Source organism: Pungitius pungitius, chromosome 1 (assembly GCF_949316345.1).
Source record: "Pungitius pungitius chromosome 1, fPunPun2.1, whole genome shotgun sequence".
NCBI lineage: Eukaryota > Metazoa > Chordata > Actinopteri > Perciformes > Gasterosteidae > Pungitius > Pungitius pungitius.
This window is the reverse complement of record NC_084900.1, coordinates 20,734,412-20,806,018: the sequence shown is the minus strand read 5'-3', so window position 1 is coordinate 20,806,018 and position 71,607 is coordinate 20,734,412. Positions and strand designations below refer to the sequence as shown.

General features: G+C 46.1%; 4 protein-coding genes across 4 annotated transcripts; 2 read left to right on the top strand and 2 right to left on the bottom strand.

Annotated features, from left to right (window-relative positions):
• Window positions 1–34,821: 34,821 nt before the first annotated feature.
• Window positions 34,822–40,327, top strand: rhoaa (ras homolog gene family, member Aa). The gene is made up of 5 exons (XM_037456935.2): window positions 34,822–34,970; window positions 36,550–36,705; window positions 37,272–37,392; window positions 37,479–37,609; window positions 38,760–40,327. Exons 2-5 carry the CDS (start codon window positions 36,550–36,552, stop codon window positions 38,931–38,933), a joined length of 582 nt encoding a protein of 193 aa, XP_037312832.2. The 5' UTR covers window positions 34,822–34,970; the 3' UTR covers window positions 38,934–40,327.
• Window positions 40,328–40,465: 138 nt separating this feature from the next.
• On the bottom strand, window positions 40,466–47,287 carry tpk2 (thiamin pyrophosphokinase 2). Its single transcript, XM_037456933.2, is given in 8 exon segments — window positions 40,466–42,050; window positions 42,137–42,233; window positions 42,330–42,462; window positions 44,413–44,531; window positions 45,183–45,313; window positions 45,397–45,460; window positions 46,685–46,926; window positions 47,002–47,287. Coding segments are annotated over 8 exon segments (903 nt in total). The 5' UTR covers window positions 47,072–47,287; the 3' UTR covers window positions 40,466–42,003.
• Window positions 47,288–50,261: 2,974 nt separating this feature from the next.
• On the top strand, window positions 50,262–55,050 carry gmeb2 (glucocorticoid modulatory element binding protein 2). Its single transcript, XM_037456938.2, has 10 exons — window positions 50,262–50,634; window positions 51,512–51,682; window positions 51,794–51,873; window positions 52,019–52,149; window positions 52,232–52,335; window positions 52,638–52,795; window positions 53,167–53,235; window positions 53,314–53,451; window positions 54,085–54,207; window positions 54,292–55,050. Exons 2-10 carry the CDS (start codon window positions 51,552–51,554, stop codon window positions 54,861–54,863), a joined length of 1,506 nt encoding a protein of 501 aa, XP_037312835.1. The 5' UTR covers window positions 50,262–50,634; window positions 51,512–51,551; the 3' UTR covers window positions 54,864–55,050.
• Window positions 55,051–56,170: 1,120 nt separating this feature from the next.
• pdyn (prodynorphin) lies at window positions 56,171–58,304 on the bottom strand. The gene is made up of 3 exons (XM_037456939.2): window positions 57,701–58,304; window positions 57,258–57,394; window positions 56,171–56,974 (listed from the first exon to the last, which is right to left on the bottom strand). The coding sequence occupies exons 2-3, from the start codon at window positions 57,378–57,380 to the stop codon at window positions 56,447–56,449; spliced, it is 651 nt and encodes a 216-aa protein (XP_037312836.1). The 5' UTR covers window positions 57,381–57,394; window positions 57,701–58,304; the 3' UTR covers window positions 56,171–56,446.
• Between the last annotated feature and the right edge of the window lie 13,303 nt (window positions 58,305–71,607).

Sequence of the window (71,607 nt, the reverse complement as noted above, 5' to 3'; positions counted from 1 at the left end):
ATTGCAAAAAAAGAAATGGGAGAAGCTTCTATGAATTTGAAATCACAGAAATAATAAAAGCTGAAATTAATTTAAACGTTACTGAAAGAATAGAAATAGGAAAAGCTGAGAATTAAAGAATACATTTTTTGTAGTAATAAAAGGTTTAGTACTATAGTTGTAATTGTGGTACTAGTGGTACTAGCAGCAGTAAGTACTAGTTTCACTAGTATTTGAAAGCAATTGTGGTGTACCCATTGTTGAGGTACAGATAATCATTGAGGCTTTTATTTTGAAATAATGGAATTGGGGTCGGGAGACAGAATGTTTGTTATTCAAGCCAAATGGACTTGGTAAAATAGATTTGTACAGCGCTCTTCTAGTCTTCTGAGCACTCAAAGCGCCTTTACACTACATAACATCATTCACCCATTCACACACCAATGACAGAACCTACCATACACAGTGGCACCTGCCCAACCAGTAACTAACATTCACACACTGTAGTCACAGCTAGAGGAACAATGCTGGGATAGCCGGGCCTGGGATCAGACCAACAACCCTCTGATTGGAGGACGTCCGCGCTCCCCACTCACCCACAGTCGCCCTAAGCTAAGAAAACTAAGGTGCCAATTATTCCATATGCTTCACCTCCTCATAAATTTTATTGGTTGCTGATCAGCGAGTGAGAAATATGCTGCCCGTGGCGTCTTCACCATTGTTTTAATGTATTCATCAGGAATCGGTTCTCCGTTGTTCAAATTACCTTTCACATTGTATAGGATGTTATTATTCAATTTGCCCAAGTTCATGTGTTCTTTTTTTGTTCTATGTTAACTTTTCGTAAAATGGATGTATAATCAGTTTAATCAATTCAATCAGTTATGACAAATCCATGTAATTGTGCAGTCTGTGTTCAATGTCCAATCAATACATGTTTTGATCCCTGATTACTGATTCAATATTCAATCAATCAAATGTTTGTCACAATTCTTGACTTTTCTTTTAAAGTCTTCAAAATTCCTCGTGTAGCCACGGATAATGCTATTATTTGATTACTGTGTGGATGTTAAAAAGCCTTTAATTTTTGCCTACAAATGATCATTTACTCCTCGCGTGTTTCAGCATTAACTCTGATCATTTGTAGCCGGCATCGTGTGACGTCTGCTTTTGTTAGAGCGCTCTGTTCAGTTCTAATCAGCCACTCTGCTGCAACTCTCCCCATAGCAACCAGAGCCCAGCACACACAAGCAGCTGCTACGTCACACATAAACAGCTGACGCTACCGGCAGCTAGCTTTCGTCGGCTAGCGCTACTATCGCGCTAGCTTTGCGGTGGCTGACAAGTTATGTCAGCAAGCGCAAACACGTTGTACGAAGCTACTGCTTCTCTTGTATTTAGCCAGCTAGCCTACGTGGATAACCGCCACTCTCTGTCTGTCTGTCTGTCTCTCACTATTAGCTACGGAAATGGACGAGGGTCTCTATTAGCTGTCCCCTTCCCGAGTACTGAAAGCAGCGCTTTACGCAGTGGCTGTTTAGCACAACAATGTAAAATATATACCTGTGTATGAACATCTATCTATATCTATATAGATATAAATGCACACGTGTTATCTATCGATTATTGTCTAGCTGATGGATACAACTCTGTGTATCCGGAAAATATATATGTACATAACATCGGACTATTTTTACAATAAATGATAACACAAAATATTCCATTTCCAATGGTTTGCAGTATTGTTTATTTCAAACACAGGCTTTTCACATTGTTACCAGACCTAGGTTAATACTCACAGAAGTTCAAGTCTTCATGGTCCAGTAGCCCGGACTGATACGTCTGGTCCAAATTGTCATTTAAACTATCCCAACGCTAAGCTCAGTTTACTGAGGCTCACCGAAACACTCCCACTTCCTTATTTTGATGGAACATTTGGTTAGAATCACTACTCAAGGTCAGAACATGAGCATGATAGGATTTGCTTCAAATTAAATATTTTTACAAAACTCGAGTGAACCAAGTTATTTTCAAGCCAATTTTGAAGATTTAGCTTGGATTACCCATTTTGATAATTTAACACTGGGTTTGAATACTTAAGGAGGTTTCAGACTTCGTGGAAGCTTGAGCAGAGAGTGCAGTGTTGATCCTGATATATTAAAGGCTGCCGTTCCAGTGAAAGCTGTCAGCAGGACCGTAGGGTTTGATATGTCCACCTCCTCAGAATGGCTAGGCACTTTGCACAGTATCTTGGATGCTTCTGCGTAGATGCATTTCAATCAGGAGAGACTCGTTTAATAGTAATACAATAATTTATTACACAAGCATAAAATATGAATTGTGCAAGGTCTTTGGCGATTGGACTCCATCATGGCGTACTATCCCCGAAGGCAGGGATAGTGAGGTCCAATAATCCCAATCCCCCTGGAGTCCAGACACTGGTGGAGGTGGTGTAAGGAATAGCAGCAACCTGATGACGAACCCGGAACAACGCTGATGCCAACTGGAGGTGACTGGGGTGGAGGAGGGTCGCTTCAGCTACACGCTGAAATGACAGCTGACAGCCAACAGAGAGGAGAACACATTTAAAGATTGACAGCAACAACGTGATTGGCTTAAGGAAACCGTGTGTAGAATCTGATTGGTTACTAAATTGTGCACGCCCCCAATCAGCTGTTACTTAATTACAAAGGAGGCGAACAGAGTCAGACTGGTTGTCTTCCTGACTGAACTTGCGCTTAAGCTACATTTCAATCAGGAGAGACTCGTTTAATAGTAATACAATAATTTATTACACAAGCATAAATGTGAATTGTGCAAGGTCTTTGGCGATTGGACTCCATCATGACGTACTATCCCCGAAGGCAGGGATAGTGAGGTCCAATAATCCTAATCCCCAAAAGACATTTATTTCTACGAATAAGTAAGTAAATAAATAAATAAATACCTTACCCACTGCTGTAGTGAAATTCCTAAGCAAACACCAAAAGTTAGTCATGACAGAAGTTAAACTTGCATGGGTTGATGTCAAACAGAGGTAAGAGATCTGGTGAGTGAAAGCCCAGAATAGGACGTCGCAATGGACTGCCGATCGCCCACCGGGTTAACCAGACTGAGACCTAGAAAGAAGGTTACCTGGATGGGTCTTACGAAATCGGCCCCAGACCTTGAAACTTATGTCGCCTTGCTGGGACTTACGCACTCGGCCCACAAACTTAGGATGATGTCATCTTGCTGGGACTTACGCCTTCGGCCCTCGACATGGCAACGATGACATCTTGCTGGGACTTACACATACGGCCCTCATTAGAATAATGTCACCTGATGGGTCTTACGCATTCGGCCCCGCCATAGTAAAGACGACATCTTGCTGGGACTTACACATAAGGCCCTCACTTGAATTATGTCATCTGCTGGGTCTTACGCAGCCGGCCCCTCCATGATAAAGATGACACCTTGCTGGGACTTACACATACGGCCCTCACTTGAATCATGGCCTCTGGTGGGTCTTACACACATGGCCCACAAACTTTGCATGATGACCTCCTGATGGGACCCTACGGCCTCTCTTCCAAGGGACACTAAGAAACCATGGCGGTCCACTGTAAGGGGACGCTGAAGTGACCTTCCCGCAAGGGAAGGGAATACACCACCACCACCAGTTGTATGCATGCATTCTTTTACCGATTCAGGGATCTTTGCAAGTACTGTGTTATGGTCAGCCTCTAGTGGAGCTTTGAGCATGGCCCAGGTCCGGAGCCGCATGGGCGGCGATAGGAAGTCTGGAGACGGGAAATTGCGCAACCTGCCAGTGAATCTTTCCCGGGGTGAGCGCTCAGAAAACGCAGGTTAGATCTACCTCAAGTGCTGGTGCGCAACCTGCGAAGATAGGGGGTTTAAAATGCTTAACAGTAGCTAAAGCAGATAGCAGCTGCCATTCGACGTGCTAGTGCAGTTGCCGTGGCCGAGAGGATCACAACTGTTCATGACCCCAGTTTTTGAGACCTGCTGCCTCTTGCTTCCCCATATTCTCGGAGCCGTGACGGAGTCCGCCAGATGGTCGCGTTAGGTTCAACGAAGCAATGTTAGCTTGACTGTTCCCGTAAGACCACAAACCTCAATTGCTCCTAGGTGGCGGGTCAAATGAAAGATCTACTTCCTAGAACTTGAACTTGTCATGATGACCCAGATTATTGAGAGTCTAACCCTTGGGCATGCAAGGACTTCTAGGGACACGAGAGAAGATCCCCTGTCTATATTGTGGAAACCATTTAGTGCTGAAGCACCCAGCATGGGGAATACTGCAACGTCGGCAACCACCCAACGAAAATAGATTTCCTGAACCCAACTCACCATCCTCGATGTTTGTGACTGTAGGGGGTAGCTCAACGGCCCATTAGTGGCAGGGATGAAGAGGAGATACCTTGGTTTATAGTTTAACGTAGCTGCCCCTAAACGAATGCCTTGCATACTGTAGATACTAACTTCCTTAAGTGGACCATCTAATATTTCAGCCAGCTAACCTTAGTTGATATTAATGCTGCACTCTATTGTCACACTAAATGCCATCATCTGAAGAAATGAGGCCATGGTCTAGCCAGCTGTGGCTCTGACTGAACTTCCCCCAAAAAACGATGGCCTGCATTGTCTCAAGTTGCTGATCAGAACCGCTGTTGTGGCGGTTACCCTAATCATATGAAACCCCTGCCATCCACGCTCTGTCCGTACCGATCCTGTTGCCAGATTCAGTTTGCAAAGACGCCATGTCCTGCTAGCAGCACGGAAACGCAGGTCCGCCTGAGATGAAGCATATGGAAAAAGAGCCTCTTACTCTACCGCAATCTCTCGTCAACATGCTGCGAGTGTAGTTTAGCTTGCATGGTGCTGCAATGCAGCTCCATCTTATGCGCAATTGTGTCAATGACTCGTCCCAATTAGTGTTTAGGGGCCTGCACGTGCTTCAAAGAACTTCACTGCCAGCACAGTGGAGCAACGTCCCTTGTTGAAGACGACCCAGAGAACGACGTCTGGTGTATGAAAGCCGTTCATTTGTTCATTTGTTTCCACCGTTCGCGGACATATTTGTCCCGTGTTCTCCTGCAGAACTATCGGACCCCTTAACCAGCCACCCAACGTTTGCAGAGATCTCCCGCCATGAGGGACTTTACCCTCTGGGTGTCCTTGTAGTTTGCCAATGACTGGTTGAATAAGTGGTCCTATTTCCACATTACTTCCGACAGAAGCTATTCAATCTGATTCATCGCTTAGCATCCTTTTAAACGCTGGTATTATGCGAAAAGGATGGATGGAAAGGATGTTAGCCAACCAATCGCATCCCGCAAGAACATCGGTCGCAAGAGGGTGGAACCAAGCACGCCCCTGCGTTTCTCTGAAAAGCAGGACCATAAACTAGGCTTTAGGACTTCATACCCGAAGATTTCTTGCTGCCGCAATGACTGTTCCATGTCCAAAGCAGGTGGTTGACGCGTTGCTGACAGGCCATCGGAGCTGGGTAACCCAATGCCGCACGGCTAGAGACCGCAGTTGACTGTCGAGAAAGTAGAGTTCCTTGAAAGCTTCCTGTCCAAGTTGTTGTTAACTTCTTTTGCTTGAAAGCTGTTCACGACAAATACATTATCTACATCATAGCCTATAGAATAGTCCAGGTGAAGCAGTTATTCTGCTATGGTCGTGTAAAAGATCCCTTCCTTGTAGTCAATTCGGTGGACTGAGCCTGAGGACTTTGAAAGTTTTACGGTACTGGTGGCAGAACGATTACTCCCGTAGTTCGCGCTGAGATCGCTACCCAGCTCTGTACGAGTCTAGCTCATGCTCCCCCTCAGGGTATACATTACACCGCAACAAACAACGCCAGGGCTACGTTCTCCACTGTGGAGCGGTACTTTAAACACTGCTTTACTTAACCAGACGCTGCGCTAGCATCACATAGAGGGCGGCCTCTGCTAACCGGGGTATAGCTTTGCATCGCGGAGCTTCAGCTGAGCGTGTCGTTATGTTAGCAGTTTAACGTGGATGGGGAGCGTCGACTTGCCTTACCGCGTGTTAGCCTTTTGAGAGGCTACTATGCTGCTTGCTGGACGGAATGCTGCGTGTTTCCCAGGCGTTGGAGATGAAGGGGATTCCCGTCCTCGATGTCCCGCAGTAGCTGGAGAGCCCGTCCGGGGTGTAGCGCTCTCCCGGTTAGCCCGCGTAGCGGGTGCTTGTCGCTCCCTCAGAGAGATCTAACGTAACCCCTTAACAACAACAACCCGACTGTTTATGCCCTGGCTCTTAATAAAGCACTTGTAGTTTGGCTTCCTTCTTACTTATTTGTACTCTCTTGCTTCTTGTTCTGTACCCTCTGCTGAATGCATTTATTGTGCCTTGGATTATATCTTATGGTGAATGACGTTACATAAAAACATAATGGTCTGCAGTTTACCGGAAGTAGCAGGCTGCTGCTTACCCGCCGGCCAGCTGATGCCTGTCAGCGGCTCGGGTGAGGACCTCCAGCAGTTCTTGGGCGGCAGCGGGGGAATGAGGCGCCTCGACGTCGGCCTCCGCTGCCTCTACGCTCACCACGTCCAGCTCCAGCTGGTGGAACGTGAGAGCGGCATCTCGTCCGGGGTGGAGGAAGCCGCCGAGCGTGCCTCTGACGGCGGACACGAGCGCCTGGGTCCCGCGGTAAAGGGCCAGGAAAAAGCCTCAGCTGTCCCGGAATCCTCCGCGAGATCCATTTGCGATCCCCACGAAGACATCCGGCGCTCTGCCTCAGCACGAGCTCAACCGGAGCCGCGGGGAGTGCGACTCATCGAGCCGTCCTCCACGAAGAGGGCTTGACGAGCGAGACGGGAGTGCCAAGACAGGCGCTCACAGTCTGCACAGCTAGCCCCCTCGAGGGCTAGCTGAGCGTGCTCCATGCCTAAACAGACAACACACAGGTCGTGTGAGTCTCTGCCCGTAATAAATCGAGTGCAAGGGGGAACATACTGGACAAACCGCTCAGCCATTTCTATATCAGTGGAAAAAACTTCACACGTACTAGATGAAGGCACAGAGATGAATGGTCCTGCCCTTCGGGTCCCTTTATAGCGCCCTGGTCCGGCGTCCCCGCCTATGACGTACCAGCTCGCCATTGGCTAGTTCGTACACGTGCTTCATGACGCGGTCACGCAGGGGCGTTCCCACAGCGTCTTTACGCAGCTCGAGTTCCCTGAGAGGGAACTCTGAGTCAAACTACACAGAGTTGATTGAACCAACTCTAAACGGCTGTTCTGAAACTCAAAACTCAGTTTCCCAACTCGGGGTAAAGCAACCGAGTTTAGGATTTGTAATGTTTTTAACGGGGCTAATGTTATTTTTTTCACCAAACAACGTCTGGGGATTACAGAAGCAGTCATTACCTGTTTGTCTGATGCTGCAGCTGTTATGCGCTCAGCACTGCACAAGCACTAAGTGGAGGAGGGAGGGACGGGGCTTGTGTGCGCTGCAGGGTATTCCCCGCCACTGGCGTTGTGCGCCAGCCTGCCGACCACATTCTAACCCCTGGTTCTTTCTAATAAAGACATTTAAACCATTTCTGTGTGGCAACACGAGCGCCCTATGACACTCCAGGAAGAATAATCTCCAGCAACGCCACTTGGGATAAGCCCAAGACCACTCTCATTAAGGCACGCAGAGCCGTTCACCAAATCAGGGGTCAGAGACCATAAGATAATTATAAAAATATAGTTTTATTTGTTTAATACTCTTTTTCTAAAATGGCAATATGTTCTGCGATAGGGCGTTTGAGGACTATAAAGAAAACAATAAACAATTCAAATCAATAAACCAGCATGCATGATAAAGATGTAAACAAATTCAAATCAAACAATTCAAATCCATAAACCAGCATGCATAATAAAGAAAACAAATTCAAATCAAACAATTCAAATCCATAAACCAGCATGCATAAAGAAAATGCAAACAAAAAAAAGAAAAAAACCAACATATAATGTGTCCAACAGTTCACCCAATAGAGAGCCACATTTGTACTGTTCTTCCGAAAGGTTTTTAACCGGTATCAAGAACAGCCTCAGTGAGGGGGGGGGAGAGAGCGCGCCGGGGAGGATTGGCCCATTAATTGGTCGCGGCACCAGGATAGCACCACAACAGCATGTCCAAGGCTGCAGCCCGGTCCAGCTATGCAAATTACAGGTCACGCTGCCCACAGACCCCGGCGGCAGCACCCACCTCGCACACACTCACAGACAGCGGCCCACACTATAACAATTAAGACCATTTAGATTTTTATAATAACGCCCAAATGTGTTGAAAAAAAGGGAGGCGTGCATCGTACCGAGACACCGAACACCAGCAGTCCAGGCATTCATCCACCCACGTGGGGACATCCATGACCCAGACAGGGTCACTATATGGAAGGATGCACATTAGTGCCGCATACACGGCGACACAGGAGACTAAAAAGGCACAAAAGATGGAAAAATTTCCCTTACCACACCACAGCAGAATGTTGACCTAGGGCAGCGGCCAAAACATAAAGCGCGCCTCCCGGACCGTCTCCACAGACACCCAGCAGGAGAAGACCACAGGACGAGTCCACACACCCCAGAGGCTTAAGTAATATCCCTGCCTCTCCCAATCAATCACAATTAGCCCCAGGTGTGCTGGTCCACACCCCTGTGTGCAGGAAAGAGGGAGGGGAAAACCCTCATCCGGTCACACCTACCCCTCGTTTTTTGTATCGTCGTCCCGACGGTAAAGAAGGCCCCCTAGGTCAAGACCATGGCCGAAAAATGACCGATTGCAGATTCATTGTTGGGTCGGAAGGCCTCCCGACCAGGCCACCAGCCGTACCCCTAACGGGCTGAGGAAGCCGGTGAACATTCGAATGATGCCCGGCAGTGGGACGGGTGGTGCGACGCATAACTTGCCCACTCGTACTAGGCTGCTCCGAGGCCAAGGACAATGGCACTTGTGACTGTGACTGAAAGGACGGAAGCAATAGGGCCTGGTCCGGCCTAGTTGCTGTGGAAGGTACGAGGGGCCCAGGAGCTGGGGCACCTGGTGTAGTGCTGGACACCAATAGCCACAAGTCACTATTTGACGACTCGTCCAGCTGAGCCACACCCAAAGGTGATGGTGCTTGAGTGGGTAAAAGACCAACCTCAACTGGCTGTACCACAGCCTTCAACATGTCGCGATGCACATTCCTTACTTTGTGCAGTGCGTTCACCGGTGCCACTGCATAAACTGCCCCTTCCGATGAAGCACTCACCACCTGATGAACCTCCGAGTTCCACAGATCTCGCAGCTTATGACGGCCCCTGGCACCATGATCCCTCACATACACCAGCTGGCCCACCAGCAGCGGCACCTCTCTCACGTGCTGATCATGCCGCTCCTTCCGACGACTTGCTGCTGTCAGCAGCCGCTCACGAGCACAATCAAAGGCAACCCTCAACTTTTCCTGGTGCTCTGCCACCCATCCTTGCACCTCACCCGGCCTTGGTTCTTCCACACGCCCCAAAAGGAAGTCAATGGGCAGCCTTGGTTGTTGGCCAAACATCAAGTAATAAGGGGACTCCCCAGTACTCTGATGAGGTGTTGTATTATAACAGAAGAGGACATAAGGTAGACAAGATGCCCAATTCCGCTTCTGTGTCAAGGGCAATGTTCGGAGAAGGTTGTGCAGTGTTCGATTGAAGCGCTCACACTGCCCATTTCCTGCCGGATGGTAAGGAGTAGTACGAGATTTAGTTATCCCATACATCAAACAAAGTTGTTGGATCAAGGTGCTTTCAAAACTCCTCCCTTGATCAGAGTGCAAGCGACTTGGCACACCAAACTTATAGAACCACTCTGCCACAAGAACCTGGGCCACAGTAGAGGCAGTCTGGTCACGTGTAGGCACAGCCACCGTGAACTTACTAAAAACATCTGTCATGACCAACACATTTTCAAACCCATTTCGAGAAGGCTCCAACAGTGTAAAATCAATGGCCAGTATTTCATTTGGTCGGGAGGCAAGCAGATGGCCCATAAAACTATGTGGCACCGGTCCAGAGTCCTTAGCGACCTGACACCGCTCACACTCACGCACCCAATTGCGGATGTCAGTAGACATCCCGGGCCAGTAACAACGCTGCCGGACCAACTCTGTGGTCCTTTCAATACCTTGATGGCCATGTTGCTGATGAAGCAGATTCAGGGTTTCCCGCTGGAGAACTGCAGGCAGCAACAGTTGGAGGAATCCCTCCCCCCCATCTGAGCGAAGGACCTGGCGGAACAAGACCCCATCCCGCTCCACCAGGCGCCCCCACTGTGTTAACATCTTCAAAGCTGGTTTAGAAAGATGCCGCCGTTCAACTGCGGTAGGTGGAGATTTTTGTCGCCAGAACACCATAATCTCCTTCAACAAGGGATCATTCTGTTGTAATAACTGGAGATCAGAAGCTGAATGGGCTGGGAGCGCAGAGACCAGGGCTAAAGTGGCTACTACAGGCTGCTCCAACGGTTGGCCAGGCTGAAGGTCAGGCAAGACTTGGCCTCCCGGCAACAACGGGACAGCAGAATCTAAACCCGAAGAATACTGTCTTGAAAGGGCATCAGCATTCCGGTTACTACGACCGGATCTGTACTTTATCTCAAAATCAAAAACTGCAAGCTGAGCCGCCCACCGATGTTCCGTAGCCCCCAGTTTAGCAGACTGGAGATGGCTTAACGGATTATTATCGGTGTACACCGTGCACTTGTGACCCAACAGGTAGTCTCGAAACTTTTCTGTCATAGCCCACTTAAGAGCCAAGAACTCCAACTTCATGGAGCTGTACGTCGCCGTATTACGCTCAGTCTGCCGAAGTCCTCTGCTGGCGTAAGCCACTGGTCTCACCCCACTGTCAGTCTCCTGGGAGAGAACAGCGCCCAGGCCACTATAGCTAGCGTCTACCTCTAAAATGAAAGGACGCGAAAAGTCTGCGAATGCCAACACAGGAGCGGAGACAAGCCGATCTTTCAGTCCCTCAAAACTCTGCTCACATTGCGGAGTCCATACAGCATCCAGAGTCTTACTGGCACCCTTCTTGGACCTCTTGCCTGACGTCTCAGCCACCAAGCGATGCAATGGTGCCGCCAGCTGGGCAAACCCCTCGACGAATCGACGATAATAGCTGGCAAACCCCAGAAATGAGCGCAGCTCAGATGTGTTCTGTGGTCGCCTCCACTCAGCCACAGCCTCACACTTCTTGGGGTCAGTAGACACTCCCTGGGCTGAGATGACATGACCCAAGTACCCCACTTCTTGTTGGAAAAAGGAACATTTCTCAAGCCTAGCCTTCAAGCCCTCAGTCTGAAGGCGCCTGAGCACCATCTCAAGACGCTGCAGATGTTGATCTACTGAGGATGAAAACACAATGATGTCATCGAGATAGAGCAAGAGAGACTGACCCTGCTGATCGCCAAACATCCTCTGCATCAATCGCTGGAAGGTGCCCGGCGCGTTGCACAGGCCGAATGGCATACGATTGAACTCAAAGAGACCGAAGGGGGTACAAAAGGCTGTTTTAGGCTTGTCTTGTTCTGCAACAGGGACCTGATTGTAACCGCTGGCAAGATCGAGAGTTGAAAACCAGCGGGCCCCTGACAGCGCATCGAGACTTTCCTCTATTCGCGGCAAAGGAAATGCATCCTTCCGAGTCTTGCTGTTTAGCAACCGATAGTCCACGCATAAGCGCAGACTTCCGTCCTTTTTCCGCACCAACACAATGGGTGAAGCGTACGGACTACAGCTCTCTCGTATGACCTGGGACTCAAGCAGCTGATTGATATGAGTCTTCACTGCCTCATACTCAGAAGGCGGTAAGCGGCGGTATCTCTGCCTGACTGGGATATCATCGAGCAAGGGTATGTCATGGGAAAGGAGATTGGTACAGCCCAAGTCACCTTCATGAGTGGCAAAGACCGAGTCATACTTTTTCAGCAAGGACCGTATTTTTTCCCTATCTGGATCAACAAGCGCAGGCAGAGCCACAGACTCCAACCTATCAGGCACAGAGGAAGGAACAGTTTGAGTGTTAACGGCCACCCAAGTGGTCCTATCCTCAGTCACGCCAGCTGGCAGACTGACAACCTGTGCTGTACTTAGATTGCCCAGACCAGTCCGTGGGTAGAGCAGAACAGCCGTTGTCCCCACATTGACCACGGGGACGTACACCGTGCCCCGGACGACCCTCACCAGGCAAGATGAAACAAGCAGCCCAGCGGGTAGCCCAGTCTCAGGAGGCTCCAGCAGAACCGTCTCACCTGCCAGCTGCTCCGAACAAGTACTGGCAACCAACTTCATGTGGCCTCCTGGTACCCGCACAGCTCCCCTACCTCGAACTCTGACTGTGCCAGTAGCGGAGACGGATTCTTGACCAACTGATTTATGGCACTGCTGTAGTGCCACAACAACCGGACGCGGTGCCTGTGAAACTACAGGTGACTCAAAAAGAGAAGGTCCCAGCGCACCGAAAAGTTCTCTATAGCAACTACGAATAACATTCATCCCCAAGATTCCCGGGGAAGAAGACTCAGCGCCAGGGGGATCCCTCACTACAAGGATTCCACATCGGGGCATGACCTTTCCGCACAACTCTACATCCAATTCTAAATAGCCGATGTAGGGGATTGTCAGGCCATTTGCCGCTCGAAGCTGAAGCCAATTGCAAGACCGAAGGCAATCCTGGCCCCAAGGTGCGAACTGTGCCATGAAGAGAGACTCTGTGATGGTGGACACCATGGACCCAGTGTCCACCAAGCAGGAAACACTCACCCCCCCAATAGAAACATCCATATTTGGGCAGGAGGCAACCAATTCACATGTCGCAACTTCCTGTGAGCCTGAGGGCTCCCCACCTGAGCTGTGGCTCAATAGCTCAGTGGGTGCTAGTTTTCCGGCTGCCAATTGGGCGGAACCTGCCTAATACTGTCTGACTGCTGACCACTGGACCTATCTGGACCCTGGCGGTAAACCCTTTCCCCAGTGCAGTCTCTCGCAAAGTGGCCAGGCAGCTGACACCGCCGACAAATGACAGGGCCAGCATGGGACCTTAATCCCGGTGGGGGCAGAGCCCGGAGTGAAGCTACAGTCTGGGTAAGTTGGTTCAACTGCTCTTGCTGGCGCTTCATCAGATCCATCAGTTCACCTAAAGTGGGTTCTGTTGGAGAGACCCGAGGGCTAGATTGAACACGACCCTGCACACCACACTGAAGACCAAGAGCTGAAGGCAGTGAATAGCTACGACCTCGCACACCACCTGGCAAACCTTCACGTTCCCAGCGCATGGCTTCAGCGCGAAGTTCCATCATAACCATGGTCGGATCACGACGAACAAGTTGTTTAAGCTCACGGCGAAGAGAGCAGTCAAGGACATGTTCGATAAATTGGTCCCGGAGCAGCACATCAGCATTGGGCATACCATCTGGGGCTTGTTGTCTAACACGGCCCATTAAAGACATGAGCGCTAAAGAAAACTCTTGTAACGTTTCACCCTCGAGCTGTCGCCGGGAGAAGAAAACCTGTTGTAGGGCGATGTAGGACTGATCACACTCATAAAGCTTATTCAAGATGGCCAAGATTTTAGCAGGGTCCCTTCGATCAGCACTCGAGCAGAACTTAATTTCTTCCTTTGCCTCTCCTTCCAAGTGATCGAAGATGAAAAGAGCCTGTTCAGCAGCAGCTAAGTGTCGAGCACGCATGCACGCCTCCACTTCCTCGACCCATTCAGTTATTCCCAAACCTGTCCTACCATTAAACATTGGACACCTGCGGTCCCTCGGAATGACCACTAACCGCTCCGTTACAGTGGGGGCAAGGGGTGGGGTCCCGCTGCCGGAAGCCGTCGAACCGGATGCACTGCCACCGGGGTCTGAAGAAGCAGCGCACTCCCGACGGAGTCGCCCGTTGTCCGCCTGAAGCTGCAACACAAGTTCTTTTAGCTGCTGTACCTCCTCTTCCATGACAGCGGAGGAAGTTGAACCAAAAGCCCCACAGGGATGAGAATTATGGAATGTAAGGTCCCAACACCACTGAAACTGTTCTTGATCACAAACACAACACAATGATTAAACCGCTTGAACAACAAAACAAATTTATATATACATACATCTATGGTCTCTGCCCCTTTAATGTTTTGATTGATCCTGCCAGCAACGCCACATGTGGCAACACGAGCGCCCTATGACACTCCAGGAAGAATAATCTCCAGCAACGCCACTTGGGATAAGCCCAAGACCACTCTCATTAAGGCACGCAGAGCCGTTCACCAAATCAGGGGTCAGAGACCATAAGATAATTATAAAAATATAGTTTTATTTGTTTAATACTCTTTTTCTAAAATGGCAATATGTTCTGCGATAGGGCGTTTGAGGACTATAAAGAAAACAATAAACAATTCAAATCAATAAACCAGCATGCATGATAAAGATGTAAACAAATTCAAATCAAACAATTCAAATCCATAAACCAGCATGCATAATAAAGAAAACAAATTCAAATCAAACAATTCAAATCCATAAACCAGCATGCATAAAGAAAATGCAAACAAAAAAAAGAAAAAAACCAACATATAATGTGTCCAACAGTTCACCCAATAGAGAGCCACATTTGTACTGTTCTTCCGAAAGGTTTTTAACCGGTATCAAGAACAGCCTCAGTGAGGGGGGGGGAGAGAGCGCGCCGGGGAGGATTGGCCCATTAATTGGTCGCGGCACCAGGATAGCACCACAACAGCATGTCCAAGGCTGCAGCCCGGTCCAGCTATGCAAATTACAGGTCACGCTGCCCACAGACCCCGGCGGCAGCACCCACCTCGCACACACTCACAGACAGCGGCCCACACTATAACAATTAAGACCATTTAGATTTTTATAATAACGCCCAAATGTGTTGAAAAAAAGGGAGGCGTGCATCGTACCGAGACACCGAACACCAGCAGTCCAGGCATTCATCCACCCACGTGGGGACATCCATGACCCAGACAGGGTCACTATATGGAAGGATGCACATTAGTGCCGCATACACGGCGACACAGGAGACTAAAAAGGCACAAAAGATGGAAAAATTTCCCTTACCACACCACAGCAGAATGTTGACCTAGGGCAGCGGCCAAAACATAAAGCGCGCCTCCCGGACCGTCTCCACAGACACCCAGCAGGAGAAGACCACAGGACGAGTCCACACACCCCAGAGGCTTAAGTAATATCCCTGCCTCTCCCAATCAATCACAATTAGCCCCAGGTGTGCTGGTCCACACCCCTGTGTGCAGGAAAGAGGGAGGGGAAAACCCTCATCCGGTCACATCTGCTCTGTCTGTGTTTAGGTCTTGGGTTCGACCCCACAATCACCATGGCAGGATAAGTAGCTTATGTACCTCAGAAACTACTTTTCATTATAGTACTTTTCCCTGTTAGACATTATTTATTTTTCTAAAGCATCTGATTGTTTCCACACCTATCTCACTGTGACGTTGGTCCAGTAGAGAAGCAAATGTACAGACTGAAATTCGTGTGTATTAAGTCTTCAGATCCTTTTCACCAAGATCTGCATTCAAAATATAACCGATTGTGTTCAATCTTTGATCCACATGAATTATCATCCTGGTTTAGAACAGTGAATTATTCACACAGTTTAGCATTACTTATCTTTTCACTATACATTGTTATTCGCCAATATTCAGTCAATATGTTATAAGGGTCATTTCATTTCTGTTAGATTATTACGTGTTCAGGCTCGTTCTGTGAAAATTAGTATTGAACGAATGTAAATAAGGTATTCACTATGTGTTAACATGTAATCTGGTAAAATGTAGTGTTAGTGAGATATTTAAATAGTAGAAATACTACAAAGGAATTATAAATCTCAGATTTAATTAGATCAATAAAAGTCTCTATGGCAAGATTTTATTCAACCCATAACAATTCAACCTTATATTTCCTAATTATTTAAATTGTGGAATCAATAAGAATGCTTGATCGTGTAGTAACTTTGGATCAGATGAAATTAATTTTGGGATTATGGAAAGGAATATATTTAGTATCTGCAGCAATAAAAAACATTCCATATTATTGTTGTGCATATCCGATTTTGTTGTTGTCCCCGACCCCCCACATCAACCAGTGTTGGGGGAGGAGTCTGCAGACCTGCGCAGCCTGCACATCCAGAAAAGCCCTCTCAGTAATTCTGCAGAGGACAACTTGCTTACTGAGCCCCCGTACTGCTGAGGACAGCATTTCCCTACATACATTGATTTCTTACACACACACACTCTGTCCGGGGCCAGCTCAGCATATGCTTCCTCACACACTGAATAATCGAAATATCATTCGACGGCCGATGATGAATGCTAACTAGACAGCAGCTCCTGACTTTGATTAATGAAGATACCATGCCTGTTCACAACAGCAGACCCGGCGTCTTGCAGCCCAAACCGCAGATAACTGTCAGCTAGGTATTAATTATGGTTAACCAGGCAGCTGCTTTTTACCGGTCAAATGAAGTAGCTCACTGTGGACTTAGAGGTACAATGAGATGACTACTCACACACCGATCACACCCTTTCAGTACAGCCACATGCATTCATCCAGCGATGAGGGGCCCGAATGCACACAGTGAGCCTTTTAAAGGGCGAACAGCCCGCTCTGACCTCGTTGGGCTCCTCCTTTGTTTGTTTTTCTGCTGACTTTGCAGCTTTATTCAAAACAAATCATCACCCTTTATCGCTTCTGTATTTTTATGGCTGCATGGGTTATCTCATTCTATTTTTTGAGGGGTGAAAATTATTATTTAAAGTCTATCCATAACCAAGGCATGTAAAAAAACAGACTGATGCTATAATAGTGATTTTTGATACCAGGGAATACCAGAGGTATGAAGGAGATACACATTCTAAATTGAAATAATGTATTCTAAATCTACATCAGTATATAATGCTTACTGGCCAGAACACTAACAACATCCAATGTTCTAGCAGATTGTTATTGTAAGGAGACGCCGGATTCGGAGGGATCCATTCGCAGGTTTTTATTAGAGCATCAGACAGGCAGAGTCAATGACAGCAGACAGGGCAACGTAGAGCAGACAGGATCGTAGTCAGCGGGCAGGCAGGGGTCGGGGCAGGCAGAGAGCAATCAGCAGTACGGTCCGGGGTCACTAAACAGGGATCAAGACTAGGAGAAAACGCTCAGAAATGACAGCCGGGGCAGAATCAAGACTTCGCAGTGAGTGTGTGGGTGTCAGTGGCTTTTGTGTGTGTGTCAATGAGGTGCAGGTGTGTGTGTCAATGAGGTGCAGGTGTGTGTGTCATCAGTGGTGTTGTGGAATCAGTCCCAGGTGTGAAGCATGATGGGAGATGGAGTTCGAAACCAGTTAGTACTCGGGAGAGGGGTCCCTCCGATGGCGAGAGGGAGGCGGTGCGGGAGCGTCCTTCGTAACAGAGCCCCCCCCCTGTGAGCGGCTCCTGACGCGAAGAGATACGCGGCGCCGAGGTCTTCCGCGGGGACGAGGGGCCTGCTTCTCCGGGTGTGCGCGATGAAACTCCTCCGTGAGTGTGGGGCTAAGGATGTCCTTAGCGTCGGCCCAGGATCACTCCTCCGGACCGAACCCCTCCCAGTCCACCAGATATTGGAGGGTCTTGCCCCGGCGTCTGGAGTCGAGCAGCTCATGCACACGGTAAGCCTCCTCGCCGTCGACCAGGATGGCGGGGGGAGGTTGTGACGTGGATCTCTCCTCCCGCGCTCCTCTCGGGCCATCGGCAGGTTTTAGCAGGGAGACATGGAATGTAGGGGAAATACGGTAGTTGGCGGGTGGGTCTAATCGAAAGGATACAGGGGTAATTTGCTTCTTAATTTGAAATGGACCCTCATACCTGGGGCTGAGCTTGCGACATGGGAGTCGAAGTCGGAGGTCTTTGGTGGAGAGCCAGACCCACTCTCCGGGACTGTACTGGGGACCAGGACGACGGCGACGGTTGGCCTGACCTTCCTGGCGTCTAACGGCGTGGAGGAGGTGAGTGTGGGCCTGGTTCCAAGTCTCCTCGCTTCTCTGCAACCACTCTGTAACGGATGGTAGGTTAGTGGGCTCCCCTGACCACGGGAATAGCGGTGGCTGAAAGCCCAAGACGCATTGGAACGGGGTGATGCCCGTGGCGGGTTTGACCAGCGAATTCTGGGCGTATTCGGCCCAGAATAGATATCTGCTCCACTCCGTCTGTTGTCGCTGGCAGTATGAGCGGAGGAAACGGATAACGTCCTGGTTCAGACGCTCAGTCTGCCCATTGGATTGTGGGTGGTAACCGGAGGTGAGGCTGACGTTAACGTTGAGGCGTTGGAAGAAGGCGGACCATACTCTGGAGGTGAATTGGGGTCCCCGGTCTGACACTATGTCCTCCGGTAGTCCGTAGAAACGGAAGACCTGGTTGCAGAGCAGTTCCGCAGTGGCTAGTGCTGTGGGAAGTTTGGGTAGTGGGACGAGTCGGCAGGCCTTGGAGAATCGGTCTACGATGGTGAGGATGGTGGTATGTCCCTGCGATGCGGGTAGGTCGGTGATGCAGTCTATGGCAATGTGGGACCAGGCTCGTTGGGGTATGGGTAGTGGTGTTAGTAGGCCGGCTGGTAATTGTCTGGGGGTTTTGGAGGTGGCGCAGTTTGCGCAGTTCTGCACGTGTCGGGTGGTGTCAGGAGTCAGAGTGGGCCACCAGAAGCGGTTCTTGAGGAGCTGAATTGTGGCGGTGATACGGGGGTGTCCGGAGCTTGGGGTCGAGTGCACCTGATCGAGGAGTCGTGAACGTAGCGTCTTGGGGACAAAGAGGAGATTTGCGGGACATTCGGAGGGAGGTGCTTGACGAAGGTTCAGCTGCTCGATCTCCGTGATGATGTCCCATTGAACCGGCGCCACGAGCAAGCTTTCCGGGATAATGTTATCCCTTGCAGTGGGTGGAACTCCCTCGGTCTGGCGAGAGAGGGCGTCGGCCTTCGTATTCTTGGAGCCTGGTCGATAGGTTACCGTGAACTGGAATCTCGTGAAGAAGAGGGCCCATCTGGCTTGCCGGGGTTCCAAACGTTTAGCGGAGCGAAGGTATTCGAGATTCTTGTGATCGGTTAGAATGATGAATGGCTGGTTCGCTCCCTCCAACCAGTGCCGCCACTCCTCGAGTGCCAGTTTCATGGCCAGTAACTCACGATTGCCCACATCGTAGTTACGTTCGGCTGGGGTTAGTTTGCGAGAGAAGTAGGCGCATGGGAACATCCTGGCGGGTGTGCCTTGACGCTGGGAGAGAATGGCCCCTACTCCGGTGTTGGAGGCGTCGACCTCCACTATGAATTGGAGCTCGGGGTTGGGGTGTCGCAGGAGGGGTGCTGAGGTGAACCGTGACCGTAGCTCGTCGAAGGCGTGTTGTGCCTCCTGGGACCAGTTGATGCGGTGCGTGTGGCGCTTGGTCAGGGTGGTTAGGGGAGCAGCCACTGTGCTGAAGTTTCGGATGAATCTTCGGTAGAAATTCGCGAACCCCAGGAATCGTTGCAGTTCCTTCACCGTGTGGGGCACTGGCCAGTTCGCCACTGCCGTAACCTTCCTCTCGTCCATGGCCACCCCCTCCTGACTGATTATATACCCCAAGAATGCAGTTCTGGTCTGGTGAAACTCGCATTTCTCTGCTTTGGCATAGAGCTGGTGTTGAATGAGTCTTTCCAGGACAAGTCGGACATGTTGGATGTGTTCCTCCATGGAGGTGGAGTAGACCAGTATGTCGTCGATGTAGACGATGACCCATTTCTCCAGCATGTCACGGAAGATGTCATTCATGAAGGACTGGAACACGGATGGGCTGTTCGCTAGGCCGAACGGCATGACCAGGTATTCGTAGTGCCCGCTAGTGGTGGAGAATGCCGTCTTCCACTCGTCACCCTCACGGATGCGAATCAGGTTGTATGCGTTGCGTAGGTCTAGTTTGGTGTAGTATCGGGCTTGACGGAGTTGTTCTAGGGCGGCTGGGACGAGAGGCAGAGGGTATCGATACTTGACAGTGATGTCATTAAGTCCACGATAATCGATGCAGGGGCGAAGGGATCCATCCTTTTTCTTAACGAAGAAAAACCCGGCCGCTGCCGGTGACGTTGATGGTCGAAGAAACCCCTTCGCTAATTCCTCCTCGATGTAGTTCCTCATCGCTTGTGACTCGGGTTGTGACAGAGGGAATATTCTCCCCTTGGGGGGAGAGGTGCCTGGCAGTAGGTCTATGGCACAGTCGATTGGACGATGTTCGGGGAGTTGAGCAGCCCTCCTCTTGCAGAAGGCCTCAGCGAGGTCGGCGTATTCGGGTGGCAGATTCTGTTCTGTTGACCCGGGGTTGACGGGTTCTGGAGGGTGATGGGGTGCACGGGGTACCCTGGTTAGGCAGTGGTTGTGACATGAAGTGTCCCATTGTGTGATCTGATTCTCTCTCCAGGAGATGTGTGGGTTATGGGTGCGTAGCCAGGGCAGGCCCAAAATCACAGAGTGGTTGCGAGCCTGGATAACGTAGAACTTGATCCTCTCCGAATGTAGTGCACCGACGTGCATGTTGATCTCTTCGGTGAGGTGTTGTACTCTCCCCTCCCCTAGCGGTCGGCCGTCTAGCGCCTCCACTGTGAGGGAGGAACCACAAGAATTAAACCTCAACTGGTGGTTAGTGGCAAACTCACGTGACATGAAATTCCCCGCGGCCCCAGAGTCCAGTAGCGCTGTGGTTGGGATAACTTTGCCCCGAACCAGCAAACGAATGGGTAGAATGAAGCAGGAATTTAGTGTGCTAGATTTGGGGATCGCACTCACCGATTGGGGATCGTTAGGAGGACGTACTGGGCAGGCGGCCCGCAGGTGTCCGGTCTGTCCGCAGTAGAGACACAGATGTTTCTGCAAGCGGCGTTCACGTTCCTCCTGAGTGAGGCGAGTGACGCCTAGTTGCATGGGTTCAGGTGTGGCGGAGGTCTCCCGTGTGAGCCGGTGTGGATACCGGTTAGGACGCCGTGAACGAATCAAGTTGTCGATTTGAATGGCCAGGTTAATGTATTCGTCCAACCCTCTTCCCTCGTCCCGACAGGCCAGCTCCGATTGTAGTTCGGCAGACAAACCTTTGCGAAACAGGGTCTTCAGTGTGTCCTCGACCCAGTTGGTTTGCGCAGCGAGTGTGCGGAAAGATAAAGAATACTCAGCTGCGGTTCTCCTCCCCTGGGTCAGTTCGAGCAGCTGCTCCCCGGCATCCCCGCATTCAGTGGGGTGTTCGAACACGTTGCGGAACTGTAGCAGGAAGTTGGTGAACGTGGGGAACGCGGATCCGTCGGGTCTCCAGACGGCGGTCGCCCACTCCAACGCCCTCCCGGTGAGTAGCGAGCTGATGAAAGCTATCCGACTCGAATCCGTTGGATACATCGAGGGTTGTTGGTCGACGAAGAGTGTGCATTGGTGAAGAAAGCCTCTACATTTTACAGCAGTGCCATCAAACTTTTCCGGAAGAGCCAGACGAGGATTAATAGAATGGTTTACGGTCGCTGGGGAGGCATTGGGAGGAGGATTCGGTGGCGTGGCGTCTGCTGATACCCGTAGCCCGTGTAGTGCGTGCACTAGTTCCTCGGTGAGGGTGGTCAGACGCTGTAGCTGATGGTGGTGCTGGGCCAGCTGGGTGGCTTGAGCGGAGAGCTCCGAAGACAGGTGTACGAGGCCTGCTGGATCTGTGAGTGGCGAAGTCTTCTGTAAGGAGACGCCGGATTCGGAGGGATCCATTCGCAGGTTTTTATTAGAGCATCAGACAGGCAGAGTCAATGACAGCAGACAGGGCAACGTAGAGCAGACAGGATCGTAGTCAGCGGGCAGGCAGGGGTCGGGGCAGGCAGAGAGCAATCAGCAGTACGGTCCGGGGTCACTAAACAGGGATCAAGACTAGGAGAAAACGCTCAGAAATGACAGCCGGGGCAGAATCAAGACTTCGCAGTGAGTGTGTGGGTGTCAGTGGCTTTTGTGTGTGTGTCAATGAGGTGCAGGTGTGTGTGTCAATGAGGTGCAGGTGTGTGTGTCATCAGTGGTGTTGTGGAATCAGTCCCAGGTGTGAAGCATGATGGGAGATGGAGTTCGAAACCAGTTAGTACTCGGGAGAGGGGTCCCTCCGATGGCGAGAGGGAGGCGGTGCGGGAGCGTCCTTCGTAACAGTTATCACATGTTTGGCTATCCATTTACAATCTCACCTTAAAGAATTCAGACTTAATAAAGTTGCATTTTAAAAGCTTTGCTTGGAAGCTCACTGAATATCATGGACATGGCCGCTCGCTGCCAGCAACAGCAGTTACTTTGTGGCAATAAAACATATACAAACTCATACCCGTACAAGTAACAACTAATTAGTTGTGCTTTTATACTTAGTGGATATATACCAGACTATATATATATTGTTATGCTATTTTGAAACTTGGCCCCAGACTTAAGGACGTTATCATGTCTCCTGGTTATGTTTGACGCTGTGTAACAAGAATGCCTAAACATTTGGTCGGAAGTCATGAGTCGTAAAGAGTTTTCCGACTAGGAAAGCGCAACATAAAGCAGTTAAATAAATACATTGATTAACATAATAAATAAATCATTAGTATTCATACATGGTGACAGAAAGACAAGCAAACACTGAACTTCAAGGATAACTTTCATGGTTAGAATGTGTATTTGATCTGTAGACTTATTACTCTGACTCCTTAGGTTCAGTGAGGTCAAACTTGGTCTGGTTATTCTGTTCAAGAGTTTTTTCCTGAAGGCTGTTATGCAAGTTTCTCAGATAATCTGTGTGTGATCTTATTGGGAAACCTCTGACCTAAACTCTGTTTTTACTGCTGGAACCAATGTATGCTTTTCCTTCTGTTTGTCAGCGCATGATTGCCTGGGCCACATTAAGGGAGGCACAGGGTGCTTTTTTACGACATCTGGGTTTCCTCCTGAAATTCCCTCTTGCATGGGTGTCTTCTGATTGGACAACACAAACCTCTCTGATGTCTATTAAAGCTTCTCCTACACCAAGAAGCGTGGTCGGATCTTCCTGCTCCTCTGAGGGAGAGGGAACATTCTATCCCCTTTCAGCGGAATTGAGTCATTTGACTTCTGTCTGTACTTATGTGTTGATGATTATCTGTATTCTTTATGATTTTTCTATATTCTAGTTAGGGATAAATACTTAATCACAAGCGAGTTTAAGATACAAGATTAGCTATTGGTGGTCTTGGATGCCATGAAGGGTATTTTTTAGGGTTGCACGATATTGCATTTTGGCCGATGTCGATGCCGATACCAATATATAAACATTTTTCCCCTGATGTATATACACTTTAGTTTTACTGAAGAGAAATCCAAGTCTTTCTCCTGTAATATAGCTTAAGCGCAAGTTCAGTCAGGAAGACAACCAGTCTACTGACTCTGTTCGTCTCCTTTGTAATTACTCTATCAGCTGATTGATTACTAAAATGTGCACGCCCCCAATCAGATTTTACACACGGTTTCCTTAAGCCAATCACGTTGTCGCTGTCAATCTTTAAAAGTGTTCTCCTCTCTGTTGGCTGTCAGCTGTCATTTCAGCGTGTAGCTGAAGCGAAGCGAGGCGAAGCAAAGCGTTCAATTGGCGGGTCCGGTACCACAGTGTTGCAGTAAACTCCAAACTCCGATTGGACGATGATCGATTATGATTGAGAAGCTAAATCAATAATCTGAGCCGGCGTGCAGCCCGCCGAGGTACCGGTGTACTTCCACGGATGAAAACATCATATTGTAGTGCAGGGCTGGACTGGTAATCGGGTATACCGGGCAAATGCCCGGTGGGCCGACGCACTTGGGGGCCAGTCGATAGGCATATACATTTTATGTTTATTTTTTTGCTTTCGACCGGCCCATAAAGCAGGGACAGCGGCCCATTGGTTCATTTTCCATACTGACACTGGGCTGGCCCAATCATCTCTTAGCAGGCTCCACCCCTCCCTCTCAGTGTGTCAGTCAGATGCATTCAGTGGCTCAGAGCCAGTAAGAAATGTGTGGATTAGGATGGAGAAACAAAAACGTAAGAGCAAGGGGGGTGCGGAGAAATTGCGGGCCAAAAAAAAAATCTAGAGGTTGATGCCTCAACGTGTTCAAAAATAACCAACATGTTTAGTGCTGTAGCTTCAGTTTCCAAAACTACTACAGTACCTGACGACATGTTGCAGAAACAGCAGGTGAACATAGCACATGGATGGAGGAGAGGTGACTAGCCATAGCGATAGCGGTGCTTGCGGCTCGCAGTAGTGTTTCCAACTCTCCCAAACCCAAATCAGGGACACTTTCGCGGGCTGACGGGTGGGTGCTAGCGGTCGGCGGCCGGGCTTGCACAACCTCACATGCTCCGCTCTGGCCACCCGGCCCCCGCGCGCACACTGGTCTGATGCGCCACAACTTCACAACAACCGGGAGTTTTTTGCGCGTCATTGAGTTAGCAGGCTGTGATTGGAAATCTGGACTGGAGCTGTCCCGGACGGGACAAATCAAAATTCCCCATAATTTGGGATGTCCCGGGTAATACGGGACGGTTGGCAACCCTAGCTCGCAGGCAGCAGAGGGGAAGGTGCAGCCGGTGTCTGAGTCTGACAGTGAAGTCAAGGAGGGACAGAGTGAGCAGGAGAGTGTCATTGAAACGCTAAGCAAGCAGGTACATGAACAGAGAGGGAGTGTTAATCAGGGCGGGTGCATGAGGATAGTGTGTGTGGGCCTGGCTGGGCCACAACGAAGATGATGACTATTTAACAGTTACCTCAATTAATGAATATTATAATAAGGCAACAAACATAATTGTTGTCAGCTGAGACACTTATAAAGTCTGAGTGTCAGGTTGTCATTTGTCAAATTGTCACTTAAAAGTTACTGCAATGGCCACTCAGTTAGCTAAAGCAAAATAACACAGCCTAAGCTAAGCACTGTTTTTGTAGCAAGCAGAGTTGAGAGTTCACTTATTCAATTGCAACTTGGGATATTCTAATGTAACCGTTTAAAACTCATAACGGCTGTCGACGGCCCTTCTTCTCTAGAAAAAAACGTAAATGATGCCATTTGATTATTTTAATTATTACTCGCCCACAACGAGTTACACGTTAGAAGAGGTCGCTAATGTATGTTATTTGGGGGTTAAAAACCCGCTTTGCATTTTGAAAGCTGTATATTCAAATAACTAGATATTTTCTAATATTTCATCTGAATTTCCAATATCATCAATATGCAATATTACGGCAAGTGAATACTCTAAATTGTATATATTATCAGGACGTTTTGTGTGAGTAATTTGTTTGTATATAGGTTTTTTATGGGAAGTATTTCAACAATTATAGGTAAATTTTGTTTGGTGTCATATTAAAGAGGGGTTTGTACTCTTTAAAGGGATAGTTCACCCAAAAAAGAAAATTGTGTCATCATTTATTCACCCCCAAGTTGTTTCAAACATGTTTGAATTTCTTTATTCTGCTAAACAAAAAAATATTTTTTGAAGAATGTCGGTAATCAGACAGTTGATGGACCCCATTGACTTCCATAGTAGAAAAAAAATACTATGGAAGTCAATGGGGTCCATCAACTGTCTGATTACCGACATTACCGTCCATGGCACTTACAGTATAGTTCTCAGCTTTGTTCGGGTTTTGGGGAACGGAACAGTAGATATGCATATCTACACGCACCGCAAGGATAGTGTACTGGTTGGTGGTTGTGTCCGACCGATTGTGGTGGGCCGGTCTGAGCAAAAATGCAGGGGCCCTTTTTTTGTCCCAGTCCAGCCCTGTTGTAGTGTTAAGAAAAAGAATAAAATATTTAATGGACTAAGTTGGCTAAGTTGTCAGAATGTGTGACCACACTGTAACTGCTTAATAAAGGAGTTAAACTTCAAAATATTGTTTGGGCTTTTTATTTCATCTCTTCACATTACTCTGGACACAATTTATTGTCATCTCATATTTTGATTTTAAACTACTGAAGTTTGACTCATTAATTTAGCAGTTATAGTGGGGTCACACATCCTGACAAATTAGCCAATGTGCTGGTCCATTAAATATTTTGTTCTTTCTTTTCTTAACACTACAATATGATGCTTTCATCCGTGGACGTAATGTATTAACGTTTACGCCGTTTGCGTAGGCGCTCTTCTTCGCCCTCTATTGTCTAGCACGCACGAGCAGACGATGTGAAACAGCGCCCTCTGCGGTCACAGTTTCTGATGGGTCACAGATTTCGGTGTAACACGTGACATCAAGGACGGGAATCTCCTTCATCTCCAACGCCTGGGAAACACGCAGCAATCCGTCCAGCAAGCAGCATAGCAGCCTCTGAAAAAGCTAACACTCGTTAAGGCAAGTCGACGCTCCACACGTTAAACCGCTAGCGTAACGACACGCTCACCTGAAGCTCCGCAGTGCAAAGCTATACCCCGGTTAGCATTATCCGGCCGTCCTCTATGTGATGCTAGCGCAGCGTCTGGTTAAAGTAAAGCAGTGTTTAAAGTACCGCTCAACGGTGGAGCACGTAGCTCTGGCGTTGTTTGCGCGGTGTAATGTAATGTATACCCTGAGAAGGAGCATGAGCTAGACTCTTACAGAGCTGGGTAGCGATCTCAGCGCGAACTACGGGAGTAATAGTTCTGCAACCAGTACCGTAAAGCTTTCAAAGTACTCAGGCCCGGTCCACCGAATTGACTACAAGGAAGTGATCTTCTACAAGACCATAGCAGAATAACTGCTTCACCTGGACAATGACTTCCTATTCTATAGTCTATGATGTAGATAATGTATAGCATAAATAAATACAAAACATACAGGACCACTAGCAATAACATAAATTATTTTTTTTTTAAAAGTATCATAATGGTATGTCTGTATGCAGGTACATGTGTTTCAAGGCTTTCAAGCTAAAGAAAGTTAATAACAATTTGGATAGGAAGCTTTCAAGGAACTCTAGATTCTCGACATTCAACTGCGGTCTCTATCTGTGCGGCATTTGGTCACCCAGCTCCGATGGCCTGTCAGCGACGCGTCGACCACCTGCTTTGAACATGCAACAGTCATAGCGAGAGCAAGACATCTTTGGGTATGAGGCCCTAAAAGCCTAGTTTATGGTCCTGCGTTTTTAGAGAAATGCAGGGGCAAGCTGACGTGCTTGGTTCCAATCTCTTGCGACCGATGTTCTTGTGGGCTGCGATTGGTTGGCTAACAACATCCTTTCCATCCTTTTCGCATAATACTGGCATTTTAAAAGGGTGTAAAGAGATAAATCAGATTGAATAGCTTCTGTCGGAAGCAATGTCGAAATAGGACCACTTATTCAACCAGTCATTGGCAAACTACAAAGACACCCAGATGGACTCTAATTCATGGAGGGAAATCCCTGCAAAAGTCGGGTGGCTGGTCAAGGAGTCTGAAGTTCTGCAGGAGAACACAGGACAAATATGTCCGCGAACGGCGGAAACAGATGAACAAACAAACGGCTTTCACACATCAGACGTCGTTCTCTGGGTCGTCTTCGACAAGGGACGTTGCTCCACTGTGCTGGCAGTGAAGTTCTTTGAAGCACGTGCAAGCCCCTTTTAGAATCCCGAATTGGGACGAGTCCATCGACACAATTTAGCGTAAGATGGAGCCGCATTGCAGCACCATGCATCAGAACCATGCAAAGCTAAACTACACTCGCAGCATGTTGACGAGAGATTGCGTTAGAGTGAGAGGCTTTTTTTGCCATATGCTTCATATCAGGCGGACCTGCATTTCCGTGCTGCTAGCAGGACATGGCGTCTTTGCAAACTGAATCTGGCAACAGGATCGGTACGGACAGAGCGTGGATGGCAGGGGTTTCATATGATTAGGGTAACCGCCACAACAGCGGTTCTGATCAGCAACTTGAGACAATGCAGGCCATCGTTTTGGGGGAGGTTCAGTCAGAGCCACAACTGGCTAGACCTTGGCCTCCTTTCTTCAGATGATTGCATTTAGTGTGACAATAGAGAGCAGCATTAATATCAACTAAGGTTAAAATTATTTCTTAGCTGGCTGAAATATTAGATGGTCCACTTAAGGAAGTTAGTATCTACAGTACGCAAGGCATTCGTTTAGGGGCAGCTACGTTAAACTATAAACCAAGGTATCTCCTCTTCATCCCTGCCACTAATGGGCCGTTGAGCTACCCCCTACAGTCACAAACATCGAGGATGGTGAGTTGGGTTCAGGAAATCTATTTTCGTTGGGTGGTTGCCGACGTTGCAGTATTCCCCATGCTGGGTGCTTCAGCACTAAATGGTTCCCACAATATAGGCAGGGGATCTTCTCTCGTGTCCCTAGAAGTCCTTGCATGCCCGAGGGTTAGACTCTCAATAATCTTGGTCATCATGACAAGTTCAAGTTCTAGGAAGTAGATCTTTCATTTGACCCGCCACCTGGGAGCAATTGAGGTTTGTGGTCTTACGGGAACAGTCAAGCTAACATTGCTTCGTTGAACCTAACACAACCATCTGGCGGACTCTGTCACGGCTCTGGGAATATGGGAAAGCAAGAGCCAGCACATCTCTTAAAAAAAAAAAAAATCAAAAAATCATGAACAGAGTTGTGATCCTCTCGGCCACATCAAATGCACTAGCACGGCGAATGGCAGCTTCTATCTGCTTTGGCCACTTTTAAGCATTTTACCTATCTTCGCAGGTTGCGCATCAGCACTCGAGGTAGATGTAACCTGCGTTTTCTGAGCGCTCGTCACTGGCAGGTTGTGAAATGTCTCGGCAATTTCCCGTCTCCAGACGTCCTGGCCCATGCTCAAAGCTCCACTAGAGACTGTCCTACACACGCTCAATACAGATAAGGGCTAGAGCAGTGACAAGCTGACAGGGCGGTGGTCGGCGGCGGCTGCTGTGACAATCCTCCGCCCTGACCATAACACGGTACTTGCAAAGCAAAGATACCTGAAGCGGTAAAAGAGCAGGTAAGCATGCATATAACTGGTGGTGGTGGTGTATTCCTTTGTCAATGTGGGAGGTCACTTCAGCGTCCCCTTACAGTGGACCGTCGTGGTTCCTTACAGTCCCCCTTAGAAGAGAGGCCGTAGGGTCCCATCAAGAGGTCATCATGCAAAGCTTGTGGGCCATGTGTGTAAGTCCCAGCAAGATGTCATCTTTATCATGGAAGGGGCTGGCTGCATAAGACCCATCAGGTGACATCATTCTAATGAGGGCCGTATGTGTAAGTCCCAGCAAGATGTCATCATCCTAAGTTTGTGGGCTGATAGGTATTTCTGCTACCTTACCGAGTGGTGAGAACAAACCACAGAAGAGTTACGTATCATTTTGCAAAGGGGAAGACCAGTGGATGGTGTGTCGACTTCCCGACGAACTTCCCTTTACAACAGCCTTTTATTTGCATCCTTCACACATAAACAACAACAGGGTGGAACATGGGGGCGGGGGCTTCCTCTGTTCTAAAGGGGTGCAGAGTTCATATGTATTGATATCTACTCCTGTGTCAGGGGTGCAGAGTCCATGTGTATTGATTTCTACTATGTATTGATATTTTGCCTGTTTCAGGGGTGCAGAGTTCACAAGCATGCGCTTATGTGTACAACATCTGTGTCAGGGTTGCAGAGTTCACAAGCACGCGATTATGTGTACAACATCCTGTGTTACAGTCAGCTGGTGCTGTACCACTTCTTAGCTGCATATGATAAATTTGTATAAGATGTTGCAAAAGCATAATAATCACCCACTGTGCCCTATCATGGGCCGAGTGCATAAGTCCCAGCAAGGCGACATAAGTTTCAAGGTCTGGGGCCGATTTTGTAAGACCCATCCAGGTAACCTTCTTTCTAGGTCTCAGTCTGGTAAACCCGGTGGGCGATCGGCAGTCCATTGCAACGTCCTCTATTCTATGGAATGCCGTTTTAGTCAAAATTAAATAAATGAACAAATACACGGTAATGCATAATGACACTGCATTTCATAATAAATAAATGAATAAAAACACGGTAATGCATAATGACACTGCATTTCATAGTCAAAATTAAATAAATGAACAAATACACGGTAATGCATAATGACACTGCATTTCATAATAAATAAATGAATAAAAACACGGTAATGCATAATGACACTGCATTTCATAGTCAAAATTAAATAAATGAACAAATACACTGTAATGCATAATGACACTGCATTTCATAATAAATAAATGAATAAAAACACGGTAATGCATAATGACACTGCATTTCATAATAAATAAATGAATAAAAACACGGTAATGCATAATGGCACCGTAATGCATAATGACCCAGTATTTCATTTCACGTTCTTATATGCAAATCAGGGGGCGTGGCTATCTATCACATTCAGAACAGACAACGGAGACGTGTGCAAAAAGGGCTGGCTAAGGCAGTGTTTCTCAACTGGTGGGCCGTTTGTCTAGAGCTGCCGAAGTCGGAACCGCAAGCCCTAGTACTTCCAGAAAACCCTCAATATGTGTCAAAATAGTATCTGCAGATAACCCATGTTGATCGATTTGATCCGCTAATGCTAGCATGCTATCTCGGAGCCCACCGATGTCTTCCATTATGTCAACACTCTCACGTCCCTTAGCCCAGTAGTTCTCAACTTGTCTGGCTCCGGGACCCACCTTTACCCCTTAATGACAAGCGGCGACCCAATTCGATCGGGGGGGGGGGGGTGCTTCCGCGTTCGCTAGCGGTGTCGACGGCACACGGCTCTGTCGTCTGTTCTGAATGTGATAGATAGCCACGCCCCCTGATTTGCATATAAGAACGTGAAATGAAATACTGGGTCATTATGCATTACGGTGCCATTATGCATTACCGTGTTTTTATTCATTTATTTATTATGAAATGCAGTGTCATTATGCATTACCGTGTTTTTATTCATTTATTTATTATGAAATGCAGTGTCATTATGCATTACCGTGTATTTGTTCATTTATTTAATTTTGACTAAAACGGCATTCCATACTATTCTGGGCTTTGACTCACCAGATCTCTTACCTCTGGTTTGACATCAACCCATGCAAGTTTAACTTCTGTCATGACTAACTTTTGGTGTTTGCTTAGGAATTGCACTACGGCAGTGTGTAAGGTATTTATTTATTTATTGACTTACTTATTCGTAGAAAATAAATGTCTTTTGGGGATTGGGCTTATTGGACCTCACTATCCCTGCCTTCGGGGATAGTATGTCATGACGGAGTCCAATCGCCAAAGACCTTGCACAATTCATATTTTATGCTTGTGTAATAAATAATTGTATTACTATTAAACGAGTCTCTCCTGATTGAACTACCTTTACCTTATTACACTCATGTATAATTTTACAAATGTAAACAGACATTCACCCCTGAAAAATAGATATATTATTTCACTTGGAGGAGAATAAATGATATGCCAGTGCCATTTTATTTTTAATTTCAGACTTCAAACTTCAGTCCTTACAAGTAAAATAGATACATACATTTTAAAATAAAAAATGTACATCCATCTCCTACTTGAACAGGTCTTCCAAATGCTTTCCTGACATAGTTGACATTGTACTGAAACTTACAGTGGTCACAAACGCAGCTGTAGTCCAGACCTACACTTCAGTCCTTAGGACCCACTTTAAAGTTTAAAGCTTAATGTGCGGATGTCCATGGTAAAGCTAATGTGACTAGCGCCGGCGAGGAGCCTTTCAATGTGACTGGCGACAACACTCTGGAGTTCAGGTAAGGCCACATCAGAAAAGCCGTGGCTCTAGGTACGTCATTAGCCTGCTGAAGCCAACGTCTTCCACCACGCTGAATGGCTGGTTATTAAGAGCAATAAATTCAATGATTTTGTCATTAAGCTCTTTTACCTTTGGGTGGTCGCTGCTGTATTTTCTAGCTTTGTCAAACGACTGAAGTAGAGGCTGCTGATGGGTTTTTGCCGGTGTTTTAAGATGCATAATCATATTTGTAGTGATGAATTAGTGTTGTTCAACGCCTCCTCGCATCACTTGTGATTTACAAGTACTGCAAATAGCAAGTTTGTTATCCGTTTTTACAGATCTCGAAATACTTCCACACAGCCGACATGTTGGAAGTTTAAGTTTCTGGCGCTCAAGCTGCGTTCACGGTCGTCGCGCGCGCATAGTAAACACTCCACCTTATCGGCAAGGCTCATCGGCAAAAATATCCATATCTGCTGATTATGGTAATTTTAAGCTTTTATCGGCCGATATCGTGCCAATATCATCGTGCATCCCTAGTCTTTTTATCTTTCATACCAATATCAAACCGGATATGCAGAACCAGCCCTTTAAAATGCAGCGTGAAAAAGAGCAGGCCATTAATATGAGTAACTCATTGTAGTAATAAAATCCTAGAAAATTCCCAGCCCTACCTGAAAGTAGGGCTACAACCAACGATTCTTTTTGACTATTTTTTCAATTAGTTGACTAATCTAAGGATAATTTACCACAATGTAGGAGCATGGAAAACAGAGGCAAGTATTCCTTTTGGCTACAACATGTGGCCGTTCATTTCCATTCATTAACTTTGGATTTCAAATGTATTTGAGTAACAAGTTAATACAAATGTAATCATCATAATAGATACATTAAATAGTAATACAAAATTTAAATGCAAATATGCATTTAAATGTGACGAGTGACGGGAACATGACAAGTGAAGAGCATGTGATGGAGGTTGTCCCTGCAGTGGTCCTGCCGTACACCTCTTCTGCTACTTGCAATTACTTGTATCATCTCTGTTAGAGAAATTGAATGTATTGTACATCTTTTACATTGTTGATTCTGTACACATGACATCCATTGCAGTCTGTCCATCCCGGGAGAGGGATCCCTCCTCTGACGTTCTCCCTAAGGTTTCTTCCCTTTTTTTCCCATTGAAGGGTTTTTTCATATTTTGGGGAGTTTTTCCTGTGCCGATGTGAGGGTTTCGGGACAGAGGATGTTGCATGTGTACAGACTGTAAAGCCCTCTGAGGCAAATTTGTAATTTGCGATTTTGGGCTATACAAAATAAAATGAATTGAATTGAATTGAATTGAATTGAATGTTGAGGATAGTCCAGACTCCTTCAGGCTGCACCAGCCTCTGAAGGACAAACTCACATGCTCCTTTGCTTAGTACTAAAATAGAAAGAGAAAAACAGCTTTAATTATCACGTTGTAGGCTTTAGTATCATGGTTTTTATTATGCTAGAGTAGATCTCTTGTAATTGTGTTGATTTGAAATGATTTTTTCCACAATCTTGTGTTTGAAGAGTGGCGGTTGACGTTAACTATTGAGAACGAACAAAAATATAGGCTACAATCATTCACTGATTAACTACACTGCATTTAAAATAGCGTTAGTAAGCATCCTCCATGAGTTGTCCTGTTCTCCAACATGTAAGTGTAAACCTTACGATCAGTTAACAAGGCTAGCGTTTTTTTAGTTAACTAAACTTGCGTGGCGGCTCCAGCAGAAACTAATAAGTATTTAAAGACAGACCTTATTTAAGTGTTTAAGTGTCTAAGTGTTCAGTCAGCAGAGACAAGTTAGATTAACAAAATATAGCCAGTATTTGTTAACTAGTGATAAGTGATGATTAAGTTTCCGGAGTCTCTGAGATTTGTAATCAATGGATTTTTTATCACGCTTTTTTTGTATCCCTTGTGGAGCCCAGGCTGTTGGCTGATGGATAAAATGTTTCCAAATGTTTGAACACATCATTCACACTCATTCCTACACTGATGGCTGGGGACGCCGGACATGGTGCCACCTGCCATCAGGACTAAAAAACATTCGTACCATTCCCACCGTAGTCACAGTATGAGAGCAATGTTTGGGTTAAGTGTCTTCCGTCCTGAAGTTTGAGACACAACCACATTGAAAAGAGACAGCAGCGAGATGACAGCCAATGATGCAATTGTTTCGGTTGTGTTTTGATTGTGGCTAGATAAGACCAGCTGATCTAAACAGCTAATGTCCTGAACAGCTATGATCAATGACAGCACGGAAATAATGAGCGAGCATGCATGAGGAGTGATTGTGGTGAATTCATGACATCAATATTGTATTGGGGCAACGGAGGGAATCAAACAACATAATCATGATTGCTTAAGCATCCAGAAATGGATTGAAACTGAGTAAATTAATCAACAGGGGTGAGAAGCTCTCAGCGGGGTAGGCCTGGACCTCGATCTAGTGTATTTATGCGTCTTTATGTTTGGTTCACATTCCCATTTTATATTTTGTTCGCCATACATTTGGCTCAGAGCTTTGCATTTCCCTACTTTTTACACTTCTTGTTACATGCTTAATTGTATTGTGTTGCTTTCATTACATCCACACTGCATGTGCAATAGATTTTAATCCAATGCTAAGAGGTACCATGTTTTTGAGAAGTACTTATGCTGACATTATTAAATTGAATATATCTGCATCCTCTCCAACATTTGACAACTGGGCAAAAAGCTAAAAAGTTGTTTAGTCTCCCTTTTCAACCCTTTAAATAATTTCGGTAATGATTTTTAAGGGACATATTCTTGTGACAGTTACTGTATTTTATCTTTTCTTAAATTGAATGTAATGCTTTCATTTACTTCTTGTACTGTATGTCTACACTTGTATCTTGTTTTTTTCTCTGTGTTTTTAAGTAGCTTTCCACTCAAAAAGCAAATCCGTTGTGACGTATGATGTTGGTGATCTGTAGGGAACTAACGTTTCGTCATATCAAATAATTCAGGGTAAAACTATCAGACAAAACGGAGCTTTTTGTACATGCATTAGCTGGTTGGCTGAGTCACTCGTCAGTCATTTTTCTGCCGTGTCCAATTGGCCCAAAGTACGTGTTGTGGGCGGGTGTAATATTCGTGGCAGTGGGGGCGTGACTGATAGATCCGACAGGAAAAACTAAAGAAAGGCGAAGATATCCAATAATACGGTAAAAAATGCTGTAAAAGTAACTCCTCAGATTAGGTATTGTATAAATCGCTTTGCCTATCAGGTTAGGTGTTAGAACGAAGCGATGTGTAGAGCTCTTAAAATGTTCGATATCCAGTTAGAGAAGTGGCCAGGTCCCCCGGAAAACTTAGCAAAGTTAGCAAGCTAATAGTTAGCCTCCTTAGATGGAATGGAAACCGCTGCTAGCTAGAAGTTAGCCGATTCTCCTCTTTTTCGTTAACAGATGGAGGGTAAATGAAAACTCAATGTAGTTTAAGGTGGCATTAGGATAGCAAGGTATCTGTAAGGAGACTCAATCCCCAAAGATTGAGTTGACAGACGCCATAGCCCATTACACGAAGAGGTAAACGGCAGTGAGGAAGTGTTAGAAGTTGTTATAATTCAACAGTAAACGTTACGTCAGACCTTACTCGGACGTTAGCCTTTTTCTACAGTTCCACGTCAACATATTTGGCTCTCTAACGCGGGTATAAGGTTCATATATCAACGTTAGGCGGTGTCACTGGGAGAAATGCGATGTAAATGAGGAGATCCATCCACCAACGAACTCTGGATGCTTCCACTGAGTTGCCTTCAGGCGGGATGGTTGTGTGAAGCACACATCCCACATCCACCTGTTCAGGACAACAGAGTCACAGTGAACAAGTCACAAAGATGTGTTGATTTACGGCACTTCTGATCACAGGGGGAGATTGCTTTAATCTGTCCGGATATTATGAAATGATTTCTTGTCAGAGTAGGTAAGAATTGTTGTCGACTTGAGATTTGGGCTGTGTTCAAACCAACAACGGTACTTGGTGAAGTAGTGAACCCAGCAGAGCCTTGGTTTACCAGTGAAGTTCACCCAAGGCAATATTCTTAGTAGATAACTTCAGTATTTTGACCTCGGCACTAATTCCTCAGTTCCTCTTGCCACCGCTTCAAGTGGAGGAATGCCTATTCTATAGTTTTAAAATATAAAATTTCCATAGAGTCTGATAAATCAATCAAAGTCCATGGTTTAACATGTTAATGCAGGGCACTTATTCTTGGACTGAAGAGTGAGAAGAACCACGCACCTGAGAAGACAGGAAACAGAAGCGCCACTGTTGCCAAAGAGGAGAGCTGGAAACGCAGCAGTTCACATTGCATGGTTGCTCAACTTTTCTAAAAATACACAGTGATAAAACAATGCAGCTGAACTTGGCAGGATTTGAGGAGCACGTAGTTAATGAGCAGATGTTCACGGTTTGAAGGAGGGATTTCATTAAGCTGTGCAGAGGCTTAGCTAATTTGATTTGATTCTGATCAACTTGAGCAAAGAACATGCTTCATTCATTGCAAACCGGTGCAAAAAACATTTTCACACTTTATGCACCCAAGCGCTTCCTGTTTAGCCTCTTCACATTCCATGGCTCAACAGTTCTGTTTCCCATGACAAAACTGTTCATTCTACTCCAAGTTGTCTAAAAGTTAACTAGGATTTCATATTTTCAGTCTAACGTCCCAAACTCCTCCGTTGACGTCCCTGATCTCGAATACTGGTTAATGTCTTCATCCTGTTGTTGTTATTCTCTCAGATGGCAGCAATCAGAAAGAAGCTTGTGATAGTCGGTGACGGCGCCTGTGGAAAGACTTGTCTCCTCATAGTGTTTAGCAAAGACCAGTTCCCCGAGGTCTATGTGCCTACAGTGTTTGAAAACTATGTGGCCGACATTGAGGTGGACGGTAAACAGGTAAGCTGTTCAATATTCTGAATAAACAAATTGCACAATTTCAAAAAAACGCATACAATCAAACTAATGTCACTAGGACAACAGTAGAGCATAACGAAATAGGCAGAACTGCTAATTGCAAGGGAGAACCGTTACAAACATGTTGTAGGTAATGCAGGCTGTCACTGTTGTTGTGGCTTATTATTGAAACATTTTTAAATACATTGACAAACTCTTTGGCTTCAGAACTTAAACTTATGAATATAGAAAGCCAGGCTAGTCCTTTCCATCTGCTTCCACTATTGTACATCACTCTCTCACAGAGAAAGGAAATATCTGTATTTTCCAAAATATTGAACTGTTTCCATTAACAAAACATTCACATTCAACACAAACTGGTCACGTGAAGAAGTTTACTTATTGTCCTTTTTAAATGAAATATGAATCATTTCCTTGTCTTTTCTGATTATTCACAAATTGTATTTTATGTATTTTTTTTCCAAAGAACATTTGAATCCGTAAATTCAAAGGCAGCCTTTGTCGTGAAAATGTAGTGAATGAGGTAGGACTCTCCCGTCCGGTTGTAGGTGGAGCTGGCTCTCTGGGACACAGCGGGTCAGGAGGACTACGACCGCCTGAGGCCTCTCTCCTACCCAGACACAGATGTCATCCTCATGTGTTTCTCCATCGACAGCCCTGACAGTTTGGGTGAGGCTTCTTCCTTTGTGCTGCTGCTTTTTCTTAAACATTCGGTCGGGGTTCTGCTCGGTGTTCACCATGTACACCTTGTGCAGAGAATATTCCAGAGAAGTGGACTCCCGAGGTCAAGCACTTCTGCCCCAACGTGCCCATTATTCTTGTGGGGAACAAGAAAGACCTGCGTAATGACGAGCACACGCGTCGGGAACTGGCAAAGATGAAACAGGTCAGTGACCACCAAACTCACACGAGCCCTAGTGCATAAAACAACGTTACGCTAAGTAGCAGGCAGTATCGTTTGACTTATGCATGCTGGCTTTTTACAGACAAGAGCGGCATTGAACTCTGGAAACTGGCATGAAGCTAAAGGGATGGGGTGCATGCTTTGTAGCCTGGTTGTATAAGGGGCTTCTCCATACTGGGTGTGTTACTGCAAAAACAGACAAGAATACTAGCATGGGAGCCGAGGGAGGTATTTTAGAAATGTAGTAAAGATTGAGCCGATGGCTTAACGCTAACAGCGCTAAGAGGTCTATAGACCTCATCGCCCGGGCGATGGTGGCACATGGAGTAGAGAGGGTGTGCTGGGAACTGCAAGGTCAGTGCTTCGAATCCTTGCTGCCCCATGCGCCATGTTGAAGTGTCCCTGAGCAAGACACCCAACCCCCAACTGCTTCCCGGGCAAGATGTAAAAACCACGGGTTAAAAATGCAATGTCAGCTTAATGTAATGTAGACAAACATGCTGACGTCATTTGAGCCCAGTGCAGAATGGCGACCGTGGGGCTGGCTCACATGCATGAACGTGCACTAAAAGCATACAAGGTGATGTAAAAATGCAGCGTCCCCTAAATGCAGGGACCATTTCTGGTCAATTCACATAAATGGTGTCATTCTCCCTGGATGCGACGGTGAAGGGCGTGTGTGATCACCCTGAAAACGGTCAAACGCAATCTTTTCTGGCAAGGCACCGTGCCTCAAAGCTGTAGTATACTATATGCAGGATCTTTCCTGAACTGGTCGCCATACAGGTAGTGGCGTGAAAAATTGAGTGGTGTTTGGCAGGTAGACGTTACTGCAGTCCACTTTCAAGTTGAGCCTAGTTTGTAGCAGTATTTATGTTTTAATGTTGCCATTCCTTACATGGACAAAAGCAAAAGGACAATTTTGTCTAGTGTGATCCGGATGCAATTTATCCAATCGTAGGCTCACTACTTACCAAACTACTCCACTGAAAATCTAAACACGGAAGTGTTCTCTTTCCCATGCAGTAAGACACTTATAAGAACGATCTATATTAATTTTTAAATGATGTCTTGTTTACTACCAGCCCAAGATCTCCTTCCATGATTTTGGTTGATCTGTTGATCCTTACAGGAGCCAGTGAGGTCAGACGAGGCGAGAGACATGACTAACCGGATCAACGCCTTTGGGTACTTGGAGTGCTCAGCCAAGACGAAGGATGGTGTGCGGGAGGTGTTTGAGATGGCCACCAGGGCGGCGCTGCAGGCCAAGAGGCGAGGCAAGAAGGGCGGCTGCACACTGCTATAGAGTGTCGGGTCACGCAGGATCGGAGGGGGGACAAACCAGGCCAAAAAAATCCGAAATAAAAAAGATCCCTCCTCCCTGTACCAAGGCGGTCACAACGAATGGGGCGTTATGATGAGAGAAAAGGGAGTATATACATTTACATGTACATGGTTATAGCTTTTAGCTTTCCAATGAAAATATTGTAATCTTGTGCTTGTAATTCTTTAGACATGACATAATTAAGAGAAGGGAACATTGCTGTCAGGAAATGGAGGATTTCAGTTCCAAACCTGTGAGGATTCTGAGGGCCTCCAGTGAGACTCCTTCATGCCCATGGGAAAACATCCCTGAACATTGGAAGGGCTTCTTTCCATTTTATGAACCTCTCCGCTTTACAGAGCAGATTTTGATGAGACCAACTTGTTTGAATGTTTTGTACAAGCTTGTTCATGAATGTAATACGTTAATCTCAACTGTCAGTCAGACAATAACGCGATTGAGTTGTTGTGGACAGTCAGACACTGTATACAGCTGAGTATTCAATTTGACAGTAGCTCCAATTTGACTTAACTTGAGAGGACTAGACCATGATATAAAACAGGCTGGTGTAGAGATTAGCCTTGTTCCATAGGTATATATCGCATTTTTGTCAGATGTCTCCCTGATTTCAGATCTGCTCCTGTTTTTTATTATCCATTAATGCAAATCCAACAGCTTCTGTGTCCCCATTATCTATATTCAGTTTCTGTCACTTCTAAAGCACCCTTTGCATCACTACACTTGGCTTCATGTCAAAGTTTCTCTCTTTTAACACAAACGCAGTTTTCAGTTAATAATTAGTCCCTTTGCAGTTCCCTCCCCTTATTGTTGTTTTGCTACTAACCTGGAAACACAACACTTTATGAACAGATTCTACATTGAAAACCCTCCAGGTTGTCCTGTAGTTACCGGCAGGCTTTTCATTTAAAAACATCTACAGGAGATATAGTTTTAGAGGCAGTAACTTAACAGCATTAACTGATGATGTACAATTACTCCAGCCTCAATGGTTTAACCGCCGTTATTGGACATACATTATTTAAATAGCAGCTTTTATTTCTTGTGTTCTGACGTAGCTGGCACCTGCCAGGGTGTTATTTGAAGGGGTCGGTTTCCACCTGAATGTCTGCAACTATTCTTTTTTTTCTGCTTTTCTGTTGTATGTTATTTTAACTATGTGATATTCTACTGGCTAATGTTGTATTATTTGCACAAAGCTTAAAAGTCAAATTCTATAATACAAAATGAAAGCAACTGCTTCAAGATTGGTCACTAGGGGAATATTGTTTTGTATACAATGATGAATGAATCCTCACTTTCCGCCAATTGTCTTTTTTAATGTATTATAAAGGAAATAAACTGTAACAATATTCTCACATGCTTTTTCTTTATTTCTTTTGTCATGAATCATGCGTTTGACTGCCTCTCATGGGTGTTGTTGGACAACTATTGTTAGATTTAGCAGGGAATGAAACCAAATGTAATAAATATATACTGCCCCACTTGTTAGTCTACTCATAATTTTTCTCACTGGGAGGAAAGTGGTTTTTGGGGGTCATTTTAACTGCATTGTGGAGATAGACAGTACGCATCAAGATTTCATTCAGCTGTCAACTAACTAATGAATCAATTCCAGTACTTGGCCGAATGGGAAAACCTTATGCTTGGACTTCTTTTTCACCACACCAGAAATCACACTGCCTAAACAGCACAAATGAGTCCCCTTCTAAAACCACCACAATCCCACCTAGTACCTAAAAATCCTAGGCCTCTGTGGGTCTGGTGCAGACACCTGGAAACACAAGCCTATTAGACCACCAGGGGAGTATTCCAGAAAGGAGGTTCATCAAACTCTGAGTCTATCCCTGAACTCTGAGTTGATTTACCCTGAGATTGGAAACTTTGAGTTGGGTTTCAGAACAGCTGTTTAAATTTGGTTCAATCAACTCGGCGTAGGTTGACTCAGATTTCTGCGCGTGCACTGAAAGCAACATGAATGGAGCCATGATACAATGATTTACCATGGCAACGACCACAAACAATCGGTCGCCATACGTCACCCCTATTGAGCTGGAAATATTAATGCAAGCGTACAGAGAGTATGAAGCGTAATTAGAAACAAAGCAACACGCTACTGCAGCAAAAGACAGAAACGTGGGAGAAAACTGCTGCTCGGGTCAATGCATAAGTTCCAATATAGTGATGTCAGTTAATATTTAATGTACACACTAATCATAATCCATACGTTTTACTAATTCCGAGTGGGAAAATTACACTTTTACACTGTTAGAATGCAGTACACACAGACTTGGAATACACAAGAATACACTAATCACAAGAATAATATCGCTGGTAAAAACTGGTACATTGAACCTCTAATGTATTTTATTCAGGTACATCCTGTGGAACTCTTTCCTTTTTAATAACTCACAGGGTTCACTTTTCGCACGGCTCTGCATACAGTGGCTTTAGTAATATTCTCCATCACTGTTGTAAAGCACATATGTCCAACTTGCGGCCACACATGGCCTGCTGGGCCGCCTAGTGCGTGCGCCTGGTGACAGCCGTCACCGTCAGTCAGCGAACAGTCGGCCGTACCGTTCGCCGGTCGGATTGGCAAACAACGATTTTTTAACAGTACAACGGCAAATAAATCTAGCAGAGTTGAGATCCTCCATGTGGCAGTGGCAACTCGTGGCAGGGGGGTCGGCGGGTTCCGGGGGCGCTGTGACTTCTGTGGCAACCTGTTAGGCGTCCCCAAAATGCCACTGCAGCTTTAATTGATAATCATCAGGCTGCTGACTGGTGAGCTGGTGTGTACTGAAACGTTAGCTAGTTGGTTAAATGTGAGCGTGCTGTAGTGTTTATGTTGTTAGAGGTTTAATAAAAACTCTAGCAAGGTATTTCTCTCTCAAGTTTCATCCCAAAATGTTTTTTTCACCCTCCCCAATTCATATTTTTAGGAACCCCTGAGTTTGGGCTCTCAGCATGGAAAATTTAAAAATGAATGCTTCGTCAATAAATGAGAGTGGGACTAGTCCTCAGGTGCACTCTATAATGTCTGGTGGAGGCCTGCCACAAATTCCTGATAGCATGGCTCTGAAATGAAAAGCATACAGCCAACAACAAACATATAAAAAACTCATGTTGTCAAATTATTATTTGTTTTCAATTCACCCACAAACCTGTGTCTGGGTCAATAAACGAGTGTCTGATGAGGAAGTCCAAGACCACCATGGCAGAGTTGGGTTTGAAGTCATCAGTGGCCAGCAGTTCCTTCACCTAAAACCAAGACAAGACCAAATCTGATACGTATGTCTGAAATCTAAATCTTTACAATATTAATATCACTCTGTGGAATATATCCTTGACCCTGACCTTATCTAGGGGCAGTAGGTAGAAGTCTTGGACCTCTCCATCACCTGCTCGAGGCTTGAAGTCCCGAGGAAGTTCCAAATCAAAGACAAACTGACTTTCTGCGAACACCCCGTCCTCGTCCTCGTAGGTGTAACTGTAACATACGTTCAAGTAGTTCAGTGTGCTGCTGTGTTGACACGAGTGGGAAGACAAATCAATGTCAAATCAGAGAGCGCAAATCGGCTCCATGTGTGCACAAATCAAACATCACATGACAACCACACACACACACACACACACACACACACACACACACACACACACACACACACACACACACACACACACACACACACACACACACACACACACACACCTTTTGTCACTCAAGTCTAAGAGATTTTTAGAGGGCCTTTTGCTCCAAAAGCGTCTGTGCCCTCACCTACCTGCCTCCTCCAGCCCCAGCACTCACATACACAACCCACAGAGTAAATTCTCAATGAAATGTAGCTTAAGCGCAGTCAGGAAGACAACCAGTCGGGCTCTTTTGCCTCTTATGTATTTACGCTATCAGCTGATTGGTTACTAAAATGTGCACGCCCCCAATCAGATTCTACAACTGTTCCCTGGACCCAATCACGTTGTTGCTGTCAAACGTTTAAAAGTGTTCTCCTCTCTGTTGGCTGTCAGGTGTCATTTTCAGTGTGTAGCTGAGGCGACCCTCCTCCACCCCAGTCACCTCCAGTTGGCATCGGCGTGGTTCCTGGTTTATCATCTAGTTGCTGCTATTCCTTTCACCACCACCACCAGTGTCTGGACTCCAGGGGGATTGGGCATATTGGGCCTCAGTATCCCTACCTTCGGGAATAGTCCCTCAGGATGGAGTCCAATCGCCAAAGAAGTTGCACAAGTCATAGTTGATGCATATGTAATAAACCGTTGTTACTATCAAATAAGTCTCTCCTGATTGAAATGCTTGTGATTAGGTTTCGGCATACTTTCAAACACAGACACCGTTCAACAATCAAAATATTCTGCTCATTTAGGGCACTTTTTTGTATTTCTACCTCTTATCCTTTTTTTTAAATATTAAGAAATATTCATCTTTTTCTTCACAATGATTCTCTATGGATAATTTCTTAAATCCACCTAAACTTCAACCAGATCTTTCAGCTTCTGTATATATCTGTGATAACTCGACCCCCCCCCCAACCTCAAGCCCCAGCACCCCACTTTACATTTCAAAATAAAAGGGAAGGGAAGGGAATCGTGAAGGAAATGCTTGTAATGATAACTATTGTTTAATATCCTTTGTTAGTGTGCCAAACATTTGGATTATGTATCCTCTACCATTCTCTTCTACACATAAACACATCATTTCAAAACAAAAGCCCCATGGATAGAGTTCTGGAATGCTTGTGCTGAGACCTATCATGTGATAACCTTTGTGTGTGCCAAACATTTTGATTCTCACTCACCCTCTGGCCCCCAACAAATCCCAAAATTTCATTCTAATGAAAGCCCCCAATGATCCGTTTGTCTAGGGTCTTATCTGTCTCATTGTCTGACGTGTAGTTTGGACAAAAATTCTTGTTCATACTTTCCGCCCTTTAATTAGCATGTGAACAACAACAACTGGTGCAGCTGTCGTTCATCACCATGACAACCGTATACACGCAAGCACTCACTCTGGGTCTCTTCTTGCCTCACATGGGTCATTGATATGACATATCTGACACATGACTTGGACATATTAAGTCATTTTATATAGACATGTTGCAAACCCCACCTCCTCCCTTCCTCCACTCTAATCCCCCTATAACATAGATTGTTTTTTTATCTGGTTACTGGAGTTTTTAATCACACGTACCTCCAAGAAAATAGAGCAACTGCTGGGACCTATTTTCAGTGGCGGATTAATCCCCCATGTTAATGGTTAAGAAGGAAGATTGTAAAGGGACTTAACAAAGCTACTTGTGTAGCGCTTGTTTAACTTGTACACACAGAGCGTTTTTGTAGATACATTCCTGGTCAAATTGAGTCTGTTAACTAGATTTGATCAGCATATATCAGCTGACTTATCCTTTAACTCCAAGAGACTCACCTTACGTTGGTCACAGGAAAAGCCTTTTCTGCAATGGTTGCTGGGATACAGGCTTCCTCCTGACATTCTTTGACCAGAGTGGTTTTGATGCCAACACCAGCAGCGATACCACCTGCTGCCTTCAGAAGACACAAGACATCACCCTTTTGAGATTCATCATTTGGAAACCTGACATATTAAATTAAACTTTCATTTCTCGGTCCACATCTACCATCTCTGACGGGGGGGCGTGTCTCAAGACATTCCCAGGCCAGAATGGCGATACGATCTCTACACCTAGTCGTGGGTCTTCCCTGAGGCCTCTTCTCAGCTTGCCGTGCCCGGAAAACCTCCCCAGGGGGGACGCCCAAGAACATATTTAATCAACCACCTCAACTGGCTACTTTCCAAACAAGCAGCGGCTCTACTCCAAGCTAATCACGGATGACCAGCCACCCTCTGAAGGGAAACCCATTTTGGACTGTAAACCCCGCGCCTCGATATCCTGACTATGAATACCACAAACGGGATTGGTGACAGGTCGCAGCCCAATCCAACTTACTGACGAGACCTCAAAAACCACAAAAGTTTGGGCAGACAGGGATTGGATGGCCCCAAGAAGGGACGCCCCTCACCCGGTACTCCAGCAACACCTCCCACAGTATCTCTCGGGGAACCCGGTCATATCCATGTCCATAAAATACATGTAGACCGAATGAGCATACTCTCAGATCTACTCCATGATCTAGCATTACAATTGGTGGCATCAGTCAATCACAGTGTGTGCTCACCACATTGTCCAGAAGTCCGGGGTATGTCTGCTTAGTGAGGGAGCGTCGAGCGAGCCACATGTCAACTTCCCCGCTCTACCCAATGGTGTAGCCGTTGACATGGACTCCGTACCGCTTCACTCCAAAGAGACCTGAGGTTTAACATCACAGTGAGCTTACACACCAATACCGTTAGAAGCCGACGGGGCAGCCAAAGTTTGCCAGGAATACTTACTTGTAGCTGCTCTCTCCATCCACATCAAAGGAGGGTCGGAGAATTTTGGCATCACACTGTAATTCTAAAAGATAACGAATGCCTCAAGATTACTGAGGGAGATTTGGGGTAGGAGGCTGGGATTTTAATTCCAGTGCATGACCTTCATTAAGGTTGTCAGTAAAGGCCCAACTAGCATTTCCACTTCTCTTGGGACAGATCTCGTGGAAATTCTGTCTTACATGTCATCTTCTAAAATGACATGTAGAGATTTTGCAATTTAATGTGAAGTCTTTGTTCTTTTCACGACTGCATGCGTAAAGGAAAACATATATCCTGTCTGTGACTATGTTTACCGTTAGTGCTGCAGTAAAAGGATGGCTCATAGTGTTTTTGATCTTTTACAAGGCCTTTCACACAATCGATCACAACCAGATACTTAATTTGGACGGACCCCATCTTTTTATGAAGCCACTAGATTTGTCTGCCCTTTCAACCCTTTATATATACTGCCCTTTATATATATATATATATACACGTATGTATATATATATATACATATATATATGTATATATATATATATACGTATATATATATATATATATATATATATATACATACACTCACCGGCCACTTTATTAGGTACACCTGTCCAACTGCTCGTTAACACTTAATTTCTAAGCAGCCAATCACATGGCGGCAACTCAGTGCATTTAGGCATGTAGACATTGTCAAGACAATCTCCTGCAGTTCAAACCGAGCATCAGTATGGGGAAGAAAGGTGATTTGAGTGACTTTGAACGTGGCATGATTGTTGGTGCCAGAAGGGCTGGTCTGAGTATTTCAGAAACTGCTAATCTACTGGGATTTTCACGCACAACCATCTCTAGGGTTTACAGAGAATGGTCCGAAAAAGAAAAAACATCCAGTGAGCGGCAGTTCTGTGGGCGGAAATGCCTTGTTGATGCCAGAGGTCAGAGGAGAATGGCCAGACTGGTTCGAGCTGATAGAAGGGCAACAGTGACTCAAATAACCACCCGTTACAACCAAGGTGGGCATAAGAGCATCTCTGAACGCACAGTACGTCGAACTTTGAGGCAGATGGGCTACAGCAGCAGAAGACCACACCGGGTGCCACTCCTTTCAGCTAAGAACAGGAAACTGAGGCTACAATTTGCACTATATATATATATATATATATATATATATATTTCTGTATTGCAATTGTCCTTTAATCATCTTGTATGCTATTCTCTTTTAAATGAAGATTTCGCGGCACAGTAACCCCGTGTGACGTCAGAGCCCCACCTCGTCCCTCCACCCTTTCAGACACGTCAGGTAGCCCTCCTGTCTCTCTGTTCGCAGGACCGAGTCCACGGCCGCGGTCCTCTTCACGTTCGAGTCCCAGCTCGGGCACAGCGAAAGCGCGCCCCCGCGCGGAGGACAGAACACTTCCGGGTACTGTGTCAACACCGACGCTACGCGTGGAGTTACCCAGCCCACCTGTGCTCCGTTAACCTCAAACTTCAAGCATTCAGAACGACAGGAGCCTGCGGGAACAAGTCGGACAGTGTTATACTTTAATAAGCAACCGTCGTGTTACGTTTTAACTCAGTGTAACTCACCTGGTAAACAAAAGTTATTCATTCTGCGGAGGAGCTGGAGTATTTGTTGGGACCAGGTAGAGTTAGACATCTTACAGACCACGTGTCGTGCAACAGTAGAGTAAACTTGAGTGAGGTATGTGGACCAGACGACTGATAGTCACACGTACATGCTAATCAAGCTACTGTTTTGAACGCCATGTTCTTTCTTAGAGCGCTCTGCGCATGTCCGCTTCTTCACGTCTCACTGACGTAAAATGCGACTCGAGGCAGCGCCTTTAGCCCGCCTAAAATGTTATTGGTTTCTATCAATACCATCTATAAACTGTATTTAAACTATAATCTGTTAAACATCCAATACAAAAGCTTACACATTACATGTGTATTATTTCAGTTATTGATAAAACAAAGATGCATGGGCAGGAAATACAGAGGTAAAGGACTCAAATATGTATGTGTGGTATCCTAATAGATAAATGCCACATTAAACACCCTTGGACCACTTTTTAAAGCACCATTCTATTAAATATGAAATAACTATACTTGGAATATGTGAAACACAGTTTTGTTTAACTGCTATATTAATTAGTTGCTTGGTAAATCGGGAACAACTAAAATTACTATAAGCAGAAAGGTACATGTACACACAAGAACTCAGTACTAAAATATAACAATCAGTAATGCGGGAGACGTTTACTGTGAAGTCAGGGCTGGACTGGGACAAAAAAAGGGCCCTGGCATTTTTGCTCAGACCGGCCCACCACAATCGGTCGGACACAACCACCAACCAGTACACTATCCTTGCGGTCCCTGTAGATATGCATATCTACTGTTCCGTTCCCAAAAACCCATACAAAGCTGAGAACTATACTGTAACTGCCATGGACGGTAATGTCGGTAATCAGACAGTTGATGGACCCCATTGACTTCCATAGTAGAAAAAATGACAACCTGACACTCAGACTTTATAATAGCAACAGCCGACAACAATTATGTTTGTTGCCTTATTATAATATTCATTAATTGAGGTAACTGTTAAATCGTCATCATCTTTGTTGTGGCCCAGCCAGGCCCACACACACTATCCTCATGCACCCGCCCTGATTAACACTCCCTCTCTGTTCATGTACCTGCTTGCTTAGCGTTTCAATGACACTCTCCTGCTCACTCTGTCCCTCCTTGACTTCACTGTCAGACTCAGACACCTGCTGCACCTTCGCCTCTGCTGCCTGCGAGCTAGGGTTGCCAACCGTCCCGTATTACCCGGGACATCCCGAATTATGGGGAATTTTGATTTGTCCCGTCCGGGACAGCTCCAGTCCAGATTTCCTATCACAGCCTGCTAAGTCAATGACGCGCGAAAAACTCCCGGTTGTTGTGAAGTTGTGGCGCATCAGACCAGTGTGCGCGTGGGGGCCGGGTGGCCAGAGTGGAGCATGTGAGGTTGTGCAAGCCCGGCCGCCGACCGCTAGCACCAACCCGTCAGCCCGCGAAAGTGTCCCTGATTTGGGTTTGGGAGAGTTGGAAACCCTACTGCGAGCCGCAAGCACCGCTATCGCTATGGCGAGTCACCTCTCCTCTTCCATGTGCTATGTTCACCTGCTGTTTCTGCAACATGTCGTCAGGTACTGTAGTAGTTTTGGAAACTGAAGCTACAGCACTAAACGTGTCGGTTATTTTTGAACACGTTGAGGCATCAACCTCTAGATTTTTTTTTTGCCCCGCAATTTCTCCGCACCCCCCTTGCTCTTACGTTTTTGTTTCTCCATTCTAATCCACACATTTCTTACTGGCTCTGAGCCACTGAATGCATCTGACTGACACACGGAGAGGGAGGGGTGGAGCCTGCTAAGAGATGATTGGGCCAGCCCAGTGTCAGTATGGAAAATGAACCAATGGGCCGCTGTCCCTGCTTTATGGGCCGGTCGAAAGCAAAAAAATGAAAATAAAATGTATATGCCTATCGACTGGCCCCCAAGTGCGCCGGTATGCCCGATTACCAGTCCAGCCCTGTGTGAAGTTATTGTAAAATATTTAAATTTTACAACAGGTTTCAGCTAAACCAAAATTAAAAAACGCATAGATATTGTGAACTCACAATGAAGAGAATTTAGTTTGAATTCATGGTCAAATAATTTATAGTGTGATGGCTTCAATATGGAACAAAACGGTTCCCTTCAGGTGCATCCTGTGGGATAATTGTATGGAAAACTGGGCCAACATTAACTCACTTTTATTAGGTCTGTATTATTATTTTTATCCTTTCAGCTAATGTTGTCATTGTCTTAATTGTCTGTCTTTTTGTGAGCACAGAGACCCTCAAGGGCTGTGTACTTAGTCCCCTGCTGTACACCCTCTTCACTGTGTGGCCTCCCAGGAAAACAACAAAATCATCAACTTTGCAGATGATACTGCGGTTGTTTGAATGATCGCTGGTGAGGCTGAGGCAGCGTACAGAGGAACAACTAACCTTCACTAAAAAATCGTAGCACTTAAATTGTACTTATAAATGCTCTATAGCAAGTTGTAAATCTGCTTATTTAAAGAAATTGCACTTTCTTGTTTGATGTGTTACCTCATTCCAATGCTGGTGTCCAGGATTTTTCTATTGACTTGTGGATGCTTTTGAGCAATTACAGCGTTTAGCCACATCTAAAGAAGTTCTACAGACAAGATCATTTAGCAGAAATATTGCAGAAATTTGATTAAAGGCAGGCTTTCACAAATAATGCAGAAATGGGCCAAATTCATGATTATTTGGGTTGTGAATATTTATCTTCATTATACAGGTGCATTTTTCTGATAATACTTCCATTCTCTCAAACGTGTATTTGAAATTGTAAAACAAGGCAGTGGACACACATACTGTAGGACAGTGATTCTCAACTGATGACTAGTGGGTTGCGGACCCGTTTTTAATGGGTCGCGGGCCTCTGCATGGGAAAAAAAAATCACAAAAAAATTCCTCCTGTGATTTTATTTTGAACAGACTTTTTTAATGCAACGGAGTGTCGTTTTTTTGCCGGCTCATCTGTCCATGTTTTCAGCAGCGTGTGCCAGGTTGGGTCAAACCATTCTGATATGGGGGAGACATTGTGTTTTTAGGATATTTAAACATCCTGAATATAAAATATAAAATTCAGATTATGAACTTGATTTTGAATAGATTTGAGAAGTTGAGAATGTTCCTCGATTTGGGTCGCGGCTTGTCATTAAGGGGTGATGGTGGGTCCCGGAGCCAGACCAGTTGAGAACCACTGCTGTAGGAGGTACATGACTCCACACGGTGGCGCTAGCGAAAGATTGCTGATACTAGCTGCTGCTAAAATGCAAAGAAGAAGAGGAGAAAGGCTGTTATGAGCTGCTTCAAACAAACACAAAGAAGAAGGAATAATATGGAGTAATCTTGAGAGGATGAAATCTAATGAATTACTAGAGTGGTCCACAAACATCTCAAAGAACTGTGCGTTGGTGTTTTAAGACTATGAAGGAAACAGCAGCTATGAATCTATTCACTGCACTCTCCCTTCGGCTAACACGGAGCTAACGTTAGCTAGCAACCGCCTGGTGGGGGCTAACGGTCACATCGCCGAATCGGTCCCCCGCGAGACGTTCATCAACTAGAGAGCGGTTCGTTTTAACCTGGACCACGAGGTAAAATGTATTCAATGTCTACAATGAAACGCATCACTGCGGTCAACTTAGCAGACGCTTAAAATTGAGTGCACGTGTATGCTGATGTTTACGGTATTGAACAAAAAACCGGAAAAGCTATTTAATCAAAGATGCTGCACAATGACTGAAGTGTATGTTCAGGACCATTCGGACTAATGTACAGACAAAGGAATGCTTCTTCTGAACCAAGTTAGATAATTATCCAAAGTAAAAGCGCCATATTTCAAAGTTCAAAAGGACAATTTCTCCATCTTTGGACTGCAATAAATATACTTATATAATATACTACAATAATCCCAGACAGAGACTAATGTCACCTCAATTCAAGCGTCTGCTGAGGTGACCGCAGTAATGCGTCTCGTGTTCGGTCCAATCGCAGTTAACGAGTTAAATCTTCGTGATGCTGTCACACACCTGATGGGAAAAGGCATTCGCTTTAAAGTGATTGTAGAACTAGTGCACGTAACGGTAGTTACGTTATATGCAGTTTGGTGGGTGATAACCCATAGCATTACCATGCGTTACTATTAGTTTGAGACAAACTGCTACTGTGAATGTGCTGTGTCTAAAGTAGGACGTTATAAGCAGCCATGAAAGGAACCAGCTGTGTCTGTCACGTCGTCTATAAATGATTATTCATGGTAGTGAGGCAGACTACTGGTTTAAGGATTCTTAGGAAAGCAATTCACCCTAAATTACTTATTGTGAGCAGATTATCACAATTCTCTTTGGTCCCAACCATATTTCTTCGCTGTTTTGAGTGTATTTAAGTTGAAGCAAGTTTGGGATTTAATGCTACAAGAAAAATAACGCAACATTTCGCAATGTTGTCTGAAAATTGATTTGAATATTTCAGGTTTTGTCTCTGCCCTGTCGTGAAGCTCCGCCCGTCCCCCATGGAGTCGTCTGGGGTCAGCATGCAGGACGTGAGCGAGGTGGTGATCGTCACAATACCGGAGGCGGCAGGCGACGAGGTGGAGGAGGACAAGGCAGTGCTGGTGACCGAGGACCTGGCCCCTCAGCCTGGGTAACCACCCCCCTCTCACTTACTTGCTCAGTAGATGCGCACAGAGGAATGTGAGTTTGAGTTGTTTGGCTTGCTTCATTGAAGCTTCTAAGCGCCGTGTGGGTTTTCCAGGGTGGACGTCCTCACAGCGGCGCCGGGAGAGTTGGAAGCCGGTGAAACCGATTCTCCGTTGCTTGACGAGGCCGTCATTGGTAATTTGGCCCTGCGTGTTTTTGTGGAAATGTGCCGTCTTTCCATCAATCCAGAGCACAGAATAGTCTCCATGATGTTGTAAATCTATCCACGCCTGATCTGACAACAGAATTGACTCTGTGTTTCTGGTCTCCGTCTCTGCAGTGAAGCTGAGCGAGGAGGTGGATGTGGACGTAGAGACCGATGTCTTCTACCCGATTACCTGCGGGGACGTTAAAGCCACGCTGGTGTGGAATAAGTTTGTCTGCCCTGGGATCAACGTGAAATGCGTACAGGTACACGCCATCGCCTCGGACTCAAAGAAAAGATCATCATGGCAGCCGTCTTATTTCTCTTTCTTTTTTTCTTCCTCATCAGTTTAATGAGCAACTCATCAGTCCAAAGGAGTTTGTGTGCCTAGCTGGGAAATCCACTCTGAAGGACTGGAAGAGAGCCATCCGACTCAACAGCACCATGCTAAGGTCTGGACTCATCTAATCCTCCAGGAGGGAGTTGTACTTGGTTCGGTAATATGGTTTACAAGCTCATAGACTCCCACTTCACTCAACAAATCCTTCATTTATTGAACTGCATGTAGGACTGTGCATTTGGCTGCTAATACTAATGCATCTTTTATTGGATATGGGTTTATTTTATTTTGTTTCACAAGCATTTTTTATTCCGCTCTTTTAATTTAAGTTTTGATCCCTTTGATTTGATTTACCCCTGAGTAAACACAGGTACTCTGATATTAAAAGACGTTTAATGGTATTTCTTTTGGTAGGAAGATTATGGACTCCGGTGAGCTAGACTTCTATCAGCACACTAAGGTGTGCTCCAACACGTGCCGCAGCACCAAGATCGACCTGGTGGGGACCAAGGTGTCCGTCGGCGGGGATCAGACCGTCGAGCTGCTCCCTGCCACCCCCTCATCGGCCGACTGTGAGTTCAACATCCTTGGCAGGGCTGTTCTTAAATCGTAGCAGCTAATCCACACAAATTAGAATTCCTGGATGACGTCTAGCAGGCAGAACACAATAGTGAATATGCCTCCTCCAGTTACATCCACGACATGTAGCATTCCTGGCAGAACCCGCCCTGCCTCTCAGAAAAGAGTAAACTGGTCTTCAAAGAACCAAAATGACTTTCCTTTTGTGACTGGCGTTGCGTGTCATTCCCCACCGACACAGTGGATGAGCCCATTTACACCCTTTAGCGAATCCTCAACGGTTGAAAAACGGCCTGGGATTCACAGGTGGAAGCGTGATTGTAAGGAACATGACGGCTGAAGTGGTTTGCTGCTTGTGTTCTAGTGAATGGAGCAGTGGTCTCGTTCGCAGACGTGGCGGAGGAAACCTCTGAGTGGGTCACAGCCATCGGAGGTGAGCGACCACCTGCGCACACTTACCATCATGTGGAGGGGGCTGATGTCGACCTAATGTTTGTGTGCGCGTGTCCAGAGGACTCTGTGGCATTCTGGCGAGCGGTGAAAGAAGCTGGACTACTGGAGGAGGTGGTGGAGGACTTCCAAAAGGAGCTGCAGGAGGTGCTGAAGGGGTTACAAGAGAGAGTGTGTGACCCACCACTTCAGGTCAAAGGTTGCAACCACACAGACACAATACACACACACACACACACACACACACAGGTAGGGGTGTGTAACATCCAATTAATGGCTATGTGCCTCCCCTCTAGTCGGTGTGCTGGTCTTGAGCTTTGTCCAACAACTCACTGTTTTCAGCAGTGTGAAAAACAATCACCCAATGTTTTCATCTAGGTGGTTAGGTCTATTTTTACTATAGAGAATTGCTGCAAATGAAGCTCTACTGACTTGGTAACAAACATGTTGCATTTCCTAGAACAACGTCCACATTATAAGCATCTGACTGCTGGAAAGCTGCAGCAGAACGGATAAGGGGGGACGGTCAAAGCAATTGCTTTTCAATGGTTTCATTCCATCTATTCTTAAAAGCTGCCCCTACATTACCTGTGTATCTCCACCACCGCCAGTCCACAGATCAGGCTGTTCTGCTAGGAGTGGCTTGTGTAGCCTGAGGCAGCGGGTACACAGGTCTCGGAAGATCACTTCGCACCTCAAGATTTAGTTTCCTTTCCAAACATTTAGTCTGAGACCCAACCGATGCCCACTTAGGTCATATCACTCTGCCACACTTTTCTTTTTCTTTACTCCTGAACTGCTGCTTTCATGTTAACCTGCTGGGTTCTTTCAGATGCTGTTTTGCTCAACAACATAGTGCAGAACTTCGGGATGCTGGACCTAGTGAAGAAGGTATTAGCCAGTCACAAGAGCCAGATGGACCACTACAGAGAGCAGTACACTCGCAGCCTGGCCGGTCAGCACAAGGCCCCTGAGCAGAGTCTCACTTTTCAGCGTGGCGTGGGGCTGCATACAAATGATGTGTTGTCTCCCTCTGCAGCTCTGGAGCAGCAGTGCGACGAGCACAGGAAGCGGGCCAAGGAGCTGAAGAGCAAATCCCAGCACCTCAACAACGTCCTGATGACCCTCGCCCCAGTGCCTGCGCCCCCGGCGCTGAAGCGCCCGCGGCTTACCCGCGCCGTCTCCGGCCTGGCTTCGGTCGGCGCCAGCCCCGCCCAGATCACCCTGCCACTCGGCCAGCTGACGGGCCTGCCGCTTGGCAAGGTCCTGACAGTGGCGGGGGCTCAGGCCGGCGCCAACCTGGGCGGGTACACCTTACTGACCTCCTCACTCTCCGGAGCCGAGCTGGGGGCCGACGGCTCCAACGTCACCGTGCTGTCAGCCGCGGCGGGTCAGGAGGGCGGCGGCTTTGTCAAGGTGGTCGGCCCCCAGTTCCAGCTGGTGACGCTGCAGGCCGCGCTGCAGAGCTTGGCCGCCGCGCAGCAGCAGGTTGGCAGCCTTAGTGTGCTGGATGCCACGGCAACCGCTGCAGATGAATCGCAAGAGGAAGGCCAGGCGGACGGGGAGGAGGAGGAGAGTCAGCCAGAGCAGGAGGACGGGGCCCAGCAGTGAGGAGACTGCTCTCCCAGCTCCTTATTGCCTTCATTTCAATGTTTTGGCCGCTGGACTGAAAGTCTGATATATCGTGCACGTTTTGACTTTTAAAGGACCTGCTCAAGGGCGTTCTTTTTATCATTGAACACACAAGCCTTCCTTGTAGAATTTTCACAATGCCTAAATTGATATGGTGTGATGTGACTGTAAATAATTATTGGTAACTAATATATTTGATACGGCTGTTTCTGTAGGGATGGATTCCATATATGCTGGACACCCAGTGTTGTTTAGTTTGATAATAAACTGTTTTCAAAAACAAATGGTGTTTCACTATTCATGTTAAATGTTCTTTAGTACGTTTAAAAAAATAAATAATCACAACTCAAGGTCAACTTAGTTTTTTTCCAGATGTCTTCGTCAAAAAGGCTCAGTTGTCATGGTAGCGTAGCAGCTGTGGTCACCTGACCACAATTACTAGATTCTAAATGTGTACCCTATTATGGTATTTTCTATTAAGGAAAGTGACATTGACCATTGGACTACATGTATCAATAGATATCCATGACACTATTTATGCATGTATGTATATATATATATGTATATGTATATATATGTATATATGTATATATATATATATATAAACATAAACACACACAAACAAGTACTAGCCTTTTAAAAGATCTATCCAATTAGTTGTTTAATATGCTCTTATTGTAGGTCAGCTGCCCGCTATGGATCGAGATCCACGAACAATGAACCCTGCTCTTGTTAAAGTAACGCAGTCGGTGGTTTATCCGCTAGGTGGCGCCACAATCTTACGGTTTGTTCAGGTTTCTTCACATTAGTTGTGCCTCTTGGATTATATGGTCACATTAATAGACCACGTGAACGTACTGTCTTCGTACATTGATTTAGATTAAGCCCTTTTAGTAAATGTTAATGAAACCATTCAATATTGGGTTTGTGTATATGCATGTCAGTCGTATTTAAAGTTGTTTTGCCCAGTCGGTGCTTGTACCAAATATTGTGTGGTATTTTCACAATAAAATGATACGTCTGTTTATGACATTTTCTGGACCCATTCCAGCCAAGGGCCTGCCTTTAATAAAGGATACGCTACAAAAATCAACCACATTGATAAAAAATAAAAGGCGAACATGTATTTAAAATGTCGCTCTGTGCCCACGTGACGTGCTGCATGTCCGACTTTCCCATCGTCTTGTAATTATTTGTAAGACTTTTTAAAGATTGTATCACGTCCCTCTGCTGTCCACGAGCAGAACACGCGGAGGGGCTGAAATCAGTCGAATCCTTCAGGGTGGTTGAGCAAACAGGGAAGTGTCTTTATTAAACAAGCATCATTTATTGAGTGACACACGATGATGCCAATAACAGAGATGAGGATTCATTTTACACAGAAGGCAACCAAGCTGGCTGTAAGCGATAAAGGCAGGCGGACGAGGCAAACTGGAGAAATGGTGGTATTTCAAGTGAACCCGCACAAGTTCTTGTTTTTTCTTTCTTTTTTTCCTCACGTTCGTTCAGACTGGTTGCTCCACGCGCAAATCCTCAGATTCAAGAGCCGCCGGGGGATTCATCTATAGGCTCAAGTCATCGTAGGAGTAATAGGGCTCCTCTACCGAGCGTACGGAGATCTTGAAGTGGCGGCGCAGAAAGCCTCCGTAACGCTTGTCCCACTTCAGGTTGTTCGACTTCGGTCGGATCCGCCTCATGAAGCCCCCGTAGCGCTTCTGCAGCTCCTCGGGCTCTCGGCTCTCAGTCTCCGCGGAGCTACTCCTCTTAGACTTAGGCCCGAATTTGCGTAAAAAGCCGCCGTACCGCTTCACGTTCGCGCGAAAGTGGCGGTCCCCCGCGTCCCTCTCATCCACCCGCTTCAACAGGTCCTCGTACTTCTCGGGAAGCGCCTCCACGGCGTAGTTGTCGCGCCACGGGGAGGCGAAGATTTTATTCTTGTTCTTGTCGATCCTCTTGATGAAGCCACCGTAGCGCTTCACCAGGTCCCCCTTCTGGTCCTCCTCCTCCTGCTCCTCCGCCGCTTCGTCCTGTCTGAAGTCCGGAGCCCGCCGGCAGCTCTCCAGCTGCCCGTCACACTGCGCGCTGCACGCCTGCGGGACCCGGAGAGCACAACATGATACGCACGTATTTTACCCCTTTTATTTATTTTTGCTGATCAGTTTAAGCAACTTAGACCTCTATCTAAACCCCAAAGTACATTGAATTGCTATCTGCTTTCCAAAGAAATAAAGGATTTCACTTTTTTGGCTATACATTGCCACATTAGGCATCGGTAACTAGGATTTGGGAAATTTAATCATAAAAAATAAAAACAAAGTAAATGGAAGATCGGTGTGAAACAATTAGGAAGTTCAAAGCTCCGCGTTAAGTTACCAGGCTGCTGAAGGCAGCGTCGGGGCCGAGGGCCTGCTGCACACATTTCTGGCACTGCAATGAGCAATCTGCGCGGAGGGAGGACGGAAAGCTCAGCATCAGCACCAGGACATACCACTCCATTCTTCACCAGATCCCTGGCACACGCAGACAAAAAACACACACGCAGAGAAGAACACAATTGGACTGGCTTGTTTTTAAACTTATCTTGTAGCTACGCAAGAAAACCAAATTACATGCTTTTTGAGAACACTTGATTGAGCCCACTTTAAAAATATCATTAAAACACAATACGCAATACATTTCTTTGAACCCGTGCGCGGCACGTAATGGCGCACACGAGCGCAGTCTTTCTGAAGGCACTAAATAAATAAGGGGAATATTATTTCTTTACTTAGACCAGAAAGATAGTAAAGAAAAACATGAAAGTGTGTGTCCAGTACCTCGGGGGTTGGACAGATACTTCCAGCCGTACTAAGACTCGCAGAGGCGCATCTATCTTCAGATCTCCTTCCTCCAACTTCGTGTTTCTCTTGCGTTGCTCGTCGCCTCGGCTTTTTATGGCCCGAAACTTGGTAGTGTCACCGAAGCGCATCATAGCAGCTTCTCCAAAGGGACCAATGGGAGGATAAAGTGCTACGTAAATATACCCACCGCCTCCCTGCTCTAGGAGTTTTCTATTTTTTTAAACAACGCCCACACGGAGAGAGTATAGCGCATCCAATTGGCGAATCATCAGCATCAGCATCATTCAATCTCTCGGGGGCCTCAATCAAAAACCTTAGGTGTAAAAAAACAATCCCACTGACATCAATCAAGAGTGTGTTCTCTTTTTGGAAAGACTGAAATAGAGTAAACACACTTAGAAATTAAATAGAAGAAACTGTTAGATATGAAAACAATGGATGAGATAATGTCACGAGGCTGCTGATGCGGGTTGCAGGGAGGACTCATATGCAGAGTTTTTGAAGGTGCTCTTTAATCCAACAAAAAAACCAGGACGTGCTCCAACGACAGGTAGACTGACATAGACAATGACGCGCCAGGGGACAACAGGCACACTGGGCTTAAATACACTAGGGAGGTGCAGGTGATGGACACAGGTGGAAACAATCAGGCAATCACAGGACAAGGCAGGAAGTGAATCTAACCCAGGGACACAAGAGACATGAAACTACAAAATAAAACAGGAAGGAGAACCAAACCGCGACAGATAATTCATTAAATGCTGTCATTTTAAACAAATCGGATTTAAAAAAAGTCTGGTTTGGTCATTGCTTGGTTTAACTTTACACCTTTTCGTTCGATCGCTTTGAACACAATAACAAAATGTTTCAGTTAACATTCACGAGTGGAGACACACTGCAAAAGGGTTGTAGTCAAGTACAGAGGAAAACACATGTCAATCAAATGTTAGCCTTGATCGTTTTGTGAATTTACCGGGACTCAGATTGTGTTTCCGAAGATTACACAAATGGTCGAGCCATATAATATACATATATATAAAAATAAAATAATTTTGACATTGCATTAAAATTACTCAACCCAGTCTCCAAAAAAAGCGTGAAATGGCTACGTTGGTCCACCGTGATAAACGTAGTCATGTTACGTTTTCCCCCAAAATAACGTTACTATGTTACGTTTCTTTTGGCCCATTCATTTACATTGCTTTGCAAATAGGTCACGTGACTATCAAGTTTCCCGTTAGTGAAAAGAAAAACATGGCGGACGGTCAGCATAATCTCCGTGAAAAACACAATATTTTAAGAAAGCATCAGCATTTGTATGCATTTCGATGGCATTTCTAGCGAGAAGTATGCGTTATTCTTTCATAATCTTCTATCAGAGACTGTAGAAGACCTTCCGTTTATTCGTTTCTGCGAAGATTTGAGTGTCCCTTTGGGAAAGCGTGATTACGCAACGCCTTTAACGGCGCATTATTAAAAAAACACTTCCAGTGGGGGCGTTACCGTAAAGAAGCGTTCAGCCTTAAAGCCACTAATCGCCAAACAAAACAAACTCAAAGAACTCGAATCACATTATGACTTTTTAAACATAAATTCCGTTATTTTTATGAGTTTTCAATGAAAGAATGCATCATTTCCGGGGGTAGGCATGCCCGGGACATCCCGAATTATGGGCAATTTTGATTTGTCCAGCTTTTTGACAGCTCCAGTCCCGACTTCCAATCACAGCCTTCTAAGTCAATGACGCGCCTAAAACTCTCGGTTCGAACATTACGTCTTGTTTACATGGGAAAGGGGGGCGGGGCTTCGCCCTCAGAGCGGAGCGTCATTTCTCGCTCCACACGTCTCCTCTTTTTACTGGCCAGGAAAACGGGCGATCTATCCCACGTGGGTCTGGCTCCATTCCATTGGCTCTGACGAATCCATAGAGAGGCGGGACTTATAATTTGCCCGGCAAACGGAGAGATTTGAGCTGCATTGCTTCCACTGTGCGTGAAGTGGCCGTGAGGCCTCCACTAAACTCTCTCTCTATTTGTTCTGCTTTACTCAATAAAAGTAAAACCTTTACAGATATACTGTCCACACACTAGGCTAACATAATGGAGACTTCCAGGCTTCGTCCTTTATGTTTTATGGGGATAAAGCCCCTGTAAGTAGTTTTTTCCCAAGCAAATCTGAGTTTCTTCTTTTTTTGTGTGTCCCATACAAATATCAAAATATATATACTGATTTTCACATCCAAACACACTCACTTATGTTCCCTTTTATCATGACAACAAGAAATTTCAAGATAAACCTTTTGCTTTCATAAATCATACAGTTTTAGTGTGTAAATGCCCAGCAGTGTACGGTCCAAGGGCCCCTATCGGGCCACTTGTTAGATGGGTTTGATGGGTTACCGACTAAAATATATGCCCCCACCCCCTAACTTGATTTAGGTCTGTTGCCTCAGGGTAACTTGTAAATATAATAAGTCAAACAAGCAATGTAAGCATTAAGAAAGTAGTGCATTTTGAGCACATTAACCACAAATGGATTCAAACATAAATTCAAAAATATTAAACAAAGAAATTAAATGACCAACACTGTATGTACAAAATCCACATACAAAACATGTAAACTTAAAGGGCTTGTTTGTGTCAAATTTTATGGCATACACATTCAACTGGCCTACAATAACCTGAAGAATGTCTTAAAATACTGAAGGGGGGGACATGATATCATTAGAAATGTTATGCCAGAGGGAGCACAGAATGTATTGTGGGGTGTTCAACAAGGAGGATTTTCAACCTCTACTATGTCTCCATCCTCATCTTGATCGACAGACTCACTGTCACTATCATCAGACATGCGTTATCCTAGTTTTAGTGTGTAAATGCAATTTCCAGCATGAGACCTAAAAAACGCCTACAGGAATAAAAGGGTTAAACCAGATACAACTTGCTTGTTTGACTTATTTGACTTATTATATTTACAAGTTTCCCTGAGGCAGTTAGGGGGTGGGGGCATAAATTTTAGTCAGTAACCCATCCAACCCATCTTAAAACTCAGTCGAAGGAGTCTAACGCCGGAGTCACAGGGTGCAACAAAACTCTGTAGTGAAAAAAGTGAAGGCCGAGGCATGCTGGGTGAGGTGCGATCCCGGCCCTTTTGGGACAGTGTTGTGCCTGAACGCGTTCATTGAACGATAGTTCATAAACTTGTTGATATTTTGGGCGAACGTGAACTGAACGTACTGTATTAATGCCCGATGAACGTCACTGTTCTCGTTCATTCTGGTGTCTATGAACGGCGCGTTCGTTCAGCTTAACATCGTTCAATGGGGTACCAGATTTCTATAGAAAACACACCATAAACGCGCATTAATAAGTGTAGCAAAGAGGCGGCGTATAATAATTTTAAAGAGTTTATGAAGTTACTGACAAGGTCGGTGAGGATGGGAGGAATCTGACCTTTCTTTGCAAACATTTGCACCTTAATGATTACTGTCCTGTTTTTCTTTTAATAATTCCTTATTTAAAAAAGACCATTTAAGCAGCATGTGTTTGAGAATGTAGTGTAGGGGTAAACTCTGCAACTGCTGCTAGTGTGGAGTGAATAGACAGCAACATAGCATCAAAGAATCATTAGGGAAATGCTGTCCCCTCAATGCTAATGTAAACCCTGGTTGGATAAGGATTCAAATTGGATAAGAAAATTAAATCTGATGCATCGCTTCAGTGTTAAAACTGATAAAATAATTGCTGTCTGTGGTTCTGGGCTGTGGCAATAATTTAAAAAAAAAATAGCTCGCAGCAACGTATGGAAAAAAAGAACTGAACTAGTTCATTTTTAAAATTTGTAAACTAAACTTTGAACTAGTTAATGTAGAAAGTAAACTTTCCCAACACTGGCTATAGGACCCCGGAAGATGATGAACTATGCCTGGGAAGGGCGAAGCCATGCCGGTACGAGCATGATGTGCAAATTAGTCGTCAGATCAAAGTATAGTAGTGATAGACTAATCGAACCATCTAACAAGTGGCCCGATAGGGGCCCCCGGACCGTACACTGCTGGGCATTTACACACTAAAACTGTATGATTTATGAAAGCAAAAGGTTTATCTTGAAATTTCTTGTTGTCATGATAAAAGGGAACATAAGTGAGTGTGTTTGGATGTGAAAATCAGTATATATATTTTGATATTTGTATGGGACACACAAAAAAAGAAGAAACTCAGATTTGCTTGGGAAAAAACTACTTACAGGGGCTTTATCCCCATAAAACATAAAGGACGAAGCCTGGAAGTCTCCATTATGTTAGCCTAGTGTGTGGACAGTATATCTGTAAAGGTTTTACTTTTATTGAGTAAAGCAGAACAAATAGAGAGAGACTTTAGTGGAGGCCTCACGGCCACTTCACGCACAGTGGAAGCAATGCAGCTCAAATCTCTCCGTTTGCCGGGCAAATTATAAGTCCCGCCTCTCTATGGATTCGTCAGAGCCAATGGAATGGAGCCAGACCCACGTGGGATAGATCGCCCGTTTTCCTGGCCAGTAAAAAGAGGAGACGTGTGGAGCGAGAAATGACGCTCCGCTCTGAGGGCGAAGCCCCGCCCCCCTTTCCCATGTAAACAAGACGTAATGTTCGAACCGAGAGTTTTAGGCGCGTCATTGATTTAGGAGGCTGTGATTGGAAGTCGGGACTGGAGCTGTCAAAAAGCTGGACAAATCAAAATTGCCCATAATTCGGGATGTCCCGGGCATGCCTACCCCCGGAAATGATGCATTCTTTCATTGAAAACTCATAAAAATAACGGAATTTATGTTTAAAAAGTCATAATGTGATTCGAGTTCTTTGAGTTTGTTTTGTTTGGCGATTAGTGGCTTTAAGGCTGAACGCTTCTTTACGGTAACGCCCCCACTGGAAGTGTTTTTTTAATAATGCGCCGTTAAAGGCGTTGCGTAATCACGCTTTCCCAAAGGGACACTCAAATCTTCGCAGAAACGAATAAACGGAAGGTCTTCTACAGTCTCTGATAGAAGATTATGAAAGAATAACGCATACTTCTCGCTAGAAATGCCATCGAAATGCATACAAATGCTGATGCTTTCTTAAAATATTGTGTTTTTCACGGAGATTATGCTGACCGTCCGCCATGTTTTTCTTTTCACTAACGGGAAACTTGATAGTCACGTGACCTATTTGCAAAGCAATGTAAATGAATGGGCCAAAAGAAACGTAACATAGTAACGTTATTTTGGGGGAAAACGTAACATGACTACGTTTATCACGGTGGACCAACGTAGCCATTTCACGCTTTTTTTGGAGACTGGGTTGAATTACTATAACAAGTACTATGAAGCTCCCGCCTCAATGGAAATGTTTCTAAACTCACAAGGTAGGCTATTTTGCTAATCTTGGCCTTGTACCTTTGACTATCTACCATAGCGCCCCATTGTGTGTGCTGATGATGGAACCACAAAGAGTTTCATGTTTAATGTGTTGCTCCAAATGCAAGTGCAAGGTTTTCAGCCAAGAGCGAGCAATGATGCACTATGAGTGGAATATGCTCATGCTTCTCTTGCCCCCTGTTAAATCTATCATTGCATTTGTGCGGTGTTGTGTGATCGGCGAGTGCCTTCAGGCCACCTTGTTTATGAGGTAAGCAGCAAGCAAGGTCAGCTAGCACTCCCATTGCGCTGTGGGAGGGCCCCAGTGAAATGATCCACCTATGACAGTGGTTGTATTTCAAGGACAAAGTCTTTCAAAGCTCATTGATCATCCAAGGCTACGCCATAGGGCCTCCTTATCTTTTTCTTAGTGGACGAATGAAGAAACCTTGGGGGTGTGACTAACTGAAGCTTCGCCTGTGCAGTCCACAAGTGCTTTTCACTCCAGCATGGTAGAACGGTGGTTACTTAGATCAATTTTATTATGTCTGATTCCCAGATAAAAAAGTATTTCTTGGTTTTCTAATGTTGCACTGACATTGCACTCGTAAACTAAATGTGACATTTGATTGCATTTTTACTTCCATTTTGTTCATTTTACTCTTAACTTTGAACAAATGTATCTCTGGATTGCCCAAGGCCGTGTCTCTGGCCCAGTAGACAAATCGTCTGTGTCCAGGGTGAGAGGGGTCAGCTACAATCTTTGTTGCACGCCTCAGAATCCCGGGGTCTTGGAGGGACAAGCAGATTGCAGCCATTCACCCTCTCAGCAGACACTGCAGTCTTCTCTTTTCACAATATGTCAGGCTGCTATGAGACAAAAAGAAAAACATTTAGGTGGCCGTTAATCTTTCTGGGAGGATGATCCCTAAAGGGAATCTGACTGAGGAAACCTTGAACGTAATGTGAAGTGACTAATAGCTTCCTGGCCCATGGATATATTATGAAATGTATGATGTATGTATCAGTATTGTATTTATGAACTCTTTCTTTCTTCCCTAGCTGTCAATGTGCTTTCTCCCAACTGACCCTGAAAACGCTCAATGCTGTCCCTCTGTACAGTCCGAGATAAAAAAATCAGACGACACAAAGTATTGCTCATAAGTGGAATAACAGCATTTAGAACAAAATAGTTACTAGAAGATACCTGGTATACCTTTTCAGCTTTACTTTATCAGTGATGTGTAGACAATAATTACTTTCTTTTACTAAATACAGCTGTAATGAGACGTATGCTTTGCCTATGTAAAAGTCTTTCCTCTAAGTTTAGGTTGTATTGGTGTGTGTACAGCAAAATCCTTACTCAATGCTATTCGTGCTGTATTATTTTCCATATATTTTTATATTTTAAATTGTCCTTTTGATGCAGAAAATGCAATACAATGGAGAAATCTATCCATCTGGTCAATGGTCAACTATTTCACAGGGTATTGTGATGAACGCAGTAACAGCACAAATGTTAGTGACATAAAGGTAGCAGGAGAGCAACAGTCACACATGTTACAGGTTATGTTATAATGTACACACTGTGAACCGTAACAACTGCAATTGGAAGTCAAGTAGTCAACTGGTAGCAGCAGCGCTGATGAAGGAGATGAAGTGTAATTGTGACGTGAAGTGCTCTTTCTGAACTAAAGAAGTCGGTTGTATGTTTGTTTCTCTCGTATGTGGCTCTCGCCAAGAGCTCAATCGCTGAGTGTTTCAACGTCACCTCATCTCCTACTTAACGAGCTTCTGTCACTTTGGCCGAAAGGTTCCTAAGCAACCTTGAGTGGGATGTCTCTTTGTGGTCCTTCCTCTTTTCTTTCAGCATTGTCTCGATCTGACGCTCAGCGTATCTATGGCTGAAGCACTGCGGAACAGGCAGCATTTATTGGCACTTCCTGTTTTCGACTCTTATATTTAAACACTTCTGTCCTATTTCATCTATTGATACAGTGAGAGAAATGCAGAGGTCAATCCATGGGTGACACACTGATTAGATGTACTGAATATCCGTAATGTCACGCTGCATCGTTGATGCAACCAGTTTGGAATTCTTTATCACAGACTTGCTCTTGACCCCTTTTGAGTGTGTGCACAAACACACCAAACTAGCCTTGGCAGTGGATTATTGAATAGACCTACTGGGGAAAGCTTACTATTATTATTTGTCTGAAAGTAGATTTAAAAGATACAAAGAAATGAAAAACATGCTAAAAGAGACACCCAATGACCACCGAGAGGCATAGATATATTTATGTAATTTTGAAATGCTAAACAACTATAGAATTAAGTCAAATAACCACAAAGACACTTTAGCTGACCAAAAGCAATGCTAACCACCACAAAGATGCACAATATGACGATTAAAAGACATCATAAAACCAAGAAGTAACATCAATTTGTCAGGATCGGGCTGGTGCAGGTTGAAGGAGGCAGGCAGGCAGGCAGGCAGGACTCAGACGCAGGGTCTTCTGACGTGCTCTTTATTCAAAACAAAAACTCACCAGAGACTGTGCACCAACGACGAGTGACATTTAGACAATGACGCGACAAGGGACAACAGGCACACGGGGCTTAAATACACAAGGGAGGTGCAGGTGATTGGACACAGGTGGAAACACTCAGGCAATCACAGGACAAGGCAGGAAGTGAAGTTAACCCAAGACCACAAGGAACATGAAACTTCAAACTAAAACAGGAAGAGAGACCAAACCGTGACACAATTGACAAAAAGCGCTGCTATATGACCACAAACCATGTGCAACAGGTGCACTGACATGTTACAGAAGCAACCTGCACTAAGAAAATAGAGGTACGGAATCAAACCTATTTATGGCCAACCGTATTGCATTCACAAGGGATCTTTCTTGAACGGATGGTGCAAACAATAAACATAAACAGACATGAATTGACAAATTCATGTAAAGAAGTGCAAAAACAAGAATAATATGCGTATTTAAATGTAAAACGATGTGTTCAGTGTTAGATTTTAAATATTAAATAATAAGCAGTGGATGTGCAAGAATTGAATGGAGCGTGAGGGGAGACGAGGTCAGTGAATGGATGGAGAGTTCCATTTATTTTTATTGACGCTTTTCAAACCATTAAAATGAAAATCATACTTTTCATACTTTTACAGAAAAGAGATTCAGAGATTCAGATGATGAGTATGACATCAGTCGTCATGGTACTGATAGCATTATTTTTCTGGATATGCATACTACTGAATAATATGATGATATGAAATATCAAACAGAGCAGTAAAAGCCTGTTTCACATAAAGACAAATCTGCAGTTGACAACAATAAAGAGGTATTGAAGTTAAATAAATCTGCAGTATTGGGGGCATTCTCACTATACAAATTGTGTGAATCAGTCATCTCACACTTATTCTCAGTGTTAACCCAACCTGCTTTTTGTAGGCTACTTACAGATTATAGATGAAAGTGACTGTCGCTGTGACGATACCAAAATGCAATGACCTTTAAACTGTCAAGGCATTCATCAAATGATGTCGTCTTCAACAACACTGTTAGCAACACGCCCACGGCCCCCCTTGTGAGTGTTTTTTTTAAGTCAGTTCTTTTTTTGTACAAATGCCTGACCTTGATTCAATTCATTTTATGTTGTTTAGCCAAAAATTGCAATTTAGCTTCAAAGTGCTTTACAGTCTTTACACATGCAACATCCTCTGTCCCATCACATCGGCACTGGAAGAACTCCACAAAATATGAAAAAAACATAAATGGGGAGAAGAAAGGGAAGAATCCTTATGGAAAATGGCTGAGGAGGGACTCTCTCCCGGGATGGACGGACTACAATGGATGTCATGTGTACAGAATGAAAAAGATGTACAATACATTCAATTCCTATAACAGACTTAATTCAGAACCAAGCCCAAAGGATTTATCTAAATTGTGTCATTGATGCGTAGCATGACACCTTATGACACCTTAGATAACGTGGACACGTCCAGGTGCGTGTAGCCACTGTAACCACAACGTGTGCTAACGTTACATGCACGTACAGTGTTGGGAAAGTTCACTTTCTACATGAACTAGTTCAAAGTTCAGTTCACAAATTTTAAAATGAACTATCCATATGTTGCTGGAAGCTATTATTTTTCAAAATTATAGAAGCCCATATAGAACCACAGACAGCAATTATTTCATCAGTTTTAACACTGAAGCTAGGCATCAGATTTCATCTTCATATCCAATTGTGAATCCTTATCCAACCAGGGTTTACATTAGCATTGAGGGGACAGCATTTGCCCTTTGTTGCTTTAATATTGCTGTCCATTCACTCCACATTAGCAGCAGCTGCAGCGTTCACCCCTACAGTACATTCTCAAACACATGCTGCTTGAAGTGTTTTTATTCCTTATTTAAAAAAGACCAAACAGTTATCATTAAGGTGCAAATGTTTGCAAAGAAAGGTCAGATTCCTCCCATCCTCACCAATTTTGTCAGTAACTTCATAAAACTCATTTAAATTATTATACGCCGCCTCTTTGCTACACGCAGCTGTCGCCTCCATGCATTTCTTTTTTTTTTGATGACACATGCGCGGTGTGACGCTGGTGGCTGGTGTTGCCAGATCGGGTGTTTTTTCCGCTACTTATTAAGGCGCGTTTACGGTGTGTTTTCAATAGAAATCTGGAAACCTATTTGAACAATGTTAACCTGAAAGAAAGCGTCGTTCCCTCTCAGGGAACTCGAGCTGCATAAAGACGCTGTGGAAACGCCTCTGCGTGACCGCGTCATGAAGCACGTGTGAAATCTAACCAATGGCGAGCTGGTACGTCATAGCCTGCCGACGCCGAGACCAGGGCGCTATAAAGGGACCCGAAGGGCAGGACCAATCATCTCTGTGGCTTCATCTAGTGCGTGTGAAGTTTTTCCACTTAGAAATGGCTGAGCGGTGATGCGGATGATGTGCAGTGTGCCCCCCCTTGCACCCGTTTCATTACGGGCAGGGACTCGCACGCCCTATGCGTCGTCTGCTTGGGGGTGGAGCACGCTCAGCTAGCCCTCGAGGGGGCTGCGGAGACTGTGAGCGCCTGTCGTGGCGCTCCCGTCTCTCCCGTGAGTCGCGATCCCTGCGGCTCTGGTCCGGCTCGAGCTGAGGCCGAGCGCCGGATGTCTTCGTGGGGATCGCAGGTGGATCTCGCGGAGGATTCCGGGACGGCTGAGGCCTTTTCCCGGCCCTTCACCGCGGGACCCAGGCGCTCATTTCCGGCGTCAGGGGCACACGCGGCGGCTTCCTCCACCCCGGACGAGACGCCACTCTCACGATCTTCCAGCTCCGAGGAGGTGGACGTGGCTGAGCGTGGAGGCAGCGGAGGCTGACGTCGAGGCGCTTCATTCCCCCTGGTGCTGCCCAGGAACTGCTGGAGGTTCTTACCCGTGCCGCTGACAGACTTCACATCAGCTGGCCGGCGGATTGGCAGCAGCCTACTACAACAGGTAAGCTGCAAGAACGTTTTTTGCCTTTCCGCATAGTTCCTCCGCGCCGGTGCTTTCCGTTCTTCTCGTACGTCCACACCGAGGTGTCCGCTCGAGTGTACAACCCGCGTACGGCTTTGTACTCTTCTCTAGCTGAGGCTAGGCGACTTGGCTATGTGAGCATCCCGGCCGCGGAGGGTGCCCTGCCGGGCCACGTTTCCCCCACGGCCAAGTCTTCGGAGGTGCCATTGGGGCCGTGGCGGACAAGCTCCACGCGGAGAGGCGGCAGGCGGAGGCTCTAGACTCCTTCCTTGCTCGAGGGCAGCCCCGGCCGTCGACAAGCCTGCACCACCTGGCGCACGCAGCAGGAGAGCGTCGCGCTGCGTCCACCCCCTCGTCGAGGCTGGGCCATGGCGCGGCACGCTCAGGCGGAGCCCTCTCGTGGCCGGTCTGGTCTGAGAACAGCCGCCGTGAGGAAGGCTTCGTCTAAAGCCTTAGGGGTCAGGGTCCGGAGAGTGATCCCCACCGGCGGGGTCTGGGCGTCACCGCATTCATCGGTGCTACATTTCCCCCGGTACTCTCCGGGAGTCAGTCTGCTGTCCCCGCCGCCACTTTGGGGTACGGCCGGTTCCAGCGAACGCGAGCGCGAGGGCCGTTCGCCCCCTCCGAGGAGGACTCGGACGCTACCAGACCAGCGCTTCCCTGCCAGTGCGCTGTTTCAGGGCGCTGCGTCTGTTGCCCCGCAGGGCCGGTGCCCCTGAGAGGTCCTTTTGGAGCGCGAGCCCTCCCCCATGTATCTCAATGGGCCCTGCGTACAGTCGGCGGAGGCTGCGCCACCCAGTGCCCGTGGCGGCCCCCTCGACGGAGTGAGGTACTACCCACCGGGGTAGACCTCCAGCAGGCTTGTATATCGGAGCGAGAAGAGACCATGCTGTGGTTGGAAGCCTCAGTACGAGCCCTTCCCCCAGACAGAGAGTCGGGCTATCACAGCCATTACCTCATCGTTCCACACTACCGGGAGTTCCGGAGGTTTGCTTTTGGGGACAAAGCTTACATTACATTACATGTCATTTAGCTGACGCTTTTATCCAAAGCGACGTACAATAAGTGCATTTCCACATAGAGATACAAACTCAGAAGAACAAGGGGCTGTTGGACTCCTCTATTACCCCCATCTCCAGCATCGCCGCTAATTCCCTCTGAACAATTTTTCTCTTGTGTTCAGGTAACCTGTAGGGCCGTGATCGCACTGTCACGCCTGGGGACGTCTCGATGTGGTGCGCTATGAGGTCCGTGCGACCTGGCAGGAGGGAGAACACATCATTAAACTGATTTTGCAACCGGGCCAAGTCTGCTTTCTGGGTCGCAGAGAGATGGGCATCGAAATTGAGCCGGGTCGGATCGGTGGACTTGGGGACCTCGGGCCCCAGCTACTCTCTCTCAGCTACTGCGGACACCAGCGAAACAGACTCCGCCTCCCTCCATCGTTTGAGGAGGTTGAGGTGGTAGATCTGTGTAGCTCCGCCCCGGTCAGATCGCACCACCTCATAGTCGACGTCCCCTACCCACCGTGTGACCTCGAAGGGCCCTTGCCACCTGGCGAGGAGTTTTGAGCTGGAGGAAGAAAGTAATACAAGTACTTTTTCTCCCGGTGTAAATTGTCTCAGCTTTGCTCCTCTGTTGTACAGCCGTTGTTGACGCTCCTGGGCCTCAAGCAAATTCCCAGGAACCCAAAATCCCAGGAACGTGCACCAACGACGAGAAACATGGACAATGACGCGACAAAGGACAACAGGCACACAGGGCTTAAATACACAAGGGAGGTGCAGGTGATTGGAGACAGGTGGAAACAATCAAGCAATCACAAGACAAGGCAGGAAGTGAAGTTAACCCAGGACCACAAGGAACATGAAACTTCAAACTAAAACAGGAAGAGAGACCAAACAGTGACAACCTCAGCTGGTCCCCCAGGTTCATCTCTCTCTGAACCTTGTACGTTTGTTTATTTAATATAGTAATTAGTATTAGCCGGGAGAAGTCCCGGGGGCCCCCATTTGGAGCCAGGCCCAGATGTAGGGTCCACCCCGGTGGACAAAAGGATCGCCTCCCTACGCCTTCGGGTGGTGGGGGAAAACTCTGACTGCGACGATGGAGATAACTGGAGAGGCGTGATTGGGAGGAATGGCCTCCCTGATCTGAACCCGAGCGGTCGTTTGTTATTGGACTTCTGTGCAGGTCACGGATTGTCCATAACAAACACCATGTTAAAACATAAGTATCTTCATAAGTGTACGTGGTACCAGAGCATCAAAGATCAATGATCGATTTTATAATCCTATCATCTGATCTGAGACCCATGTTCTGGACACTCGGATAAAGAGAGGGGCAGAGCTGTCAACTGATCACCATCTGGTAGTGAGCTGGGTCAGAGGATGAGGACTGAGACTGAGGACAGACCTGGTAAATCCAAGCGTGTAGTGTGGGTGAACTGGGAACGTCTGGAGGAGGCTCCAGTCCAAAAGATTTTCAACTCACACCTCCTGCGCAGCTTTGCTCACATTCGTGTGGAGGTAGGGGACATTGAACCAGAGTGGTGCATGTTCAAAACCACCATTGCTAAAGCTGCAGCAGTGAGTTGTGGCCTCAAGGTCTTAGGTGCATCAAGGGGTGGCCACCCTCAAACCCCTCGGTGGACACCGGTGGTCAGGGAAGCCGTCCGACTGAAGAAGGAGGCCTTCTGGGTTATGATATCCGGTGGGTCTCCGGAGGAAGTTGCAGTGTTCCGACAGGCTCGAAGGGCAGCAACCTCTGCCGTGATGGAGGCAAAGTAGCGAGTGTGGGAGGAGTTCGGGGTAACTATGGAGAAGGTCTTTCGGTCGGCACCAAAGTGCTTCTGGAAGACCATCCGGCACCTCCGAAGAGGGAAACGGGGAACCATTCAAGCTGTGTACAGTAAGGATGGGACCCTGTTGACCGCGACTGAGGAGGGTATCGGGCGCTGGAAGGAACACTTTGAGG

Excerpts from the sequence above, each read along its gene's own strand:
- rhoaa (XM_037456935.2), top strand. The coding sequence starts at position 36,550 with ATGGCAGCAATCAGAAAGAAGCTTGTGATAGTCGGTGACGGCGCCTGT. Across the intron at positions 36,706-37,271 it reads TTGAGGTGGACGGTAAACAG|GTGGAGCTGGCTCTCTGGGA; the intron begins GTAAGCTGTTCA and ends GTCCGGTTGTAG. Across the intron at positions 37,610-38,759 it reads AACTGGCAAAGATGAAACAG|GAGCCAGTGAGGTCAGACGA; the intron begins GTCAGTGACCAC and ends TGATCCTTACAG.
- gmeb2 (XM_037456938.2), top strand. The coding sequence starts at position 51,552 with ATGGAGTCGTCTGGGGTCAGCATGCAGGACGTGAGCGAGGTGGTGATC. Across the intron at positions 52,336-52,637 it reads CTCAACAGCACCATGCTAAG|GAAGATTATGGACTCCGGTG; the intron begins GTCTGGACTCAT and ends TTCTTTTGGTAG. Across the intron at positions 53,236-53,313 it reads GTGGGTCACAGCCATCGGAG|AGGACTCTGTGGCATTCTGG; the intron begins GTGAGCGACCAC and ends GCGCGTGTCCAG.
- pdyn (XM_037456939.2), bottom strand. The coding sequence starts at position 57,380 with ATGGAGTGGTATGTCCTGGTGCTGATGCTGAGCTTTCCGTCCTCCCTC. Across the intron at positions 56,975-57,257 it reads ACGCTGCCTTCAGCAGCCTG|GCGTGCAGCGCGCAGTGTGA; the intron begins GTAACTTAACGC and ends CGGGTCCCGCAG.